At 45.7% G+C, this 72,089-nt stretch overlaps 1 protein-coding gene and 1 long non-coding RNA gene across 5 annotated transcripts; both read right to left on the reverse strand.

Moving 5' to 3' along the window:
• Positions 1-10,111: 10,111 nt before the first annotated feature.
• Positions 10,112-19,785, reverse strand: ten1 (TEN1 subunit of CST complex). Of its 4 annotated transcripts, none has more exons than XM_067970855.1 (4): positions 19,638-19,785; positions 15,581-15,688; positions 13,263-13,420; positions 10,112-10,799 (listed from the first exon to the last, which is right to left on the reverse strand). In XM_067970855.1, the coding sequence occupies exons 2-4, from the start codon at positions 15,667-15,669 to the stop codon at positions 10,642-10,644; spliced, it is 405 nt and encodes a 134-aa protein (XP_067826956.1). In that variant the 5' UTR covers positions 15,670-15,688; positions 19,638-19,785; the 3' UTR covers positions 10,112-10,641. The 4 variants fall into 4 exon arrangements, with proteins under 4 accessions (XP_067826956.1, XP_067826953.1, XP_067826954.1 ...); XM_067970852.1 differs by lacking the exon at positions 19,638-19,785 and adding an exon at positions 19,537-19,631; XM_067970853.1 differs by lacking the exon at positions 19,638-19,785 and adding an exon at positions 19,367-19,510.
• A 13,807-nt stretch (positions 19,786-33,592) lies between these two features.
• Positions 33,593-35,159, reverse strand: LOC137301282 (uncharacterized). The gene is made up of 3 exons (XR_010958256.1): positions 35,101-35,159; positions 34,757-34,967; positions 33,593-33,712 (listed from the first exon to the last, which is right to left on the reverse strand). It is a non-coding gene; the product is annotated as an uncharacterized lncRNA (long non-coding RNA).
• Between the last annotated feature and the right edge of the window lie 36,930 nt (positions 35,160-72,089).

Here is a 72,089-nt window from a genome sequence, read left to right on the forward strand (position 1 = left end):
CCACTTTCTCAACCTGCCTTGCCACCTTCAACAATTTGTACACATATACCTTGGTTTAACATCCCATCCAAAGGATGGCCCTTACATTTATATAGCACCTCAAGGCGTCCCAAAGCGCACCACAGCCAGTGAAGTACCTTTTGAAGTGTAGTCACTGATGTAATGCAGGAAACATGGCAGCCAATTTGCGCACAGCAAGATCCCACAAACAGCAATGAGATAAAGGGCTGGGGAGGAGATAAGGAAATGTGTAAAGGAATAATCGGGAGAATTGGAACTGACTCAGCAGACATTCTGCCAGAGACAGGTTCACATGTAACCCCCTAATTTCCCCAGGCCCTATTACTGATGTTTCCCAGATGTATTCCCATCGCTGTCTTTGTTTGGAGGCTTCCTCGTGTAGTTAAATTGTATGGTAAACTCCGCAGTCGGTTTCACCCTCAGATCTCAGGCCAACCCATCCCAATTCTGGCAGCTGAGCAGAGGACAGACCAGAAGTTCTCCTGAAGTGACTGGTTGTAGTTCTCACAACTAGGATTTGCACGTACAGTGGGTGGATTTGTGAGCATTAGGAGGACTGGGTAATGTTCACTGTGACTCATTTGACTCCTTTGACAGATATGTACCTGGAAACTGCTGGGCAAATTCTCTCCATTTTTATTTTGCCGTTTCAGCCACACATACTGTGCATTCCACAGCTGGATTAACAACGTTCCTGAAATTTATACTGGGTAAGTGGGTTGATAGCTGAACAAGAAGCATTAAAAGAACAGGAATCCTGATGGAGTGTTTTTTTACTTCTACTAATGAATTCTCAAAATGCGCACATTTCAAAACCACACATTCCCCACGATTTCACTAGATGTAAAATAATAAAAACCTGTTTTTCTGGAAAGGGAAGATAAAGCACCATTTTTCTTTCTCTCTCCACTTTATGTCCAATGATGGGCAGTAAAACTAGTTTAAAATCTAGAGATTCTGTGAAAAACAACCTGTCCTTCCCCTGCCCTCCACTACCCTAACCTGGTAAACAGACCTCGTCGGAATTGAAATGTTTACATGCCTTAGGGAGAAGAATAAATATAAATGTGCTTTACAAAAACAAGGAACTATTTTAATTGATTTGTGAAGACAGCCCATTTATTATCCTGACACTCGGCCTCATCAGAAGCACTCTGATAAAATGAATCAGCCACAAACACTGATCATGCACAGTGGGAACCTGGTGCATCTGTTCCTTAATGTACTTGTGTTGAGATAACGGTCTTAGGTTTTTATTAAAACAACATTAACGGGAGATTGTTGGGCAAGGGCTAACCTTCACGATGAGTTGAGAGATTTCTGACCTGGCAAACTGGCGTTTTTCCCGAAGCAGATGCAAAGGGGCTACATTATTCCAGAATTCCCCACTGAGCACCACCCCCACTAGGACTGCAGAGGTTCAAGGGGAAGGCCCACCATCACATTCTCAGGGCTGCTTGGGATGGGCAATAAACGCCGGCCTTGCCAGCGTCGCCCACAACCCGAGAACAAATAAAAAAAATGCTTCAGATTAGGAAGAGAAGTTCATGAGGGGGTCACCTAAAGCAAGTGCAACAACATCTATAAAGGTAAACCTTCATAGATCACTGGTTAGGCCTCAGCTGGAGTATTGTTTCTAATTCTGGCACCACACAGCAGAGATGTCAAGGCCTTGGAGAGGGTGCAGAGGAGATGGTACCAGGGATGAGGGACTTCAGTTATGTGGAGAGACTGGAGAAGCTGGGGTTGTTTTCCTTAGAGCAGAGAAGGTTAAGGGGAGATTTGATAGAGGTTGTTCAAAATCATGAACAGTTTTGACAGAGTAAATAAGGAGAAACTGTTTCCAGTGGCAGAAGGGTCGGTAACCAGTGGACACAGATTTAAGATAGTTGTCAAAAAATGCAGGCGGGAATTAGGAGGTTTTTTTGCAGCGAGTTGTTACGATCTGGAATGCGCTGCCTGAAATGGAGGTGGAAGAAGATTCAATAGTAACTTTCAAAAGGGAATTAGATAAATACTTGAAGGGAAAAAATTTGCAGGGCTATGGGGAAAGAGCACGGGAGTTGGACTAATTGGATAGCTCTTTCAAAGAGCCAGCACAGGCACCATCAGAATGCTCCAGTACAGAGCTGGATGCATTTTGGAAGATTAAACTGGGAGGAGGGAAGGGAACAGCTCCCAGTAAACCAGGGCTAACTTCTCACAGTATCAGCTGTGGCTCAATGGATAGCACTCTTGCTTTAGAGTAAGAAGGTTGTGGGTTCAAGTCCCACTCTAGAGCCTTTTAGGACGTAATCTAGGCTGATACTCCCAGTGCAGTACTGAGGGACTACTGCACTGTTAGAGGTGCCGTCTTTTGGATGAGATGTTAAACTGAGGTTCTGTCTGCCCTCTTCGGTGGATATAAAAGATCCCATGACATTATTTCCAAGAAGATTAGGGTAGTACACTCCAGTGTCCTGGCCAATTTATCCCTCAACCAACATCACTTAAAAAAAACAGATTATCTGGTTATTACTTTATTGCTTGCTCTGTGCAAATTGGCTGCCATGTTTCCTACATTACAACAGTGACTTCACTTCAAAAGTACTTAATTGGCTGTGGAGTGCTTTGGGATGTCTGGAGGTTGTGAAAGGGGCTATATAAATGCACGTCTTTCCTTCTTTCTCCATCTATGGCTTCTGAGCCCACTGAGAACATAGGAGCTTATGAATTGATAGACGAAAACCGACCAAGGTCCTTCGAGTTTGCCTTCTGCCATCCTGGTATATGCATGATACAAAAAAAATCCCCTAGCAGTAGAGGAGGAGGGCTTTGGGCTGAAGGTCTGAGCATGTTTTCTATCCCACATCCATCACCTCCGTCTGCAAGAGTTGTGTCATGCAGCTTTGACATGATGAAAGTGAGTGCAAAAAGGCAATGGTTGTGGACAATGTTTAAAATGGTACCACCCTGAGGGTGTGAGGCTCAATGGGTCCAAGAATGTGTGCAACAGGAGGAAGCGAGGAAAGACTGAACGGGCTGGGGCTTTTTTTCTCCAGAAAAGAGAAGGCTGAGGGGTGACCTAATAGAGGTCTTTAAAATTATGAAGTGGTTTGACAGGGTAGACGTGGAGAAGATGTTTCCACTTATGGGGGAGTCCAAATCTAGGGGCCATAAATATAAGATCATCACTAATGTAAGCATATCGGTATGTTTCTACATTGCTTTAATTTATAACAAAGACGGAACAGTAATGTGGACAGAATTGGTTTAACCTGTGTTCTCGCAAAACTGTCTTTTCCCCTCAATGACGCTGATAACATTGGAGAAGATGAGTTTCACGGCCAAAGACGGATAGGCACATATAGATTATTAAGTAAATAAGCTAGGTGAATAATATTGAGCTTAAAGGATTATTAGGATTAAAACACATAGTCTTAAAATACAGACTTTTCAACACAGCAGAGGATGGTATAAGGGAAGGAGGTTGCTGCAATATAAAAGGTAATATGTTTCTATATAGCATACATCAAAGGTTGTTTACAACAATGCAATAGCTTGACGAAGTAACAGTATAGTGTGAAAAGACATGGGGCCCCTCATCTCTGTTTGGCAATCGGTTTGAACAACTGGGTGGTCATAAAACATCAGATAGTGTTGCATCCAGCAGGAAGCAGACCATTAAAGCAAATGGTATAAGAGATACAGTGGGCTCAGTTTTCAAAGTGATAAACGGGTGGGTTGGGGGCGGAGGGGCATTGAAAATTGCCACCATTTCAGACCCGGCTCCAACCCGCCCATTTCCGGTTTTCACCGGGGCGGGCGACCAACCTGCTCCCAGGAGGCGGCTTGGGCCTTAAAACCTTTAAAGGAGGCTTCGGGCTTCCATTTTTCTGGGCTTCCAGATTTCAACCCCAGTGGGCTGGAATTCTCGGACCTTCTGTTTTATGTTTTGTGAAAGGAGGCGAGAAGGCCCGAGACTAAGAGGTAGGTGCCTAGAAAGGCACAACACTTGTGGGCCCGGAGCAGCAGGAGTGCTTCCCCCAGGCCCAACAAGCCTACCTGCACTGACTCCCCCCAACGATCGCAGACACCCAATCGCCGCCCCCCCTCCCGATTGTGGACCCCCGATCCCGATCCTCCCCCCTACTCCGATCCTCTGACCCCCGACCCCGATCCCCCCCCCCAACCCTGACCCTGCGACCCCTGACTCCGATCCTCCCCCCCACTCCGATCCTCCGACCCCCGATCCCCCCCCCAACGATCGAGGACCCCCACGTGTCTCCCGACATGCCCTCCCCGTGACTGACCCCCGATCCCTCCCCCATGACTCATGACCCCTGTGCCAACCTATGCCCACCCATGCCCCCCCGCCCTATCCATACAACAAAGACTTACCTGCAGACTTACCTGAACACATCCTCTCCCTGGCTGGTCTCCCGTCCGACAGTCAGGCTGGTGTGTCGGGCGGGAAACCGACAAAAAAAATAAGACGTCCTTACGTCAAAATTGTAAGGATGTCCAGGAAGCCCGTTCTAATGGGTTTCCCGGTCTCAATCTGACCCCCCCCCCGCCCCCTTCCCGGCTCGGTTTTAAAATTGAGCCCAGTGTTTTTGTTAGAAAGAGACCTTTTGCTGCCTTCAAGACTTGGTGGCATGAACAGACTTGGAGAAGCCATCTTCACAGTTCCTCATTAAATCCACGCACGTGAGTGCTGGACGCAAGGCTAATGTGCGCTGCTCTGTCTGGTTGTTCAAGATTAATGTTTTGTCAATAATAAATTAAGTGAATTATCAGACATATTATGGTCTCCAGATTTTCAAATCTGTTTAAAGGATAAGGAACGAATTATCCCAACAACTAATACATCCAATAGGGAATTGAGGAGAAACTTCTTTACCCAGAGAGTGGTGAGAATGTGGAACTCGCTCCCGCAAGGAGTGGTTGAGGCGAAAAGCACAGATACATTTAAGGGGAAGCTCGATAAACACATGAGGGAGAAAGGAATAGACGTTTATGTTGATAGGGTGAGATGAAATAGGGTGGGAGAAGCATAAACACCGGCATAGACCTGTTGGGCCGAATGGCCTGTTTCTGTGCTGAACGTTCTATGCAAGAGCACACTCACCTTTGCCTTCCTCCTAATACCAGCAAACTTCTCCCTCATTCGCAGCCAGGTGCAAGGGACATTGGATGACTGTACGGACTCTGAACAGCCTTTCTTTACACAGCGTGCACATACTCAGGCATCCTCCTTTGATGCACTTCCTGCAGCAGGACCTCCAACTCTTCAGTATCCAGTCTGATCAATTGTTCCATTTTTATGTCCCCACCACAACCTCTCCTTTAATTGCTAGTTACTGCCCTTTTCAGAGCTTCTCCCTTGCCAGATTTTCTCAGCCCCCAGCAAAGCGTGCTACACGCCAAGCTCTCTGGGAAAGCTTTTCCTGCACGAGTAGCCCGTACAAATTTGGCAAGCCTGTGCAACAGGCCAGCTCATGCCCCTTTTGCTCCATTATCGGAAATTCAAGGATTACTCCTTTTTTTTTAAACCTCTGCTGATTGCTGCACTGAACGGTAATCGGAATATAAGCAAATTCGCACCCAACCTTGATTGCTGTCCAACAGTGTAGAGGTTAACTTGAAAAGAAATTTAAAATTGAAAACTCTGGAGATATTTTTTTATTCGTTCATGGCATGTGGGCATCGCTGGTAAGGCCAGCATTTATTGCCCATCCCTAATTGCCCTTGAGAAGGTGGTGGTGAGCCGCCTTGAACTGCTGCAGTCCGTGTGGTGAAGGTTCTCCCACAGTGCTGTTAGGAAGGGAGTTTCAGGATTTTGACCCAGCGACGATGAAGGAACGGCGATATATTTCCAAGTCGGGATGGTGTGTGACTTGGAGGGGAACGTGCAGGTGGTGTTGTTCCCATGTACCTGCTGCTCTTGACCTTCTAGATGGTAGAGGTCGCGAGTTTGGGAGGTGCTGTCGAAGAATCATTGGCGAGTTGCTGCAGTGCATCCTGTGGATGGTACACACTGCAGCCACTGTGCGCCGGTGGTGAAGGGAGTGAATGTTCAGGGTGGTGGATGGGGTGCCAATCAAGCGGGCTGCTTTGTCATGGATGGTGTCGAGCTTCTTGAGTGTTGTTGGAGCTGCACTCATCCAGGCAAGTGGAGAGTATTCCATCACACTCCTGACATGTGCCTTGTAGATGGTGGAAAGGCTTTGGGGAGTCAGGAGGTGAGTCACTCGCTGCAGAATACCCAGCCTCTGACCTGCTCTTGTAGCCACAGTATTTATATGGCTGGTCCAGTTAAGTTTCTGGTCAATGGTGATCCCCAGGATGTTGATGGTGGGGGATTCGACAATGGTAATGCTGTTGAATGTCAAGGGGAGGTGGTTAGACTCTCTCTTGTTGGAGATGGTCATTGCCTGGCACTTGTCTGGCGCGAATGTTACTTGCCACTTATGAGCCCAAGCCTGGATGTTGTCCAGGTCTTGCTGCATGCGGGCTCGGACTGCTTCATTATTTGAGGGGTTGCGAATGGAACTGAACACTGTGCAATCATCAGCGAACATCCCCATTTCTGACCTTATGATGGAGGGAAGGTCATTGATGAAGCAGCTGAAGATGGTTGGGCCTAGGACACTGCCCTGAGGAACTCCTGCAGCAATGCCCTGGGGCTGAGATGATTGGCCTCCAACAACCACTGCCATCTTCCTTTGTGCTAGGTATGACTCCAGCCACTGGAGAGTTTTCCCCCTGATTCCCATTGACTTCAATTTTACTGGGGCTCCTTGGTGCCACACTCGGTCAAATGCTGCCTTGATGTCAAGGGCAGTCACTCTCACCTCACCTCTGGAATTCAGCTCTTTTGTCCATGTTTGGACCAAGGCTGTAATGAGGTCTGGAGCTGAGTGGTCCTGGCGGAACCCAAACTGAGCATCGGTGAGCAGGTTATTGGTGAGTAAGTGCCGCTTGATAGCACTGTCAACGACACCTTCCATCACTTTGCTGATGATTGAGAGTAGACTGATGGGGCGGTAATTGGCCGGGTTGGATTTTTCCTGCTTTTTGTGGACAGGACACACCTGGGCAATTTTCCACATTGTCGGGTAGATGCCAGTGTTGTAACTGTACTGGAACAGCTTGGCTAGAGGCGCAGCTAGTTCTGGAGCACAAGTCTTCAGCACTAGAGCCGGGATGTTGTCGGGGCCCATAGCCTTTACTGTATCCAGTGCACTCAGCCGTTTCTTGATATCACGTGGAGCGAATCGAATTGGCTGAAGACTGGCTTCTGTGATGGTGGGGATAGGGGATATCGGGAGGAGGCCGAGATGGATCATCCACTCGGCACTTCTGGCTGAAGATGGTTGCAAACGCTTCAGCCTTGTCTTTTGCACTCACGTGTTGGACTCTGCCATCATTGAGGATGGGGATGTTTACAGAGCCTCCTCCTCCCATGTCCACCACCATTCACGTCTGGATGTGGCAGGACTGATCTGATCCGTTGGTTGTGGAATCGCTTAGCTCTGTCTATAGCATGTTGCTTCCGCTGTTTAGCATGCATGTAGTCCTGAGTTGCAGCTTCACCAGGTTGGCACCTCATTTTTAGGTACGCCCGGTGCTGCTCTGCTCCTGGCATGCTCTTCTACACTCCTCATTGAACCAGGGTTGATCCCCTGGCTTGTTGGTAATGGTAGAGTGAGGAATATGCCGGGCCATGAGGTTACAGATTGTGGTGGAATACAATTCTGCTGCTGCTGATGGCCCACAGCGCCTCATGGATGCCCAGTTTTGAGCTGCTGGATCGTTCTGAATCTATCCCATTTAGCATGGTGGTAGTGCCACACAACACGTTGAATGGTATCCTCAGTGCGAAGACGGGACTTCATCACCACGAGGACTGTGCGGTGGTCACTCCTACCAATACTGTCATGGACAGATGCATTTGCGACAGGTATATTGGTGAGGACGAGGTCAAGTAAGTTTTTCCCTCGTGTTGCTTCGCTCACCACCTGCTGCAGGCCCAGTCTGGCAGCTATGTCCTTCAGGACTCGGCCAGCTCGATCAGTAGTGGTGCTACCGAGCCACTCTTGGTGATGGACATTGAAGTCCCCCACCCAGAGTACATTCTGTGCCCTTGCTACCCTCAGTGCTTCCTCCAAGTGGTGTTCAACATGGAGGAGGACTGATTCATCAGCTGAGGGAGGACGGTCGGTGGTAATCAGCAGAAGGTTTCCTTGCCCATGTTTGACCTGATGCCATGGGGTCCAGAGTCAATGTTGAGGACTCACAGGGACACTCCCTCCTGACTGTATATCACTGTACCGTCACCTCTGGTCGGTCTGTCCTGCCGGTGGGACAGGACATACCCAGGGATGGTGATGGAAGAGTCTGGGACGTTGGCTGAAAGGTATGATTCTGTGAGTATGGCTATGTCAGGCTGTTGCTTGACTAGTCTGTGGGACAGCTCTCCCAATTTTGGCACAAGTCCTCAGATGTTAGTGAGGAGGACTTTGCAGGGTCAACTGGGCTTGGTTTGCCTTTGTCATGTCCGGTGCCTAGTGGTCCGATGCCGGGTGGTCCGTCCGGTTTTATTCTTATGACTTTTTTTGGCGAGATTGTACATCTGAGTGGCTTGCTGGGCCATTTCAGAGGGCAATTAAGAATCAACCACATTGCTGTGGGTCTGGAGTCACATATAGGCCAGACCTGGTAAGGACGGCAGGTTTCCTTCCCTAAAGGACATTAGATAATGCTGTTCTTGGGGGTGATTAATCGATTTTCCTTTCTCCCTGCTTCAAAATTGCACATAGAACTACCCCCCTCCCCAAGAGACACCATGATTATACACTTCATGAATGGGGAGTGCTCAGTGCAGAAAGGACTCCTGTTGCCCCCCGCCGCCCAGGACAACCGTGAATTTATGTATTTGATGTTGAGTGACGAAGACAGATGCCTTTTTCGGTTCTTAACACAGCCCAGGGGTATCTTCTAACTGAACATACAAGCTCTGCAGTCCTGAAAGTCCTCAGAATCATTCACTATAAAGAAAGAACAATCTTCAAACACAACGATCGTGTGCCTGGATGACAAATTAAATTGCTGCTCTGTTGGCAAATGATTAAGGGGCAACACTGGAGCTGTACAGAAACAAATGCCAACAAGAACCAGGAAAAGACTTGTGTATAAAAGTGATGTAATCGTCATTTCTGGTTAAATTAGGTTCTCCCGTACAGAAACTGCAGTCGAGAAGAGGAACTTCTGACCACTGACATTACTGAAACTCCTCAGATGCATTAACAAGTGCAACTTATTGACTTTCTGGTATTTAACAATATTACCATCCGATTACACCCAATCAGCGACACTCAGATAATTTACATCAAGGCAGCAGCAGTGAGAAAAGAGCATTGATTAATAACCCCCTAGAACAGCAGTATTACCCACACCTTGTCCAGTGTACAGCCAGTATTGTGTAGAGTTACCCATTGAGGGCACATATAGAGACTGTCCACAGAATACAGCAGGCACTGCATGTAGGTTACTCACAGGGTGCAGGATACAGCAGGGGTTGTGTAGTGGTTACTCACAGGGTGCAGGATACAGCAGGGGTTGTGTAGTGGTTACTCACAGGGTGCAGGATACGGCAGGGGTTGTGTAGTGGTTACTCACAGGGTGCAGGATACGGCAGGGGTTGTGTAGTGGTTACTCACAGGGTGCAGGATACGGCAGGGGTTGTGTCGAGGTTACTCAGGGTGCAGGATACGGCAGGGGTTGTGTCGAGGTTACTCATGGTGCAGGATACGGCAGGGTTGTGTAGAGGTTACTCACAGGGTGCAGGATACGGCAGGGTTGTGTAGAGGTTACTCAGAACATACATTGGGGGATGTGCAGAGTTTACCCCCAGAGTTATTGTGATCACAAAGTATTTTTCTGACTGATGGGTATAGGAGATTAACGGGATCCAGTCTCAGCACTATCCCTGGGAATACTTGTTCCATTTTTCACAAAGCAAGAAACCTTGGTACTTTTAGTAGAACCCTTGCATCAACTGATTAAATAGGCAGCGTCAGGATAAAGTAGACCCATAACCACTGTCTTGTGTATTTTGGGGATTTATTCCATAAAGGCAGCAATAAAACAAATATCTTTCAGGCTTAAATCTTGAATATTACAAACAGAAAATAAGTAACACTAAAAAAAATTGACATTCACACTAGAAATCCAGCTCCCTTCTTTCACTGATGCACTACATCGATCATTGTGTTGAACAGTGTGGGTTATGTTCAAGAGTTCACAATGTATCATGAAAATGCACAAATCATACTAAAAAGCATTCCAGAAATTGCAAGTACTGCAACTCTAATTAAACACAAGGGCAAATGTCCAAACAGGAGGTTACTTTCACCTGAACATACCAAACATTTTTGAAAAGCAAAATTGTTAAGGAGCATCCAGTGGTGAGGTAGGCGATGATGTGCAGGAAACAGACTGGATTTTAAGCATCAGCCCAGAACAGAGCAGGTTCAGACAGATCAGTCTTCACAGTAAATACAAACAGCTGCCACGTCTGGGCCTGAGAGTCACTGCCAGTAGCTGCGAGTCCAATGGACAATTTGAGTTACATGTTCAGACATCCCTTTTGTTCACAACCTCAGTTTCAAGTTCGCTCCTTCCATCTCTTTGTTGGAAGTACTTTCTCTGTTCCTGTACCGCGTGCTCCAGTAATGGAAAGTTCATTCCATCCGCGTCCATCAGCAGTCGAGCCTGGATCACAGGAACGTTGCCTGAAAATGCAGCACAGTGCCATTGAATTAATATCTAGCCAATCTGACAAGTGCAGCATGTGCACAGCAGACAGAATGGGCGAAGTAAATGATATTTTGAAGTCCTGTGTTAAGTTGGATCAATCAGTCAGGGTACTATGGCCTCAATGCCCCTGGGACACCAAGTGGAAATATAGCCAGGGCACCTATCCAGGGACTGAATAACATTTTAAATTTACTGTACAATCAACAATAGGAACACAAGTCGACATTCAGCCCAATATTGCAAAATATCTAAGAACAAGGTACAAATATTCCAGTGGGCCCCTATTACACTCCTACGTCTAATTAACCCAAACAGAAACAAGAAAGAAATTGTGAAAATAGAAAGGGAAAAATAAATTACATGTGCTTTGCTCCAACCCATCACACCACAACTTCCCTCAATTTACTGAGCCCATAAGAGAACTTTCTAATATCAGCCAATAATTTGGTCATGTTAATCTCTAATAATCAATATGGGTTTAGAACAATGATTATGCCCAAGTCGACCAAAAATATTCCACAACTTTATTTGTGCAAGCACCAGCCCTTTAATGGAAGGGTCTCTGGCTTTTCCTTGTTAATTCTGTATCCAGAAATCTATCCATAATCCTGAATTCTCATCAGAAGTAGGAGGGACAACGGTCAAATGCTTATAAGCAAATCTTCACCCCTTAAATCATAAGCTTATGGGGATTGCTGGGGTCACCACAATTGTAATGAAGGGACTGGATATTCTTGCCGTGTGCCCTATCCAACTCCAATGAAGGAAATGACATCAGTTCATGTGACTGAAGTTGGAGGAACAACATACATCTGATCAAATGAGGCCAAAGCTAAATTTTTTTTAAGTTTTGCCTTTATACAGTGCCTTTCACGACCTCAGGACGTCCCAAAGTGCTTTACAACCAATGGAGTATTTTTTGAAGTGTAGTCACTCTTGTTATGTAGGAATTTCTATCAAACAGCTCAGCAGCCAGTGAGAGGGCCATGGTATGATACAAGAAGTCTGAAAATGTGAGTTTCTTTGATGTGTGAGGAGTAATAGCCTTTTATAAATACTACCTAATCACCATGTATAATAAGTGAAACTACCAACTAACTATATTGTGTAAGTACCTTGCAGCCAATATTTAATGCGAGCTGGACTTGTAACTCTTGCAGTGGGTAGGCCCCCTCACTTTCTTTGCCAACACTGAAATAAAAGTCTGACTGAGTGTCAGGGGTTGGAATTCTGATCCATCTGTTCCAAAGCTTTCAGAAATAGCAGCTCAACCTGGCAGGAATTCTTTGTCCAATTCTACCACTGACCCACACAAACCCAGTTACTTGCCTCTCCCACAACCCCTGGTGCTCTTTCTAGCTCAACGGGGTGCTCCAATTGATTGGATAGGGATTGGTCTAGCATTGGAATCTTAAAACCTGTAAAAAAGTGATCATACTCCAGCGCTGCTGTCTGGGATTCTGATTGGTACAGAAGTCTGTATAGAGGCACTGCGAAAGCAGATCACGCACTGACCTCTGGGGTCCTGAGCCTACAGTACAGCTTCTTTCCTCTATCTTTTTGGCTGAAACATAACTTAGAATCATAGAATTTTACAGCACGAGGTCATTCGGCCCACTGTGCCTGTGCCGGCTCTCATACTTTTTCAAACTTTTGCTTTTTTACTTCCCCTTTAAAAGCGAATATGGATTCCATTTCCACCACTGTCCTAACAATCCTCATAAAAGAAATTTCTCCCAACTTCTCCCTTGATTCTTTTGGTGATCTTAAATTTACATCCTCCAGTTGTCAACTCAACAACTTGTGGAAATAGTGTTTTTCCCCTATTTATCTCATCAAAATCCTTCATAATTGTGCATACCTGCATCACATCTCCTTTTAACCTTCTCTGTTTCAGTGAAAAGAGTGCTCATTTCTCTACTTTCCTCGTAACTAAATCCATTCATCCCTGGTTCCACCTTAAGTGAATCTTTTCTGCATCCTTTCCACTGCCTTGATATCTTCCTCAAGCCAGGGCATGCTCTCTCCCTCTGCCACCATCTCCAACACTTTTATTCAAGATAAAATGTCTCGTCTGAGGTATTATTTGGATTGATATCAGTTGAGAACAGGGATTGAGGACAATACAGCATAGTTTGTAGTGGGAACTGAAGGTGATGTCATGAGTCTTCCCAAATATTTAGCTGGAGAAAGTTAAGACTCATCCAAGCTGGATATTGGATAAGCAGTCAGCGAGCACACAGGGCGTGAAGAAGTTGAGAGAGATGGTGGAGAGGTACAGCTGGCTATCGTTGGCATTGGTTAGGGCCGTTTCGATGCTGTGGCAGGTGCGGAAACCAGATTGGAGGGATTCAAACAGGGATTTGTGCGAGAGACAGGCATGGAGCTGGGACGCACATCATCATCCATTCTGTCCCCAAATCCTGCCCCCACTTTACCTGCTGTGGTTTCCATCTCTCCGAGTACTATATACTCTGATCCAATGCGAGCTTCGAATGGTTCCACCAGAGAAGTACAAACCCGAAGCTGATAACCAATTGAGTTGTGATGAACAAAGAGAATTGCCTCAGAGATCCTGGCATCATAATTAGTTAACCTATAAAAGAAAACATTTAAACAGAGAAGGTGGCATCCAGAACAGCAGTGTGATATTCTAGAGGGGGCAGGTCTGAAATGCTAGTCTATTATTTTGTGATCGGTTTGAGGAATTTACTAGTTTTGGGAGATTTTCTTCCTGCCCAAGTTTGACATTTGACCAGCAAAGCAGTTTATCGTGGAAAAAGCAGGTCCTCTTATCAGCTTATCTTTCCTGCACTGTGAAATGCTGTATTTCCCGAGGGACTAATGGGCAACTTAGCTACGATGAACTGGTTAGAGAAAGAAATACCGAAACGGAGAATTTACAACACAAAAATTTTACATAGAAATACATGGAATGTACAGCACAGAAACAGGCCATTCGGTCCAACTGGTCAATGCTGGTGTTTATACTCTACACGAGCCTCCTCCTACACTAAATATCTCTTCCCACCTTGCCCCCATATCCCTCTATTCCCTTCTCCCTCAGGTATGCATCGAGCCTCCCCTTAAGTTATTATATAGATATACACAAGCTACTAAATGGAACACAAGAAGTTAATCCCAAAATTTATTTCAGATTAAACCATGACTGCAGGACCAGGAGGCAGAAACAATCTAATAACATTTCAGGACTGATGTCAGGAAGCACTTTTTCGCGAGTGATTAATGGAATGGTCTCTGGGTAGGACAGTGGAGGTAAAAACTTGGGAGTCATTTAGTTAGATATTGTGATTAGGAGAGTGGAAGGGGGGTGGGGGGGTTATCGGTTCCTATGGAAGGATGAGTGAGATGGGCCAAATGGTTTGTATTTATACCTGTGACCTTTCCAAACTTCGAGGTGAGCTTGGTACCTCCCAATAAATAGAAATCAGTCAGGCACCGATGTTTTGATGCAATAGAAGTAGAATCCCTGACTAGAAGGAGCAACAATTACTGAAAAGATCCACACTTCCAATTGACCTGAAGGAGGCAGTACTGGGCTAACCCATTCCCCTTTAAGGATAAGGCAGTAAGTAATGAGCAGCTATCCCTTTGTACTTGTCCAGTGAGCACCCTGGGAATTTCTGTACACAAAGGGGTTGGCACTGGGATGTTTTGTTAATAGTCCAGTTCAAACGGGACACAAAATGGTCAACTAGAGCTTGTCAAATCCACCACTGTTGTCCCCCTCGACAGAGAATGAACACAGTAAGATGATAGTGGCCTGCTCCATGTGCCGTACTGCAGTCCTGGCTTCATCTATCTCCCACACCGGATGCCCCACACAATCAGATCCATACCCTACCTACCAGTGGTACCAAAGGTAGCAGCTGTCCACCAGCTTGCAGTGCTGGCCGTATCCCTCCGCCCACCAGCTTGCAGTGCTGGCCGCATCCCTCCGCCCACCAGCACCCGCCGACAGAAAATGCAAACCTAGATCAGATCTCTACCCTGACCAGTGACCCACATCCGCCACTGACAAAATTAAAGACAGAGAAAGAAGTTGAAGACAACTCAAAAGGGGGAGGGAGATAGAAATACAAATAGAAGAGAAAGAAAGAGAGAGGCAGAAAGAGAATGCTGGACTATTAACAAAACATCCCAGTGCCAACCCCTTTGTGTACAGAAATTCCCAGGGTGCTCACTGGACAAGTACAAAGGGATAGCTGCTCATTACTTACTGCCTTATCCTTAAAGGGGAATGGGTTAGCCCAGTACTGCCTCCTTCAGGTCAATTGGAAGTGTGGATCTTTTCAGTAATTGTTGCTCCTTCTAGTCAGGGATTCTACTTCTATTGCATCAAAACATCGGTGCCTGACTGATTTCTATTTATTGGGAGGTACCAAGCTCACCTCGAAGTTACGCCATAGCAATGGAAAATGTGGACTGAATCCCTTCCTCCATCTGTGCTCCAATCCAAATCTCTTTCCCCTTCCAGCATCTTCCACTCACCACAAGAAAGTTATCTGTGGTAGTTTCCTTCCCCATCATCTCCAATCCAAAAGGGCAGAAGAGAGAGAAACAGCAACTCAAAAACAACAGGCAGGTAACAGAAAGAGAGTGTACTCCCTGACATCACGAGTAGAGAATACAACGGTCTCAAGCGGTTGACCCTGGCAACAGTAACGTAAAAGTCACCCCTGCCCTGCTTCCCCTTTATAGACCCCATGCCAATCATGCACCTATCTGTGCGTACCTGCCGAACGTTCTCAATGCACTTCCTTCCTCAACTTCACCCGAGCAAATCTCCCACAAAAAACGGAACACTCCAGCCTGTGGTAGCATTTTGCTCTGTCCTTGGTCCCTAACAGTAAAAGATAAAAATAATTGAAATTAATTTTAGTTTCACTATTAACGGGAGTCAGTTCATCACTTATATTCAAGGTACAAAATTACCCAGCGTTGCCACACAAAAAGATCGGAGGGTTTGAAAGATCCTGCACAAGGAACCATACTGGTCATCACTCAATACATGCTGACAACATGTATATCACCATTAATCTTTAGCACACAGCAGAGCAAACAGCTGGCAGTAATGTTTGCAAGTTCAATATGACAGGAAATCCTGGAGGAAACAGATTAAACGCAGCTTAGGAAGGAATCACTGCCATAACAAATCGCAAAAAAAGAGTTTAGATGGACAACGGCCCTTACTGCTAATCATAGATTGTTCACACACACAGCCAAAGATCAGTCCCTCCCTTGAGTGTGTGTGAACCTGTGTGAAAAGAAAGTTTGTTTTTGCACAATACATGGACACTGAATCCATTGTGGACAATGTCAATGTAATAATGTACAAATATTCATGAGTTCAACATATATTCATGGGAGCGGGCTCCAAGCTGATCACACCAAGATCCGTTCGCCCACCACCCCTGTGCTCGCTGACCTACATTGACTCCTGGAATTTAAAGTTCTCATCCTGGTTTTCAAATCCCTCCATAGCCTTGTCCCCTCCCTATCTCTGTAACCTCATCCAGCCCGAAAACTCTCCAAGATCTCTGTGCTCCTGCAATTCTGGCCTGTTGCACATCCCCGACTTCCTTTGCCCCACCATTGGCGGCCGTGCTTTCAGCTGCCTCAGCCCGAAGCTCTGGAATTCCCTCCCTAAACCTCTTTGCCTCTCTATCCCCTCTTTTAAGATGCTCCTTAAAACCTGCCTCTTTGACGAAGCTTTCGGTCACCTCTCCTAATGTCTGGGGATTGGTACCTATGCCAAGAAAGCAGTACTGCACACTAGCCAATCAACAGCCTGATCTATCTCTTGGCCAATTACCCAGATTCGCCCATTAACCATCCCCGGTTTCACTGAAGTCCTGGCCAACATCAGCTAACGCAGCAAGGACCAAGTGCTTTTGGTTCAATGGGTCAGTGTTGTACTTTTTTAAAAAAATAACTGAATCATCAGCAGTGTGACAGTCCATAGTTTAATTGTAACTGTGTTTTGAATATTTAGGCACCATTACACCACCGAGGTAACCTTTGATCTTCACCGGCTGGATGGTAATCTGGCGGAGCGGATCACACGTCCGTTGCTGAACACGCCATTGATTTCAGGCGATAGTATCGCCCAGGCAGTGAAGGTGAACACTACCCCACACACATTTTTGCCGTGCGTCACTCATTAGGACAGAGTGCCTTGGTTTGCTTTAACGATGTGACTGATGTCCACGTGACCAAACGAGAGAGGTGGTGTTGTGTGCTGCTCTGCTCGAATACAACTCCCTCCATCTTACCCCCCTATTGTTTTCGTTATATAGTTCAATCTTCGACCCGATTTGTTGACTGCTGCTCCGCAGTGATTGGACATAAATCAAGTGTACTAAAACCCCTAGAGCTCTTTCAACTTCATCCGTTCCCATTTCAAGATCATTCATGAAGTACCTGTCACCTATTTTTCTTCCAAAGCACAGCACTTTACCCTAGTCTATATTAAATTTCGCCTGTCCACTTCCATGTTTTACCCACTTAATTTGTAGTTCCCAAACGGCCTCCTCAGATTCAACTCTCCCTCCTAATCTGGTATGTGCAAATTTGATCAGTTTGCACTGAACTTCTGAATCAGTCATTAATATAAACAGACAGTAAGGATCCCAAAACTGATCCCCGTGACACTCCATTCAATACTCACCCGAACCCAAATATGTCTTATCTAGCAAGTGCCACTGCTTTTAAGCCAGTTAGGACTTCAACTTCATTTATGTCAAGTTGTTACATCGACTTGAATTATTGCTATTTAGGAAGGCCATGTTGCTCCTATCTTCCCTAGTGAATATTTGAAGGAAATAAACACAGCATTTTAACTCTCTTATGTTTGCGTGGTGTCGCTGGTACTGAATGATTGCTTCAGGAGAGATTAAGGGAAACATTTACACAGATGGTTATTAAAGCACAGAATGCTTTGTCGCAGGGAGTGGTTGAGGCAGAGGCCATTGCATCTTTTAAGGGATATTCGAGTAAATATTTCAAGCTGAGGGAGCTAATACAGCTATGGGGAGAGAGAGCAGGGCAGTGGGATAAGTTCAAGCAAAGAGCCAGCAGACACAATTGGCAAATCGCCGCCCTCTGTATTGTAAACTTCTTTGGTTCTAAATAAATGCAACTATTAATAAAGCTCTTCTCTCTATATTAAGTCCTGATGTGGAGATGCCGGTGATGGACTGGGGTTGACAATTGTAAACAATTTTACAACACCAAGTTATAGTCCAGCAATTTTATTTTAAATTCACAAGCTTTCGGAGGCGACCTCCTTCCTCAGGTGAACGATGTGGAAATCGTTCCCACATTGATGTGGAACGATGTGGAAATCGTTTCCACATCGTTCACCTGAGGAAGGAGGTCGCCTCCGAAAGCTTGTGAATTTAAAATAAAATTGCTGGACTATAACTTGGTGTTGTAAAATTGTTTACAATATATTAAGTCCAAGTGCCCAAAACTTGAATACTACTCTCATCTGGTGAGGCTCCAGGAAGGACACAAGATGAAAAAAAATCTCTTACTTCCATCCTCCAACAGTCAGCATCTTTTCCAACTCTATTTTATCAATACTTCCAGGGTCGCTGTTTTACTCTGGATTCCAATAAAACTCCTACTACCCCATCCCGCACACTCTACCTCCGCTCTGCAGCTCCATTAATCAATGGCTTACAATCAAAGCTCAATCGCACCGACCCCGACTCACTCCGTCCCAGTGTTTCAGAACTCCCGCCGGCCGCAAACCCCGCCCATACCTCCCGCAAACCCCGCCCCCGCCGGCCGCAAACCCCGCCCATACCTCCCGCAAACCCCGCCCCACCGGCCGCAAACCCCGCCCATACCTCCCGCAAACCCCGCCCCCACCGACCGCAAACCCCGCCCATACCTCCCGCAAACCCCGCCCCCGCCGGCCGCAAACCCCGCCCATACCTCCCGCAAACCCCGCCCCACCGGCCGCAAACCCCGCCCATACCTCCCGCAAACCCCGCCCCCACCGACCGCAAACCCCGCCCATACCTCCAGCAAATCCCGCCCCCACCGGCCGCAAACCCCGCCCATACCTCCCGCAAACCCCGCCCATACCTCCCGCAAACCCCGCCCATACCTCCAGCAAACCCCGCCCCCTCCGGCCGCAAACCCCGCCCATACCTCCCGCAAACCCCGCCCCACCGGCCGCAAACCCCGCCCATACCTCCAGCAAACCCCGCCCCCACCGGCCGCAAACCCCGCCCATACCTCCCGCAAACCCCGCCCCACCGGCCGCAAACCCCGCCCATACCTCCAGCAAACCCCGCCCCCACCGGCCGCAAACCCCGCCCATACCTCCAGCAAACCCCGCCCCCACCGGCCGCAAACCCCGCCCATACCTCCAGCAAACCCCGCCCCCACCGGCCGCAAACCCCGCCCATACCTCCCGCAAACCCCGCCCCCACCGGCCGCAAACCCCGCCCATACCTCCCGCAAACCCCGCCACCGCCTCAATAACCAGTCAGTAGGCCGGTGCCACCTTCTCGCTCCGGCATAGCCGACGGTTCCAGTCAATGCGATGCTTCCGGGGCCGGGCTATCGCCCCCCCCGGGGAGCCGGTGAGCGCCGGGCCTCGAGCCCCGGTGACTATCGCCCCCCCCCCTCGCGCGCGCGCGCGTGCGTGCGTTTTCCGTTAAGATTTGAACTCACGGACTCGCTCGCTCCCGCCGCCCGCGCGGGCTGCCGGGTAACGGTCCGGTCAGGTGACCGTAACTATGGCGACTGCAGTCGGCCTGGGGCCTCGGGCCTACCTGGCGGTTTCCGGGGGCTCCGGGCGCTCAGTGGCGGTTGAAATTCCTGTGGTTTGATTGGTGCCGCTCCTGACCGCAGACGCAGCGCCGTATCGTGTAATGGGCGCCTCCAGTGACAGCAGTGATGGCGGTCGTTTCTAACAGTGAACCTTAACCTTGTTCAGACAAGATGTTAAACTGAGGCCGGGTCTGCTCTCTCGGGGATGTAAGACATCCCACCGCACTATTCAAAGACAAGCAGGGGAGTTCTCCCCGGTGTCCTGGGGCCGATATTCATCCCTCAACCAACATCACGAAAACATGATCTGGTCGTCATCACCTTACTGTTTGTGGGATCTTGCTGTGCGCCAATTGGCTGTTGTGTTTCCTGCACTACAACAGTGACCACCCTTCAAAAGTACTTTATCGGCTGTAAAGCGCTTTGGGATGTTCTGAGGTCATGAAAGGCGCCATATAAATAGGGCCACCACTGATGATGCAGGTCTGCCATGTTGCCAATAGTCGTTTTAATTTGGTCTCAGGTTGTGAGTGACATTTGCAAGGCTGCTCTTATCGCCCATCCCTTTTCACTCTGGGACGATGGTGATGGCTCATTTGAAGCACTGCTGTCCAGGTGCTGATGGTGCTCCCACAATAGTGTTGGTGGGGAATTCCAGTATATTGGCTCAGCAATCGTGAAGGAATGGCAATGTACGTCCAAGTCTCGAATAGTGTGTGACTGGAGGTGATGGTGTTCCCAAGTTTTAGGTTAGTTTGCAATCGGTCATTCTCCATGTTTATCATATAAATCTCATTCCCAATATCGTCACTAGACACTTGAAAGAAAGGGTATGCACTCGAAATATCATAACTTTCCTTTTCTCTTTACAGATGTTCATTGAACATTGTGTATTTCCAGCATTTTCTGTATGTATTTCCTGTCCCATTAACCCAGTAGAGTCAGCCTACACCCAATAATACCAGTAAACAAGATTTCTGCCCATAATTTTGGCATAGCCATCTTTTCTCATTAAGGCCATTCAAATAGCCATGTCCCATTAATCCTAGTGAAACCAGCCCACGGAGTTATTAATCCTGTTGAGTTGGTCCTGTCCAATTAATTACAAGAAAGAAAGACTTGCATTTTTATATAGTGTCTTTCACAACTTCAGGACGTCCCAAAACGCTTTACAGCAAATGAAGCACTTTTGAAGTGTAGTCACTGTTGGAATGTAAGGAAATTTGCGCACACAAAACTCCCACCCACAGCAATGAGATAAGTGACAATATAGTTTTTTTAGTGTTGTTGGTTAAGGGACAAATATTGGCCAGGTCACTGAAAACTCCCCTGCTCTTCTTTGAATAGTGCTGTGGGATCTTTGACATCCCCCTAAGAGGGCAGATGGGGCCTCAGTTTAACGTCTCATCAGAAAGAAGGCACCTCCGACAGTGCAGCACTCCCTCAGTACTGCATTGGAGTGTCGACCTCGATTACGTGCTCAAGTTGCTGGAGTGGGCCTTGAACCTTCTAACTCAGTTACCACTGATCCAAGGCTGACATGCAGTAGAGCCAACCCTTTCCCTTTTAATCCTTTTTTACATATTTGTTCTTGGGATAAGAACATAAGAACATAAGAACATAAGAAATTGGAGCAGGAGTAGGCCAATCGGCCCCTCGAGCCTGCTCCGCCATTCAATAAGATCACGGCTGATCTGATCCCAACCACAAATCTAAAGAACACAAGAAGTCGGAGCAGGACCCGGCCACATAGCCCCTGGGCCCTCTCCTCCACCCACAGGGCATTGACCGATCCGAACTCAGCTTCATGTCCAATTTCCTGCCCGCTCCCCATAACCCCTAATTCCCTTTACTTCTAGGAAACTGTCTATTTCTGTTTTAAATTTATCTAATGATGTAGCTTCCACAGCTTCCTGGGGCAGCAAATTCCACAGACCTACCACCCTCTGAGTGAAGAAGTTTCTCCTCATCTCAGTTTTGAAAGAGCAGCCCCTTATTCTAAGATTATGCCCCCTAGTTCTAGTTTCACCCATCTTTGGGAACATCCTTACTGCATCCACCCGATCAAGACCCTTCACAATCTTATATGTTTCAATAAGATCGCCTCTCATTCTTCTGAACTCCAATGAGTAGAGTCCCAATCTACTCAACCTCTCCTCATATGTCCGCCCCCTCATCCCCGGGATTAACCGAGTGAACCTTCTTTGTACTGCCTCGAGAGCAAGTATGTCTTTTCTTAAGTATGGAGACCAAAACTGTATGCAGTATTCCAGGTGCGGTCTCACCAATACCTTATATAACTGCAGCAATACCTCCTTGTTTTTATATTCTATCCCCCTAGCAATAAAAGCCAACATTCCGTTGGCTTTCTTGATCACCTGCTGCACCTGCATACCAACTTTTTGATTTTCTTGCACTGGGACCCCCAGATCCCTTTGTACTACAGTACTTTCCAGTCTCTCGCCATTAAGAAAATAACTTGCTCTCTGATTTTTCCTGCCAAAGTGCATAACCTCACATTTTCCAATATTATATTGCATCTGCCAAATCTCCGCCCACTCACCCAGCCTGTCTATATCCCCTTGCAGGTTTTTTATGTCCTCCTCACTCTCTACTTTCCCTCCCATCTTTGTATCATCTGCAAATTTTGATATGTTGCACTCGGTCCCCTCCTCCAAATCGTTAATATAGATTGTAAAGATTTGGGGACCCAGCACCGACCCCTGTGGAACACCACTGGTTACTGGTTGCCAGTCCGAAAATGAACCATTTATCCCAACTCTCTGCTTCCTGTTCGATAACCAATCCTCCACCCATGCCAGAATATTACCCCCAATCCCGTGATTTTTTATCTTAAGTAATAATCTTTTATGTGGCACCTTGTCGAATGCCTTCTGGAAGTCTAAATACACTATGTCCACTGGTTCCCCTTTATCCACCCTATACGTTATATCCTCGAAGAACTCAAGCAAATTTGTCAGACATGACTTCCCCTTCATAAAGCCATGCTGACTTTGTCCTATTAAATTATGCTTATCTAAATGTTCCGTTACTGTCTCCTTAATAATAGACTCCAAAATTTTACCCACCACAGATGTTAAGCTAACTGGCCTATAATTTCCAGCCTTCTGCCTACTACCCTTTTTAAATAACGGTGTTACATTAGCAGTTTTCCAATCTGCCGGGACCTCTCCTGAGTCCAGGGAATTTTGGAAAACTATCACCAAAGCATCCACAATCCCTACTGCCACTTCCCTCAAGACCCTAGGATGGAAGCCATCAGGTCCAGGGGATTTATCCGCCTTGAGTCCCATTATTTTACTGAGTACCATCTCCTGAGTGATTTTAATCGTATTTAGCTCCTCCCCCCCGAGAGTCCCCTGTTTGTCCAGTGTTGGGATATTCTTAGTGTCCTCTACTGTAAAGACTGAAACAAAATATTTGTTCAGCATTTTTGCCATCTCCATGTTTCCCACCATTAATTTCCCGGTCTCATCCTCCAAGGGACCTATGTTTGCCTTAGCCACCCTTTTTCTTTTTATATAACTATAGAAACTCTTGCTATCTGTTTTTATATTTTTTGCTAATTTCTTTTCATATTCTAACTTCCCTTTCTTAATCAATCCTTTAGTTACTTTTTGCTGTCTTTTGAAGAATTCCCAATCTTCTATCCTCCCACTAAGTTTGGCTACCTTATATGTCCTTGTTTTAGTCGGATGTGGGTGATGCTGACGAGGCAGTATTTATTGCCCGTTCCTTGTTGCACTAGGGCATTAAGAGTCAACCACATAGTGTGAGGCTAGAGCGAGATATAGGCCAGACCAGGTAGGCATGGCAGATTCCTTTCCCTGAGGACATTAGTGAACCAGTTAGATTCTTACAACAATCCAGACAATCAGCTTTGTCATTTTTTCTGGTGCCCGCCCACAAATTACCAGATTAGTTTGAATTCCATTTCACAATTTGCCAAGGTGGGATTTGAACTCTGTGTTGCTATTGCAATGCCATAAATCATTACACTACTGTACCCGGCCAGCCATTTTATCATTAATCCTAATAAAACCGCCCCATTCCATTAATCCCACTGAGCGGTCCCTGCCCATTAATCCCATTAGATGCAGCCCTGTCCCACTGTCCCTGTTCAGTTGGCCTGTTAGTACCGTTGAGCCATCCCAGTCCCATTAACCTGGGTCGAGATGGTCCTGGCTCCTTAATCCAATCTGATCTGGCCATTCCCAGTGGTCCCATCCTATTAATCTGACCCCATTCTATTAATTCCAGTAGAGCCAACCCTAATAATACTCCAGGAAGCAGGAACATGGGAAGTGTGAACAGGTTATAGATCTCATGCAACACAGATGCAACCGCTGGGAGGTTGGGGATGAGGAAAGTTTGACTTATGATCCCTTTTCCCCAACCTGAAATGACCCAATATCTCCTTCCAACCGATACATTTTTTTTAATTATTCATTCATTCTCGGGATGTGGGCGTCACTGGCAAATCTGGCATTTATTGCTCATCCCTAATATAACTGAGGGGCTCGCTAGACCACTTCAGAGGGCAGTTAAGGATCAACCACGTTGCTGCAGGACTGGACTCATATAGGCACAGACCGGGTAAGGACGGCAGATTTCCTTCCCGAAAAGACAGTGAATCAGTTGGGTTTTTTACGACAATCCGACAGCTTCATGGTCACTTTTACTGATGACAGCTTTTCATTTCCAGATTTTTAAAAAACAAAGTGAATTGAAATTCTCAAACTGCCATAGTGGGATTTGAACACGAGCCTCTGGATTAATAGACCAGTAACATAATCACTATGCTACCATACCCTATTCCCAACATGTTTGCACCTCTGCCATGTAATCATAGAGATTAGTGATAATTACTGGCGTAACCTAAGTGGGGCAATAGTCTGAAATGGAAATTTATGTTTTACAACAACTATTGGAGTATAAAGGGCAAGACAGGGTGACATAAACGAGAGGTGGTGAGAAAGGAAAGTGAATTAATGGGGATAAACAAACCAGGTGTCTATGGTATAAAGGCTTTGCAGTTCTGAACACAAATTGTTCAGTTTCATTAACTGGGCTTTCTGTGTGTTCATGAGGCATAGTACAGTGGGACATCTTTGCCTGGTGCAAATAGGAAGGATTTCTGTGAGAGCAGATGATTTATTGAGTTCAGTAAAACCCAGTCAAGATAAAGTTACTGAACCGTGAGTTTATTGCTCATGGCCAGTGGGAGTAAAGTGAAATTGCACAGCTTCTTGTGGAGGCTGAGATTAATGACGGCAGGCTCTCCCTGTTATTACACGTAAAAGAGCAGCACTAATGCAGGTTGAACACAATATAAACATGCAGAGAAAACAGTGCAATCAACAGTCAACAAGAATACACCAAAAACACAGGACACGGAGGACAGAAATCTGCTAGTATCTGGTAATGAAGGGTTACAGAACCAAGGCGGGTAGTTGGAGTCAAGATACAAATCAGCCATGATCTAATTGAATGGCGGAACAGGCTCGAGGGGTTTAATGGCCTACTCCTGCTCCTATATTCCTCTGTAACTAATTCCTACCCCCACACATATTCCTCAATGTCCAACAGTGCCGTTTCCTCCTTCTCCCCCACCCCGTCATCATTCTGAGCTAAGCCTGTTGAAGGTGTGGATAGGGAGACTGGATGCAGAGCCTTTAGGATCAGAAGAGGGCTATGGACCATATTCCTATAGCTCAAGCTTTCTCCAACACTGGAGAATGGAGGACAGACAGCTGTACCATTGTTCTCTGCTGCACTGAGTCAGTATAACCCCAGTGTGACAATTAATCTTGATTTGAGGGAGTGCTGCTCTGTCGGAGGTGCTGTCTTTTGAATGAGATGTTAATCCGAGGCCCCGTCTGCCCCCTCAGGTGGACGTAAAAGATCCCATGGCACTATTTCGAAGAAGAGCAGCGGAGTTCTCCCCGGTGTCTTGGCCACTATTCATTCCTCAACCAACATCACTAAAACAGATGGTCTGGTCATTTATTTCATTGCTGTTTGTGGGACCTTGCTGTGCGCAAATTGGCTGACACGTTTCCTATATTACAACAGTGACTGCACTTCAAAAGTACTTCATTAAAGCGTTTTGGGACGTACTGAGGTCGTGAAAGGTGCTATTTAAATGCAAGTTCTTTCTTTTATCTGTGCACATTGTTTATGGAAAATACGTGTGGTTCTCATTACGTCTCTGTTTGGACAATAGAAGACACACTGTTCAGACAAGTTAAAAATATAATCACGAAAGTTTAAAAAAAACCATAGGCACAATATTCACAGAACAGTCCGTATAGGATTAGCATCTCAGGATTCTGCCTCCAGCAGTCATTACAGTCTCCTGGAATAGAACAGCTTCTTCAGATGAGCTGACTCAATCTTTGGTAAACAGGACTTAGTCCCAAAGTGTATCTTTTAAGAAGAGGTATTACATCTGGAATACCAGAACTTGGTGCATCCTCACCAGATCTACAATCCATGAAAAACTCATCTCTTAAACCCTCTTTCTTTGAAATTGGTGATATCAATCAGACGTGATTAAAGGAACAATCACAAACACAATACCATGGAGACAATTACATAGAATGCTAACGAGACTTTAAACACGCATCATCCGAGACTGAAACACCCAACATCGCCTCTAAACCTTATAGTACACAGTTCAACTCCCAGCTAGATAAAAGCACTAGGGGATAATGTTCCAGCTTTGCATTCGCAACCTTTACTGGGGCTAAATGAGTTAAATTATGAGGACAGGTTGCATGGACTAGGCTTGCATTCCCTTGAGTACAGAAGATTAAGGGGTGATCTAATTGAGATGTTTAAGATGATTAAAGGATATAATAGGGTAAATACAGAGAAACTATTTCCTGTGGTGGGGGAGTCTAGAACAAGGGGGCATAACCTTAAAATTAGAGCTAGGCCATTCAGGGGTGATGTCAGGAAGCACTTCTTCACACAAAGGGGAGTGGAAATCAGGAACTCTCTCCTCCAAAAAGCTGTTGAGGCTGGGGGTCAATTGAAAATTTCAAAACTGATTTTGATAGATTTTTGTTAGGCGAGGGTATTAAGGGTTATGGAACCAAGGCGGGTAAATTGAGTCAAGATACAGATCAGCCATGATCTAATTGAATGGCGGAACAGGCTCGAGGGGCTGAATGGCCTCACTGCTGTTGCTATGTTGCTAACCTCACCCGCTGGAAGCGTATATAACTACAACACATGCTCTGTGCATGATTTTCTGACCATTTAAATAAATAGTTGGAAAACTGCAGTGAGTGGCTCAAATTTCCGAAATTCAGGTAAGGTTCCCATGTGAAGTTGCAAAGTCAGAAAATTGACTGATTTCCAGTCAAAAGGAATCTGCCCTTTCTTGCAGTCTCCCATTTTGTACCTAACAAAAGCACAGCCTTTATTTTAAACCCTGTTAAGTTATTCGAGTTATACAAGACCAAAAAATAGTTATTTTGTCACAAGTATCACGTGCTAGTGGCACGCACCGTAAGATAGTGAGTGCAGCACTTTTATGAGGATTTATTTGTTGAAATTGTTCTGCTTTGCTACAACTTTTAGGTATCCTGTCATCTCCACATAAAAGTGTTTCATAAACATTGTTTATGGATGGAGAGACAGATGTAATTTTTATCACAATTACACCACGTACAAGTGATGCAGTGATGTGTTGTGCAGTTTAGGTAATTGCATCGTACAGTTATGAACAAATGAGACGGTGCTCTGTAAATTTCAATTCACGTCTTTAAAAGATCAGAGCGATCAATACAATAATCAATCCTATAGATCGATACCGATCATAGATCTGAGTGATACTGAATATAAACCAAGAGCTCAATCCTGGTTGTAGATTCTAGTAATAAAATTGATCATAAATCTCAGCGATCAATGCTAATTGTAGACCCAAAGATCAGTGCTGAAAATAGACCCCAGAGATCAATTATCACAGATCAGAGATGACCATTGGTCCAAAGGATTAGTATCACTAGAAATGTCTGTGAATAATTGTCTGATGTGTTGAGTTCAGCTTTGTGGAGTGTTTGCTGTGCTGTCCCACATTGCCGCTAGCCACACTGTACCTCACACCACTGCTCCATCTCACTACTGCCCCCTGTACCTCACACCACTGCTCCGTCTCACTACTGCCCCCTGTACCTCACACCACTGCTCCGTCTCACTACTGCCCCCTGTACCTCACACCACTGCTCCGTCTCACTACTGCCCCCTGTACCTCACACCACTGCTCCGTCTCACTACTGCCCCCTGTACCTCACACCACTGCTCCGTCTCACTACTGTCCCCTGTACCTCACACCACTGCTCCGTCTCACTACTGCCCCCTGTACCTCACACCACTGCTCCGTCTCACTACTGCCCCCTGTACCTCACACCACTGCTCCGTCTCACTACTGTCCCCTGTACCTCACACCACTGCTCCGTCTCACTACTGTCCCCTGTACCTCACACCACTGCTCCGTCTCACTACTGCCCCCTGTACCTCACACCACTGCTCCGTCTCACTACTGCCCCCTGTACCTCACACCACTGCTCCGTCTCACTACTGTCCCCTGTACCTCACACCACTGCTCCGTCTCACTACTGCCCCCTGTACCTCACACCACTGCTCCGTCTCACTACTGCCCCCTGTACCTCACACCACTGCTCTGTCTCACTACTGCCCCCTGTACCTCACACTGCTGCTCCGTCTCACTACTGTCCCATATACCTCACACCACTGCTCCATCTCACTACTGCCCCCTGTACCTCACACCACTGCTCCGTCTCACTACTGCCCCCTGTACCTCACACCACTGCTCCGTCTCACTACTGCCCCCTGTACCTCACACCACTGCTCTGTCTCACTACTGCCCCCTGTACCTCACACTGCTGCTCCGTCTCACTACTGTCCCATATACCTCACACCACTGCTCCGTCTCACTATTGCCCCCTGTACCTCACACCACTGCTCCATCTCACTACTGTCCCGTATACCTCACACCACTGCTCCGTCTCACTACTGCCCCCTGTACCTCACACCGCTGCTCCGTCTCACTACTGCCCCGTGCACCTCACATCACTGCTCCGTCTCACTACTGCCCCGTGCATCTCACACCATTGCTCCATCTCACTACTGCCCCCTGTACCTCACACCACTGCTCCATCTCACTACTATCCCGTGCACCTCACACCACTGCTCCGTCTCACTACTGCCCCGTGCACCTCACACCACTGCTCCGTCTCACTACTGCCCCCTGTACCTCACACCACTGCTCCATCTCACTACTACCCCGTGCACCTCACACCACTGCTCCGTCTCACTACTGCCCCCTGTACCTCACACCACTGCTCCGTCTCATTACTGTCCAGTATACCTCACACCACTGCTCCGTCTCACTACTGTCTGGTATACCTCACACCACTGCTCCATCTCACTACTGTCCCGTATACCTCACACCACTGTTCCGTCTCACTACTGTCTGGTGTACCTCACACCATTGCTCCATCTCACTACTGTCCCGTCTCACTACTGTCTGGTGTACCTCACACCACTGCTCTGTGTCACTACTGTCCCATGTACCTTACACCACTGCTCTCTCTCACTACTACCCCGTGTACCTCACACCACTGATCTCTCTCTTACACTATTGCCACATTTACCTCACACCACTGCTCTGTCTCACTACTGTCCCTTGTACCTCACACCACTGCTCCGTCTCACTACTGTCCCTTGTACCTCAGACCATTGCTCCCTCTCACTACTGCCCCATGTCACCACACCCGTCCTGCGCAGCAGAGGTATTGCAAACTTCAAAATAAAGAACATTTGTTGTCTAATTGTTCAAATTTGTGATCTCAGACCACTGAGTTGAACGGCGGCCAGTGAATATAAACAGGAAGCTAAGTGTTAGAGCTCAATCCGAACGTGGCCTATCCTATAATCCCGTGACCGCGCTCACTACTGGGGTTACCAACTCTGCTTGAACGTATTCCTGGAGGTTTCATCACATGACCGCCTGCCGCCAACTGCCCCTCCCCCACGCTCCGCCCATTGGTCGCCTGACACGTCCATCCTCGCAATGCTCCGCCTTTCCCACGGCCAATTGGAAAGTGAAAAGACTCTTCGTTACCCAATTGGATGATTCTTGACTGTCAGTCAAACAGCCTTTTTTCACATCTCCAATATTTTTATAACTAAAAAACAGAAGTATTCAAAAAAAAATTTTTAAAACACACAATTTTTTTTTAACGCCCCAATGATTTTTCTCCCGTGTTTTGCTTGCAACAGTGTCCTGGAGATTAATCTTCAATTCCTGGAGACTCCAGGCCAATCCTGGAGGGTTGGCAACTCTACTCACTGCAGAGGCCTGAGTTTGAATGAAGCCACAGATGGACAGTGGACATATCTTGCTCGCGCTGAGACCTGCCGTGTGCAGTCAGGGGAACTTCGTGTCTGATCAACAGTCTGTGAAATAAAATGCACAGAAAACAGATGCAGTCAGAATTTTACTGAGAATGAGCAATCGTTAACCGTACAGAGAGCATTCATGTCGAGCCAGGTCGTGCGGCTGATTCCGAACCTATCAGTAAATATCTGCCTGAACTTCAGCAAAATAAAAATCATATCTTGCTGTTTTCTACTTTCCCTTTTCTGATAATTTACATAGAATTTTACAGCACAGAAACAGGCCATTGGGTCCAACTGGTCCATGCCAGTGTTTATGCTCCACACGAGCCTCCTCCCTCCCTACTTCATCTCACCCTATCAGCATATCCTTCTATTCCTTTCTCCTTCGTGTGTTTATCCAGCTTCCCCTTAAATGCATCCATGCTATTCACCTCAAGCACTCCTTGTGGGAGCGAGTTCCACATTCTCACCAATCTCTGGGTAAAGAAGTTTCTCCTGAATTCCCTATTGGATTTATTAGTGACTATCTTATATTTAAGGCCGCTAGATTTGGACTCCCCCCATAAGTGGAAACATCTTCTCTACATCTACCCTATCAAACCCTTCATAATTTTAAAGACCTCTATCAGGTCACCCCTCAGCCTTCACTTTTCTAGGGAAAGGAGCCCCAGCCTGTTCAGTCTTTCCTGATAGTTATAACCTCTCAGTTCTGGTATCAATCTTGTAAATCTTTTTTGACGTTCTCCAGTGCCTCTATATCCTTTTTGTAATATGGAGAACAGAACTGTGCACAGTGCTCCAAGTGTGGTCTAACCAAAGTTCTATACAAGTTTAACATAACTTCCCTACTTTTCAATTCTACTCGTCTAGAAATTAATCCCAGTGTTTTATTTGCACTTTTTAAGCCAAAGAGTTTGCGGTTTGAGGGGTGTTGCTATACAACAGGTGCCCCTTTCGATTTGTAACGGTTACTGTACTTTAAGGTATTTCACTGTATGTGATTCACCTGCTGAGAGATGTGTACAACTGCAAGCCATTTGCTTTCTCCAGCAAGCCCACCTCAACCCCTGATCTCACCTTGACATTCAACAGCATTACCATCGCCGAATCCCCCACCATCAACATCCTGGGGGTCACCATTGACCAGAAACTTAACTGGACCAGCCATATGAATACTGTGGCTACGAGAGCAGGTCAGAGGCTGGGTATTCTGCGGCGAGTGACTCACCTCCTGACTCCCCAAAACCTTTCCATCATTTACAAGGCACAAGTCAGGAGTGTGATGGAATAATCTCCACTTGCCTGGATGAGTGCAGCTCCAACAACACTCAAGAAGCTCAACACCATCCAGGACAAAGCAGCCCGCTTGATTGGCACCCCATCCACCACCTTAAACATTCACACCCTTCACCACCGGCGCACCCTGGCTGCAGTGTGTACCATCCACAGGATGCACTGCAGCAACTCGCCAAGGCTTCTTCGACAGCACCTCCCAAACCTGCAACCTCTACCACCTAGAAGGACAAGGGCAGCAGGTGCATGGGAACAACACCACCTGCACGTTCCCCTCCAAGTCACACACCATCCCGACTTGGAAATATATCGCCGTTCCTTCATCGTCGCTGGGTCAAAATCCTGGAACTCCCTTCCTAACAGCACTGTGGGAGAACCGTCACCACACGGACTGCAGCGGTTCAAGAAGGCGGCTCACCACCACCTTCTCAAGGGCAATTAGGGATGGGCAATAAATGCTGGCCTTACCAGCGACGCCCACATCCCATGAACGAATAAAAAAAAAATGTAGCACCAATAGTACAAACCGGAGAGCTTTGTCAGTCTTCACAGATCAATTGTACTAATTTGATATTAGAATCACAGTGTGTGTAATTATATCTGACACTCGGAATGATATGGCCGGAATTCTAAACGCAGAGGGTCATTTTAACACTGGCAAGTTCCAGGTTCTTTGTTTGATAATTAACTCCAGTCTCTGCAGTTACTTCACTCCCTGCTGTCGCACTGAGTCACAGAAAGACTCATCCCTCACAGGGTTAATCTGGCGGGCCCGTAAAACATTTATTTAAATAAAGAGGATTGAACAAACGGCAGGTTGCTGACAGAGGGAAATATTAATCAAACTTGAAGCAGCGTTGAGATTTAAGGAGTGAAACTTGGGGAAGGGGAAGCTGCTTTGATTAACCAGCTGTTGTTTGCACTGGGAAGGGTTGTTTATCCAGGTCTGGGCATCAGCAGCTGTCTGATAGACAGCTAGTCCCAATCTAAAACCAACAGACATCTGCTGTCGACCGCAGCCAGAGTATTGCTGTGTACACTGAACAACCTTAACAAACTACCAAGAGAAACAACAAACTGGGGGCAGGGGAATATTTAATTAAAGTGAAATTTATTTAATCTTCATTTTGTCTTCAGTGCTCATTAAATTGAGAGTATTGCAGCATTACACAGTGTACCAAACTCTCACAGGTAAAATACAACCAGGGCAGTATAACAGTCAGCCCCATATTCCTGGTAAATCTCCTCTGCACCTTCTCCAAGGCCTTGACATCCTTCCTGAAGTGTGGTGCTCAGAATTGGACACAATACTCCAGCTGGGGCCTAACCAGTGATTTATAAAGGTTTAGCACAGCTCCCTTGCTTTTGCACTCTATGCCTCTATTTATAAAGCCAAGGATCCCGCAGCATTTTTAATAGCCTGCCTCTTTCAAAGATTTGCGTATGTAAACTCCCGGGTCTCTGTTCCTGCACTGCTGGAATGTAGGAAACGCAGAAGCCAATTTGCGCATGGCAGGTCCCGCAAACAGAAATTTGATAATGACCAGGTAACCTATTTTAGCGATGTTGGTTGAAGGATAAATATCGGCCCAGGACACCGGGGGAGGGAGAACTCACCTGCTCTTCTTCGAAATAATTCCATGGGATCTTTCACGTCCATCTGAGAGGGCAGACGGGGCCTCGGTTTAACGTCTCTTCCGAAAGACGGCGCCTTCGACGGTGCAGCACTCCCTCAGTATTGCGCTGGGAGTGTCGGCTCAGATTCTGCGCTCAAGTCCCTGGAGTGGGACTTGAACCCACGACCTTCTGACTCAGAGGCGAGAGTGCGACCCACTGAGTCATGGCTGACATATTTGCTTAGTTTTCAGCAGAGAATATATTTGCTGTGCGACTTCAACTGGTAATTGGAATGCCCTTGGCTGATTTTATTTGGGGTTATTTATTAAAGCCCACGATAAAATATGAATCATAATTCCCGTCAAAACCAATGAAATGCGATTGTTGATTCCTCTCTACATTTTGCATTTGTCAGCCATCTGGTTGACTGTTTAGACATGGCCTCTTTCTGTGCCTTACAGCTTCACAAAGGCATTAACTTATGTTTGATCCACAGGTGTTGCAAGCTTACCTGCACCTTAGCCAAGTTTCCAATCTTTGTGTGGTTGCGGAGCTGCTGGATGTTTTTTTTTAAAAAAAGGCAACTGCTGCTGTCTTGCTCTTGTACAAGTTCCTCGTGGAACATCTGCCGATGATTTATTCAAATGAATCCTCCTCTCTGCTGCTCTTCTCCCAAGACGGTTCAGTTTGGGGTTTTCCTCAAAACACTCGACTGCAAAAAAAGAGGTGATTTGCGTAAGCAGACATTCTGAAACCTACTCCTTTGTACCTGCTGTGCGTGGATTCATGAGGCAGGATTACCAAGGGGTCCTTAGTTACTGTGGGCTAATAACTGGGCACATCCTTTCCCCCCATGGTACTGAAAGCACTGACTTGGTCATCCATGGACTTACGTTTGATCCACTGGTGTTGCAAGCTCACCTGCACCTTAGCCAAGTTTCCAATCTTTGTTACCTCTAGACTCGACTATCCCAATGCTCTCCTGGCCGACCTCCCATCTTCCACTCTCCATAAATCTGAGCTCATCCAAAACTCTGCTGCCCGTATCCTAACTCGCACCAAGTCCCGTTCAGCCATTGCCCCCTGTGCTCGATGACCTACATTGGCTCCCGGTCCAGGAACACCTCGATTTTAAAATTCTTGTTCTTGTTTTCAAATCCCTCCAAGGCCTCGGCCCTCCCTATCTCTGTAACCTCCTCCAGCCCTACGACCCTCCGAGATCTCTGCGCTCCTCCAATTCTGGCCTCTTGCGCATCCCCGATTTTCATCGCTCCACCATTGGCGGCCGTGCCTTCAGCTGCCTGGGCCCTAAGCTCTGGAATTCCCTCCCTAAACCTCTCCGCCTCTCTCTCCTCCTTTAAGACGCTCCTTAAGACCTACCTCTTTGACCAAGCTTTTGGTCACCTGTCCTAATATCTCCTTACGTGGCTCGATGGCAAATTGTGTCTGATAATCGCTCCTGTGAAGCGCCTTGGGACGTTTTACTACTTTAAAGGTGCTATATAAACGCAGGTTGTTGGTGATAGTCTCAGCAAACCTTTGTAACTGTGAACTGACATTCCACTGTCCTTAATGGAGTTCATGATACTATTTTATAATGGTGTTCGTGATTTGATTAACGCTTCTGTCCATTGTTAAATGATCATTCAGAACATTCCACTCATCTCCATACTTGTTTTCCCTGCACTTTGTTCTGATTGTATTAATACTTCTTCAGGTTTGGACTGGTCTGTTCTCTCCACCGATGCAGACTGACCTGCTTCCAGCATCTTCAGTCTTTCGCTTTTAATACCATCCAGATTGGCTGCTTCGGGAAATTTATGGTAAGTTGTTTTAAGGCGGTTAATTAGAACTCGGCTTTATGTGAATCAAACTGCTGCACCATCATTGCCCACTTGAGGGCAGCTGTGAGCACAGACCACTGTCGCAAACTGATAGCAAGGTTCAGGATAAATGGAGTCGTCCTCCTTCAAAACAAATTAAATTGGATTAGAAGCTTCATTGCATTGAAATTAGAAGCAACACAAACTCCTTGCAAATCTGAGCAATTATGCAAATGTAGTAGAAATAAATACAGACGAGGGAATTCATTTGACACACCTGCCTCATCTCTCTCCAGATACCTCCCTGGTCACAGTGTGATCCTGGTTATTGACTGACTGCAGAGTTTTTGCTTCAGTAACTCCACCCAGAGGTGCAGCCCAGATAGTGATTGTTCTTTGTGAAGTGCTTCCTGACATCTGTTCTAAACCCTGTGTATGAGTCTCGACCCCCTTTTTACTTGTATCCATCTTTGCCCCAGTGAGCTGCAGATGTATTGTAACTTAATAGTGCTCAGGATTAAGTGTCCTATTTCCCTTTCTGTCCTATATCTTGTGCCGTGCATCGACAGTGGTGCACGGGTAGAGTCGGAGTGAACTGCTTTGGCTTCGCCAAGTCTCCAAAATGCAGTAGAACTGAAAACAGTTCCAGGGCACCTGGAGGCAGTGCCTTGGGGAGGGAGGGGAGAGGGGGAAAGAGAAGGGGCAGACTTCTAGGGGTGGGGGGAGAGGGAGGGGGCAGACTCTGCGGGGTGGGAGAAGGGAGGGGGCAGACTCCTCGGGGTGGGGGTGAGGGAGGGGGTAGACTCCTCGGGGTGGGAGGGGGCAGACTCCTCAGGGTGGGGGGGAGGGAGGGAGGGGGGCAGACTCCTCGGGTGGGGGGGAGGGGGCCAGACTCCTCGTGTGGGGTGGGAGGGAGAGGGCAGATCCCTCGGGGTGGGGGTGGGAGGGGGCAGATCCCTCGGGGTTGGGGGTGGGAGGGAGGGGGCAGACCCCTCGGGGTGGGGGGGGGGAGGGGGGCAGACTCCTCGGGGTGGGGGAGAGGGAGGGGGCAGATCCCTCGGAGTGGAGGTGGGAGGGAGGGGGCAGACCCCTCGGGGTGGGGGGTGGGAGGGAGGGGGCAGATCCCTTGGGGTGGGGGGCAGACCCCTCAGGGTGGGGTGGGAGTGGGCAGACTCCTCGGGTGGGGGGGGAGGGAGGGGGCAGACCCCTCGGGGTGGGGGGGAGGGGGCAGACCCCTCGGGTGGGGTCTAACTGAGTTTCAGGCTGTGTACAATGGTCTAGGAATAGTCTTTGTCTTCTCTGATCGGATAAATTAGGCCACGCATTGACTAATTGACCTGAGCCAGTAACGGACCTTGAAGGGGTCAACACAAGTCACCTGTTCAAACCTCCAAAGGACATTCTGCCCTTCCTGTAGGTTTATTATTGGCTTTAATAGTGAGGTCCCACTCAATTTTGGTGAACAGCTGCCCTCATGTGGGCAATGATGGTACAGCAGTTTGATTCCCACAAAGCCGAGTTCTACTTAACCATTTTGAAACCAGCCACCATGAATTTCCCGAAACAGCCAATCCGAATGGTGTTAAATGCAAAAGGCTGCAGCTGGAATTTACAAAAGAGGCAGAAGCAGGTCAGTCAGCATACACAGGGAGACAGATCAGTTGGAAGGTCATATTAACACAATTAGAAGGAGGGGCGGGACAGGCTGTCTAGAGATGAGACAAAGCCAGAGAGAAATAACGAGTGCAATATTCTAAATGAGCCTCTGGCTCAGAAGAAGGTCGTGGGTTCAAACCAGAGACTCGTGCACATAATCTAGGCTGACATTCCCAGTGCAGCACTGAGGGAGTGCTGCTTTGTCGGAGGTGCCGTCTTTCGGATGAGACGTTAAACCGAGGCCCCGTCTGCCCTCTTGGGTAAAAGATCCCACGGCATTATTCGGAGAAGAGCAGGGGGAGTTCTCCCCGGTGTCCTGGCCAATATTTATCCCTCAACCGACATCACTCAAAAAACAGATTATCTGGTCTTTATCTTTGCTGTTTGTGGGATCTTGGCTGCTGCGTTTTAACAGTGACCACACTTCAAAAGTACTTAGTTGGCTTTAAAGCGCTTTGGGACGTCCTGAGGTTATGAAAGGCGCTGAATAAATGCAAGTTCTAACTTTACACTGAGACAGTGGAGGGCTTCAGCTGCTTTTGAAACCGGCCCCCAGCGTGAATCAGCACCTTCAGGAGCTGGGGGGGTGGGGGGGGGTAGAAATTGGGGAGGGGAGAAAGTTAGTTGCACTCAAGAAGTTGTTTTAATTTGTTCATTGTGTGGAGGATTCTTTCTAACAGGAAACGGCTAGTGAAATGTTACATTGGTGGAAAATAGAGCCCCATCTGGGACTCTGCTCCCCCCAAAAGGCTGTGAATGCTGGGGGACAATTGGAGATTTCAAGACAAAGTTTGATTGATTTTTGTTGGGTGAGGGTATCAAGGGAAGTGGAGATCAGATACAGATCAGCCATGATCTAATTGAATGACGGAACAGGCTCGAGGGGCTGAATGGCCTCCTCCTGTTCCTAATGTTCTTACTTATTTTAAAAGGGGAGCTGACTCTACTTTGAGGTGTGTTTTACTGTAACCCTGTGAATACCTCTTTATATAGTGGAAGGTCTGATTAAAATAAGATGTCCATCGGCCCTAACCCTAACCCTAACCCCAATGCAGCTCCCATTTATATTTCCTGCCAGTGCGTTGCTTCGGAAAGCTTTCAGTGTAGCCCATTCAGGAGGGGGATGCCCTGTGCCCCCGTTTCTCTGTTCATGTCACAACGTATGGCACTTGGCTCATTTGGGAGCACTTTTGCCTCTGAGCGATTTTCATCGCTCCACCATTGGCGGCCGTGCCTTCAGCCGTCTTGGGCCTAAGCTCTGGAATTCCCTCCCTAAACCTCTCCGCCTCTCTCTCCTCCTTAAAACCTACCTCTTTGACCAAGCTTTTGGTCGCCTGTCTTAATATCTCCTTATGTGCGTTAGAGAGGGTGCAGAAAAGATTTACTAGAATGGTGCCAGGGATGAGAGACTTCAGTTACGTGCGGAGACTGGAGAAGCTGGGATTGTTCTCCTTAGAGCAGAGAAGGTTAAGGGGAGATTTGATCGAGGTGTTCAAAATCATGAATGGTTTTGACAGAGTAAATAAGGAGAAACTGTTTCCTGTGGCAGAAGGGTCAGTAACCAGAGGACACAGATTTACGGTGATCGGTAAAAGAGCCAGAGGCAACATGAGGAAACATTTTTTTTACGCAGTGAGTTGTTATGATCTGGAATGTTCTGCCTGAAAGGGCGGTGGAAGCAGATTCAATATTAACTTTCAAAAGGGAATTGGATAAATACTTGAAGGGAAAAAATTTACAGGGCTATGGGGAAAGAGCAGGAGAATGGGACTAATTGGATAGCTCTTTTAAAGAGCCAGCACAGGCACGATGGACCCAATGGCCTCCCTCCAGTGCTGAACCTACTACGATACCATGTGGCTCGGTGTCAAATTTTGTTTGATAATCGCTCCTGTGAAGTGCCTTGGGATTTTTTTTTTTACTACGTTAAGGGCGTGATATAAATGCAAGTTGTTATTGATGGGTCAGAAGGTTGTGTGGGGTTTGAGTTCCACATCAGGGGCCTGAGTTCATAATAATCTGGACTATGATGAGCATTAGGTGCTAAATCCAAGGCCCCCATTTCCTGATGAGGTGAACATCAACAAGCTCGTGACACTGTTTTGATAAAGAGCAGGGAGTTCTTCCAGCAACCTCTCAATCAACACCACCAAAGGACAGGTTAACTGGCCGTTCGACTCATGCCTGTTTGTGTGGGGTCTGCGGAGGTAGTTCTGCAGGTGTTTGCATTTATACACTCCTTATCGCGTACATTTGAGCTTGTGGTTCACTCTAATATAAACAATCAGCTCTCTTGATTCTGAGCTGTATCCATGCAAGAAATTGCTTTTTTTTGGATGATTAACAAGAAGCAGGAGAGCTTTTTAAAAATGAAATAATTCCGTCCTGTTTCGAATAGTGATTACCATGAAACTGGAGTACAGATCCCACCTTCAAGCACGGTTTTTATACCATACAAATGTAGAGATAACGGGGTAGATTTTGACTTTGTGCGATAGTGTAAAACGGGTGATGGTGAATCAGCATCTCGTTCTACATCTCTCCCCATTTTAATTTCCAGTGAGGGGTGTAGCAGTGTAGAGTGCGGCACGAATTTGAAAATAGAAATAAGAGTAAACTTTGGAGGATGCTATGCAGGTTCAAACATTCTCTTAAAAACAAATGCTGCTTTGGGTCCTCGGTTTCAGTAAAATTCCCTGGGGTGTTCTCTTAAGCAGAATTTCTCATGTTTTTGAGCCTGAGTTTATATATGGATTAAAAAATAGTTGCATGAAATTGAAATGGAAGGGGTTAGGGATAATGCCTGCAGTCGAACTGATGCAAACGAGGCACACTGAAGTCAAGATTTAGATCAGTACGGAGTTTGGAAACAACTTGACAGTTGATATTCATTTCGTGCCTTATCTATCCTATCCTGGCGTGTTTGATTCTTCAGGTAATTTTAATTGTGCATCACAACCTATTGCCCAACTAGGGCTGTGAATTTAGCATCACCTTCTTCCCATTCCATATCAATTTTGAACGCCTGAAAATAAAAAACCTGGCAGGGTTAAGGAGAAAGGACAGGGGACTGGATACCTCTCAAAGAGCCAGCACAGACACGATGGGCCGAATGGCCTCTTTCTGTGCTGTATGATTCTATGCTCACGTGTTTGAGTTTCTACTAGAGACCTTTCTACACTGCCTGGTGTGGCATTGAATTGTATGGACCATAGGGACAGGAGAAGGCCATTCAGCCCCTCCAGCCTGATCCGCCATTCATTAGATCATCGCTGATCTGTATCTTAACTCCATTTACCCGCCTTGGTTCCATATCCCTTAATCCCCTTACCTAACAAAAATCTATCAATCTCAGTGTTGAAGTTTTCAATTGACCCCCAGCCTCAACAGCTTTTTGGGGGAGAGAGTTCCAGATTTCCACTCCCCTTTGTGTGAAGAAATGCTTCCCGACATCACCCTTGAACGGCCTAGTTCTAATTTTAAGGTTATGCCCCCTGGTTCTAGACTCCCCCCACCAGAGGAAATAGTTTCTCTCTATCTACCCTATCAAATTGTCTTAAACACCTCAGTTAGATCACCCCTTAATCTTCTATAGTCAAGGGAATACAAGCCCAGTCTATGCAACCTGTCCTCATCATTTAAACCCTTTTAGTCCTGATATCATTCTAGTGAATCTGCGCTGCACTAGTCCAGGATTGATCCCCGGTCTGTATGGAGTTAGCTGGCCCCAGTTGGGGTGCTGGTAGTGATGCTCCAATTAGCCACAATGCCCCGGGACAGAAAGGTGAAAATCAGCCAGGATCCCCACCATTGGCCTCTTTGGCAAAGGGTTCACGTGTGCTCCTTGGGTGAGAACCCTCCTCCCATGGTTGATTGGCCCATTGACATCTGCAGTCTAGGCTCACTAATGATCAGTAGCCATTTCGGCAAAGCATTGGCCGCATCAATCAATGTCTTCGGGGTGGGGGGAGGGAAGAAACTGGAGGGGAATGAATGAGGTCGTCTCACCCTGTGTCAGAGAACCATAGACTCTACAAGAGGTGGCTCCCGGTCCAGGAACGCCTTGACTTTGAAATTCTCATCTTGTTTTCAAATCCCTCCATGGCCCTCGCCCCTCCCTATCTCTGTAACCTCCTCCAGCCCTACTACCCTCCGAGATCTCTGCGTTCCTCCAATTCTGGCCTCTTGCGCATCCCCCAATTTTCACTACTCCGCCATTGGCGGCCGTGCCTTCAGCTGCCTAGGCCCCAAGCTCTGGAATTCCCTCCCTAAACCTCTCCGCCTCTCTCTCTCTCTCCTCCTTTAAGACGCTCCTTAAAACCTACCTCTGTGACCAAGCTTTTGGTCGCCTGTCCCTAATATCTCCTTATGTGGCTCGGTGTCAGATTTTGATTGATAATTGGTCCTGTGAAGCGCCTTGGGACGTTTTACTACATTAAAGGCGCTATATAAATGCAAACTGTTGTGGCAGTAAAATATTGGCCTGTGCTGAATTGTTTCACCCTGTGCTGCCGCCAGGTGTCACTGCTCACCCACACTCGGGCCACGTCAGTAAATATTTGCTCAAATCTTGAAGAAGGAACAGGCTAAGATGGCCTCTCGCTGATAGACTTTCACTCCGGAATTATACAGTAAAAAGTTGATGGACAAAACCCTTAGATAATACACACAGGGAGGATTTCTCCTTGACAAACCAACAAATAAAAATTAATTTCATTACGATTTGAGTTATTTGTTGGTTTTATCCATTTGTTTCATTTTAAATCTGGGAACCTAATCTCTTCTTTCTTAAAATTTCATTTATATTTTGGTGTCTTGCTAAGGATAACACATTTTGAAGTTTGCGATGCCACCCACACCCCTCAACGTGTAAATGTTTTGTAGACACTCCTAGCTACCCAGCCTATAATTCTCATCCATGTTTTCAAATCCTTCCATGGCCCTCGCCCCTCCCTATCTCTGTAACCTCCTCCAGCCCTACAACCCTCCGAGATCTCAGCGCTCCTCCAATTCTGGCCTCTTGCGCATCCCCGATTTTCATCGCTCCACCATTGGCGGCCGTGCCTTCAGCTGCCTAGGCCCTAAGCTCTGGAATTCCCTCCCTAAACCTCTCCACCTCTCTCTCCTCCTTTTAAGTCACTCCTTAAAACCTACCTCTTTGGCCAAACTTTTGGTCACCTGTCCTAATATCTCCTTATGTGGCTCGGTGTCAAATTTTGTTTGATAATCGCTCCTGTGAAGCGCCTTGGGACGTTTTACTACGTTAAAGGTGCTATATAAATGCAGGCTGCGTGTATATATCTAAATCTTTTTTATAGAATGAAATCTTCACAGCTAACCGTCCTGCTTTAATCTTAGTGCACTGCGTGTTTCTGTCTGTTGGTGCCCTTTTTGAATGGTGATTGCAGACTTTGCAAACCCTCTACCTGGGCCTCTCTCAAATTGCTGTTTAGTCACAGGCATTTTTTTTCTCTTTCAGTCTTGTTATTTTTCCCCCCTCTCTCTCCCTCTTCCCTTTTGGGGGTGAAAAAAAAACTGAAAGAAAATTGTACAGTCTTGTAATAAAGAACGAAATTATCAGCTCTGGTATACGGTTTTTAAAATACAGCACAAACCAAGCAAAGCGGGAAAAAAAAACCCCTTGAGATATTCATCTGAATCCGAGCAGCAAGACAGTTATTTATATTATCGGCCAAGCCGGCAGAGGGAATCATTATTTCTCTTTGACATTAACTTGGGCCTGTGCCAGCTCTGTTGCCGGGCAAATTGAGGACGGGCTCTGCTTGTGGAACAGGTTCCAGAGGACCAAGAAAGGGGAGTGGTTGGGGAGAGGGGAGAACACGAATGAAATGGCTTTACTGCCAGCTCAGCGTTATTTAGCTTAAAGTAGCAATAACTCACAACTCACCAATCTCATAGGCTGCCGGTCTTTCTTAAAGCTGTACGCTTCTGATTGTTTTAATTATTATTTTTTTGAAATGTTATTTCAGGACAGAGAGAGAACTTGCATTTTGCACAGCACCGTCCATGCCCGCAGGACATCTCACAGCCAATTAATTACTTTTGAAATGCAGCCACTGTTGTTCTGTAGGAAAGCGCAACGGCCACTTTATGCACAGCAAGATCCCACAAGCAGCACTGAAATAAATCACCAATTAATCTGCTTTTGGCAGTTTTGGTTGAGGGATAAATTTTGGCCAGGACACCGTCCCCTGCTCTTCTTGAAATGTTGCTTGGAAGCCACTTCTGATTCTTATATGCAATAGAAAGTATGCATTAATTAAACAGAACCAGAATAAATTAGGGTGCAAACCTCCAGACACCTTTGGGTATCAGCCGATGCTCAGTGGGCAACACTCTCTCCTCTGAGTCAGAAGGTCGTGGGTTCGAGTCCCACTCCAGAGACTCGAGCAGATAATCCAGGCTGAAACTCCCAGTGCAGTACTGCGGGAGTGCTGCACTATTGGAGGTGCTGTCTTTCAGATAAGATGTTAAACCGAGACCCCGTCTGTCCTCTCAGGTGGGTGTAAAAGATCCCATGGCACTATTTGAAGAAGAGCAGGGGAGTTCTCCCTGATGTCCTGGCCAATATTTATCCCTCAACCAACATCATTAAAACAGATAATCTGGTCATTATCACATTGCTGTTTGTGGGATCTTGCTGTGCGCAAATTGGCTGCTGCGTTTCCTACATTACAACAGTGATTACACTTCAAAAAGTACTTCATTGGCTGTGAAGCGCTTTGGGACGTCCTGTGGATGTGAAAGGTGCTATATAAATGCAAGTTCTTTATTGTACCACTGCTGCGCACACAGGACTGAACTACTTTAACACCTGTAAACAATTTTACAACACCAAGTTATAGTCCAACAAATTTATTTTAAATTCCACAAGCTTTCGGAGGCTTCCTCCTTCCTCAGGTGAACGGTGTGGAACTACTTTAACACCGGCACCTGAAATAAAACCAGTAATATCAGTGATGAAGCAGCTCCTCCACTGAGATTACTGCCCTTTCTCACTCCATTTCCAATATTTTCAGTACATGTTCTACTCTGACGATGACCTGATACCTGAGCCAACCAGTTCCACATCACACTGAGACATTGGTGACTAACTCGTTATTGAGACCTTGATGTGTATGACAGTCACTGATTCTTCTGCTCTGCTCCAGATAGCCCTGAAAGCCAATACCCTAACAGGTAGTATGGTCCTAAGCAGTGAGAAGATGGTGTTTTGTGCTAGTAACCTTCACGGTTTTAGCTAGTTAAGCAGCGCCCATGGAGCTCAATCTGAGCCTAAGGTCTGAGAGCTCAGGTGAATGATATATAAGAAGCATTTCTGTACTCACTAATATCGAGTTAATAACTTCTGCCCGATTTTCAATTTCGTCAAAAAAATGTGACGCAACATCTGCAGAACAGCTGGTAAGATCCATTTACTTTTGTAATAAGATGTAACATTGGCCATCGACACAACAAATCGAATTTTCAGGGCTCACTCACGATGATGTCTGCACTGTGCATCGTTGCCAAACATAAAGTTAAATCAGGATGTAGGAGAAGCCAGCCCCAGCTTGTTCACATTAATTTTTTCTTTCTTCAACTCATCATATATCTCAATTACCCTGCTCACAAATGTAATAACTTAAAGGTGCCTTGTTACCAAGAATTTCTTGCTTGCAAGCAGCTAAGGTTTTGGAGATTATGAAAACCAAGCAAAATGGTCACTGGGAAGAGGTTCAAACAAAAACGAAAAATTGAAACGTTAGATCATCAGGGTGAACCTTGTCCATCCAAGAGGTGGAGGAAAAAGTAATAGTTCCAGGATAAGGGAGTTGGGAAGGCGAATGAAGCAGGCAATATCAGTGGGTCAAAAGTCAATCAGATGTGTTTCTACATGGAGACAGGATTCTGGCATCGAAAGAAAACACTTACATTTATATAACGCCTTTCACAACCTCAGGACACCCCAAACCGCTTTACAGCCAATGAAGTACCTTTTTTGAGGTGCGGTCACTGTTGTAATGTAGGGAAATGGGGCGGCCAACTTGTGCACAGCAAGATCCCACAAACAGCAACGTGATAATGACCAGATAATCTGTTTTTTTTTTCCCCTGCCGTGTTAGCCTTGATTTTTGTGCTCAAGGTCTCTGGAGTGGGGTTTGAACCCACAACCTTCTGCTGTCAAGAGGCAAAGAGTTGCTGCCCACTGAGCCGTGGCTGATATAGATGAGTGGTTCATTCTCTGTAACAATCATCGTACACTGGGCTGTTTACTTTGCAAGTAATATCAGATATTATACATTTTCTGTGAGGGGGAAAAGAAATATGGAACTGATGGTGGAGTTATCACAGACCCAGGCAATGCGATATCTAGAGACACCATAACAAAACATCATGGAGTGCAGATAGTGGCATGGCTTCAACACCAAGGACTTTTTTAATTGGTTACTTTGGACCTCATGTTTTTTAGCATGCTTATTGGTGTGTGGTTACTGAGAGAATGTTTGTTTGGGGGCATGACTTTGTTTATGCTGGAGGAGGTGCTGGAAAATGATAGAGGCCCTCTTTGGAGGGGGAGGCAGCTCTCCCGTGAAAGCAGAGGTTAGAGATGCTTGGATGTTGACAGTGGAGAGAATGAATGGGATAAATAAGGCAGAGGTTTTATGGCATCAGGAACGTCAAAGCAAGTGCCCCCACCTTTGCATATATCGGGGGATAGAAAACATCGCACCAACCAAAATTGTGAGGTGCAGCTCCCTCGGGGAAAGAAGAAGCTTTTAAAGACAATGTTTTCTCCTTCCCTACGCTCCGTATTACTGAGGAAAATGAAAAGCCCGAGGGGTACAAAAATAGGTTGCACTGCGGCACTTAAATGTTGCATGGTGCAGTCTGAACCAGCACTGTCAACAGAATGCACTCTCTCAAGGAGGGACGGGACAGCCACTGGCCCCAGCGGTGCTTATCTGGCTGCTTTTCCCATTTCTAACATCTGGATGTCTTCTGTTTGCTCCCAGACAAAAGTTGCACATAAACGTCGGGAGAGCAAATGCACTTCTTGGAGGTCCTTTCACATTTGAAGGCGCCGTTCTGATTTGAGACGGTGTCTTTGAGAGATTTTTGGCCCAGAGTCTATGGAAAGGGGAGAGGGGAGGGAGGTGTCCTGGCACTGGCCTTTTATAGTCTCCTCCATACCCTTTCTCACTCACATAACAGAACCCTGCATTTCACAGCATGAGGTACAGTGGTTAGGAATTTCCTTGGAGCTAATCCTGCTCCACCAGCATAACTTCGCTGGAAGTTCGAACAAAACCTTGTTTACATCTGTAAACGGGGTTTCCAGCAAAGCTGCAACAATGGAACGGGATTCGTTCCAAAAAAATTCCTGGCCAGTATCATAGTAGGTACAGCACAGGAGGAGGTCATTTGGCCCTTCGAGCCTGTGCCAGCTCTTTAAAACTTCTAAAGCTATCCATTCAGTCCCATGCTCTTTCCCCAAAGCCCTGTAAAAAAAATTTCCCTTCAAGTATTTATCCAATTCCCTTTTGAAAGTTATTATTGAATCTGCTTCCACCGCCCTTTCAGGCAGCGCATTCCAGATCAGAACAACTCTGCATTAAAAATTAACTGTTCATGATTTTGAACACCTATTAAATCTCCCCTTAACCTTCTCTGTTCTAAGGAGAACAATCCCAGCTTCTCCAGTCTCTCCACATAACTGAAGCTCCTCATCCCTGGGACCATTCTAGTAAATCTCCTCTGCACCCTCTCTAAGGCCTTGACATCCTTCCTAAAGTGTGGTGCCCAGAATTGAACATAATACTCCAGCTGAGGCCTAACCTGTGTTTTATAAAGGTTCAGCGTAACTTCCTTGCTTTTGTACTCTATGCCTCTATTAATAAAACCCAGAATCCCATATGCTTTTTTAACAGCCTTTTCAACTTGTCCTACCACCTTCAGATTTTTGTCTGTGCATCCCCAGGTCTCTGTTCCTGCACCCCCTTTAAAATTGTACCATTTAGTTTATATTGCCTCTCCTCATTCTTCCTACCAAAATGTATCACTTCACACTGTACTGGCATCTTGCCTTTTCTTCGGCATTCCATCCCGAAAGCATTTTAACATAATTTTCCTTTGCTTTTCCTGTAGGGGCTTCCCAAGATGAGCTCGTATCATCCGATGGCAGCCTGCACCTCAGTCTTCAGAGCTGCTCCTTTCACACACTCCACCTGGGCAAACGCCCAACGCAGATCCCCACACCCAGGCCATTTAGATAGTGAACTTGAGGAGGGAGCAGTGGGTCAAACACTTGTCAGGAATGAGGAGGAGCAAGTGGACGAGGCCGTCAAGGAACAACAAGAAGCTACTTAGGGTCACTGTCCGCGTGTTCCTCTCCTCTACGGCAAGGAATCGGTAGCCTGCTGGCCCAGCCTTCTGAAGAAAAATGTTTGACGAGCAAAAGGCCTTCATAACATCTTTTGAGACTATACTGAACACCCTGCAAGGATTGTCACCTCTGAATCAGAAGGTTGTGGGTTCAAGTCCCACTCCAAACTTGAGCATGTAATCCAGGCTGAGCCTCCCAGTGCAGTACTGAGGGAGTGCTGCACTGTCGGAGGTGCCGTCTTTCTGATGAGACGTTAAACCGAGACCCCGTCTGCCTTTTCAGGTGGACCGTAAAAGATCCCATGGCACTATTTTAAAGAAGAGCCGGGGAGTTCTCCCCGGTGTCCTGGGTAACATTTATCCCTCAACCAACGCCACTAAAGCAGATTATCTGGTCATTTATCACATTGCTGTTTGTGGGATCTTGCTGTGCGCAAATTGGCTGCCATGTTTCTCTACATTACAACAGTGACTACTTCAAAAGTATTTCATTGGCTGTAAAGGACTTTGGGTTGTCCTGAGGTTGTGAAAGGTGCTATATAAATGCAGGTTCTTTCATTTTTTTTTCTACCTGCTCCTGAGTTATTTTGCTGGGATAAATATCATACCCGTTGTCAGTGTGCGTCTTCTGTTTACTTTCTCATTTTTTGCTTCCGCATCTGTATTACAACGGTGGCACACCTGAAAATTTCAGGCATCCAAGTCCAGTAGGAGGAGTCTGAAGGCAGGACATTGGGTATAGGGAGGATGGAGAGTCCTGAATTACAGGATAAACATCCAATCAAAATCGCGTCGGGGTAGGGGAGAAACTGCAAAAAGAAAGCTTGGCCTATTTATGTTATTTGCGTGTTGGATTTATATTAATTTCACTGCAAAGCAGCTGCTATTAGTTAACATAGTGAGTGGGTAGTGAATTATTCCTTTAATGCAGGTTCCTCTGTTTGTTGTCCACAGACTGCGGCCAATTCCTTTGATGCAGTGGGTGTTTTTCTCCTTGAGGGTGAAAGTGTCACCATGTGACACTGGACCTCGCGGACAATCAATTTAATGATGTGGGGCCTCCAGGATTAGGAGGTTTCTGTTTTGCCATTTTTTTGGATGGCGAACTACAGAAAATTTAACTGTATAAATCCCTCCATGCCCTTTCCTCTCCCGATCTCTCTAACCTCCTCCAGCCCTACGACCCTTCGAGATCTCTGCGCTCCTCCAATTCTGGCCTCTTGTGCATCCCCGATTTTCACCGCACCATTATTGGCGGCCGTGCCTTCAGCTTCCCAGGCCCTAACATCTGGAATTCCCTCCCTAAACCTCTCCGCCTCTCCTCCTTTAAAAGCCGCCTTGTTTCATAATCGCTCCTGTGGGCGTTTTACTACGTTAAAGGTGCTATATAAATGCAAGTTGTTGTTGTATAGTCCAACTTTATGTCAATGTAGAGTTCAGCATTGCGACAGTTTTGGATTTATTTATAATTTATTTACTTGATTTTGCCACCAATACTGAATGCAAACAAGCGTCCAGTGAGAAGTCAACATTGCTACTGAATACCAGTGACAGCAGCAGTCCAATTGGACGGCCTATCAGTATTGATCTTCTGCCACTAGATGTCAGTAGCACATTTAATAGAGAGGAATTGCTGGACGAGAAAAGACCAAAGTCCATCGAGTTCGCCTTCTGCCATCCTGGTAGCCACATGATACAACGATAATGGAATTGTTGACTAATCACGGCAATCAATCTCTTTCAATTAGTCTACGACAGACCCAGACAGGAGGTGAGGAAAACCCCCAGTGGCAGAAGAGCTTGGGAACCATAGGTCCAAAGTCACCAGTTCCTCCCGAGCCTGTCACACGCACCACATGTCATGTTTCAAATTACTTCTATACTGTATCCTGAAACATTATTTTCTGAAAAAAATTGATCTAATTTGCATTTGAATGAATCAATACTAACTGCTTCCACCTAGGGAGCCTGTTCCACAGATAGAATCATAGAAAGGTTACAGCACGGAAGGAGGCTATTTGGCCCATCGAGTCCGTGCTGGCTCTATGTAAGAGCAATCCAGTAGTCCCACTCCCCCGCTCTATCCCCGTAGCCCTGCAATTTTTTTCCTTTCAACTACTTATCCAGTTCCCTTTTGAAGGCCATGATTGAATCTGCCTCCGCCACCCCCTCGGGCAGTGCATTCCACTCGCTGTGTAAAAAAGTCTTTCCTCATGTCACCTTTTGGTTCTTTTGCCAATCACCTTAAATCCATGTCATCTGGTTCTTGACCCTTCCGCCAATGGGAACAGTTTCACTCTCTCTACACCACTCGCTCACTGAAATAATATTTCCGCAGATTAGTTTTGAATTTCAAGCACAGTCCATGTCCTCTGGTTCTACTGTTCTGGACAAAAATGAAATAGTTTGTCATGGTCGACATTATCTAGCCCCTTTTTAGAATCCTAGAAAAAGCCATCATATCCCTCTCCTCAACCTCCTCTTTTTTCCAGTGAGAACATACCCATTTCTCTCCTTGTAACCCAATTCCTCCAGCCCCTCAATTATGCTGGTTGCTCTCTTCTGTATCCTTTCAATAGCTGCAATATCCTTTTTGTGCTGTGGCGACCAGAACTGTCCGCAGTATTCTAAGTGCGGTCACACCAATGATTTATAAAGATGGAAGGATTGCTTCACTTTTATCGGCTCAATATTGGCCTTTTAATACATCCCAAAACCTGATTTACTCACTGTCACCGAGCATTGTTGTGATAGCTTCAATTTATTGTCAATCAGGACCCCCAGATCTCTTTCATTTTCCATGTACATTATTTTCTTTCCATTTGAGTAATAGTCCTGTCCTGGGTTATTTGTCCCCATGTGAAGCACTTTGCATTTCTTGACATTGAATTTCATCTGCCACCTGTCTGCCCAATTCCCAAGTATATTAAACTCCTCCTGTAGCTTATCCTGTTCAGCTTTGAACTATCACCTTCAATAGCAAATTTAGCCGATTGCCAGGACTGGAGAATTTTAGCTATGGGAATGGATTGGAAAGGCTGGGGTTATTTCCTTTGGAACAAAGGAGGCTGAGGGGAGATTTAATTGAGGTGTATAAAATTATGAGGGGACTAGATAGAGTGGATAGGGAGGACTTATTTCCCTTAGCAGAGGGGTCAATAACCAGGGGGCATAGATTTAAAGTAATTGGTAGAAGGATTAGAGGGGAGCTGAGGAGAATTTTTTTCACCCAGAGGATGGTGGGGGTCTGGAACTCACTGCCTGAAAGGGTGGTAGAGGCAGAAACCCTCAACTCATTTAAAAAGTACTTGGATGTGCCCTTGAAGTGCCGTAACCTACAGGGCTACGGACCAAGTGTTGGAAAGTGGGATTAGGCTGGATGGCTCTTTTTCGGTCGGTACAGACACAATGGGCCGAATGGCCTCCTTCTGCGCTGTAAATTTCTATGATTCTATGATTGTGCTTGTGACCCCTAGTTCCAGATCATTTTATAAAGGTATTAAACAAAAGAGGTCCTAAACCAGACCCCTGTGGGACCCCACTGATAACATTCTCCCAGGCTGGTGACAATCCCTGTATCACGACCCTCTGGCTTTGATCAGTTAACCAATTATATATCCATTGTGAAATATTTCCACTGATTCCTACTTTCTTTCTTTTCAGTACCAGCCTTTCCAAAGGAAATGAATCAAAAGCCTTACTGAAATCCAAGTTCACCACGTCCACTGCCTTATCCCGCTCACTCTCCTTTGTCACTCCTTCAAACAAAACCAGAAAGTGAGTTTGGTGAGACCTCCCCTTCATGCTGTCAAATTGGTTATCTGTTATGATTTTATTTCTATCCAGATGCTCTGTGATCTTATATTTAATCAGGGTTTCCATAACTTTACCCGCAGTGGATGTTAAACTCACTGGTCTATAGTTTCCTGGGTCACTTAAACAAAGGATCAGGAGGGGGCCATTCAGCCCCTCGAGCCTGTTCTGCCATTCAATGAGTTCATGGCTGATCTGTATCCTAACTCCATCCACTCGCCTTGACTCCATATCCCTTAATACCCTTGGCTAGCAAAAATCTATCGCTCTCAGATTTAAAATTATTCATTGAGCTAGCATCTACTGCTTTTTGTGGGAGAGAGTTCCACACTTCTATAAGAACATAAGAAATAGGAGCAGGAGTAGGCCATACGGCCCCTCGAGCCTGCTTCGTCATTCAATCAGATCTTCGACCTCAACTCCACTTTCCTGCCCGATCCCCACATCCCTTGATTCCCCTAGGGTCCAAAAATCTATCTGTCTCAGCCTTGAATGTACTCAATGATTCAGCATCCACAGCCCTCTGGGGTAGAGAATTCCAAAGATTCACAACCCTCTGCGTGATGAAATTCCTCCTCATCTCAGTCTTGAATGGCCGACCCCTTATCCTTTGTGTGAAGAAGTGTTTGCTAACTTCTCTCTGAATGGCCTGACTCTGATTTTAAGGTTATGTCCCCTTGTCCTGGACTCCCCCACCAGCGTAAAAAGTTTCTCTCTCTCTCTACCCTATCAATTCCTTTCAAAATCCTAAAAACCACAATCAAATCACCCCTTAACCTTCTATATTCCAGAGAATACAAGCCCAGTTTATGAAATCTCTCCTCATAATTTAACCTTTGGAGCCCTGGTAACATTCTTTTTGCTACCCTTTTGTAAAAATAGGAGTGATATCTGCCTTTCTCTAAGACCCAGGCACCTCTCCAGTATTGTGATTTCTGGAAGATTTGTGTCAAGAGTTCCTGCAATTTCCTCCCTTATTTCCTTAAGAATCCTCGGATGCATCTTATCCGGTCCCCGAGATTTATTCACCTTAAGTTTGCACGTTCAGTAACCGTACTGGTAGTAATGCGAATGGAGTCACAAATTACCTCCAACACCCTCTAGTTGCTTTTTCAGATCAGATAAGGCACCTGTCACCTCCTTGGTAAAAACTGAGGCAAGTACTTATTTAGTACTTTTGCAGCCTGTGCTGCGTCAGTCGTCATGCTCACCCGATCCTACGTTCAGTGGCTGCACTCCATCCCTCGTTTATTTTTTCTCTTAATTTAACTAAAAAGCTGTTGCTTGTTTTGCCACATTGAATTCAAAACTTTTCTTTGCCACTTTGATGCCCTTGTTACACTCCAGGCATGCCTTTCGGTATCGAATCTGTCTTAATTCTGTGCCATCTTCCTTCATGGCCTTAATTTTTTTAATTCTTCTTTACGAGTTGCTTGGTGGTCCCGTTCAGCCAGCCAGGAGTGCTTTACCCGCTTGGTAACTTTGCTTTGCATGGGTACACATTGGACCATTGCACTCAGAATCACCTCCTCGAAGGAACACCGCACTGCCTCCACTCTCCTAGCCATATTCAAACCTGCCAGGCCCACTCTGACCAGACTTCTCAAGCGTATAAAATTGGTCCTCCTTTTTAAAAAAAAAAATTGGCAGTTTTGTTTGGGTTTCAGTAACCTCTCCAATTCCTGTAATGTCAAATGTGATCACATCATGAACATTGGTTCTCGAAGCCTCGCCCTCCCTTTTGTTGGGAGTTTGGTCGTCTCTGTTACTCGTAATCAAATCCGGGATGTTTTCTCCCCTTGTTGGCTCTTTTACAAACTGAGTCATAAAATGGTCTTCCATTAACTTTAGAAATCCCTTCCCTGTGTAACCAGTAGAGACATTATTTACCCAGTCAATTTCTGGTAAGTTGAAATCTCTAACTACTGTAGTTGGTTCCTTACTCGTCGCCAACCTTATCTCATCCCACGGTTCCAGATCAAGGCTGTGAGTCCTGGCCTGGGGGTCGATAGCACAGTAATACTCCACCTCTGTCACCATCAATTCATTCTACCCAAAGTGATTCTGTGTCTGCCCTTCCCTTTTTTATATCCTCTCTCACTTGTGCCTCAATACTGGAGTTTATATATCCTGCCACACCATCTCCGTTCCTCCCGATACGGTCTCTTCTAAACAATTTATACCCTGCCAGATGTGCATCCCATTGATTGAATCATTCTGCCATATCCCTGTGATACTAATGAGGTCCAACCTATCAACCCCTGCAAGGCCTTCCAGATCACACACCTTATTTGTCCGACTTCTTGTATACACGCTAGTCGAGATATTCCAATTGGCATGACTTTAAGACAGTCGGTTCAATAAATGGGTTACTGGTTGTTTTAAAATAATGCCGATTGGAAAATATAGGCCATTGTATCCGAACGTATTTACAAAGCATGCGGGCGACACCCAAGGCCAGGACATCATTACGGTTTTCTCCACTGCTTCCCAGAGTGCAGCGTTAAAATGGAAAAAGAAAGAAAGCCTTGCATTCGTATAGTGCCTTTAACAACCTCATGGAAAACTCCCCTGCTATTCTTCGTATAGTGCCATGGGATCTTTTACTGCCACCTGAGAAGACAGACGGGGCCTCGGTTTTCAGCCCATATGAAGTACAGCTGATTTACTTCTCTTCGGAAAAAAAATAGATAAATGGGAATCATCACTGAATCCTGCATTAGTGAAGAAATTTACAAATCCATAAATTAAATCAATCTTCTCACTGACCTTGGTCCAAGAAACTGCACTCGCATATTTTTTTCAAAACACAGAAAGCTAGTTTTCTTGGGCAGAAAATTGATTTTCCACTTGCTGTTGCCAGGAACAGAGAAGGAGGTTAGGGCATTAATTTTATAGCACAGCACCAAGATATAGGCAACGGTATTATTTTAAATACAATTTAAACAAAAAAAAAACCCGTGATGGACAATTCTGTCACAGGCTGCGGCTTGACTGTTTGTTGAGTCTGCTTCTGCCTTTGTCTTTTATTTTTCTGCTGGTTGATTTTGGAGGTGTCGGATATTTTAATTAAAACAACATGCCAATGGTATGAGAAAATTGTTCACGGAGCATTAGACGAAATCCCCTGGAGCTGTCGAACTCTGCTGGTAATAGGCTTGTCTTCCCAAACACCCCGCCCGCTGCCAATCTCTTACACTGCACTCCTTTCCTCTTTCTTTTCTCCTAGATCAGCCCCAATGGAATGTGAATGATCTCTCCGCTGCTCTGTTTGAATTGCATCGCACGCTATTTTTGGTTAGCTGATTACATTAGAGGACTCCCACCATTCTCCCGAGGGTGCAACCTGGTGGATCTCCTCCCCCACCTTTATCCCTCCATCCCTCCCCACTCCTTCACTATGAACATGTAAAGAAAACGCCTGGGACACCAGTCAAACAGTTAATGGACAGGTTTCACCTGTCGCTAGAGGACCACTAGAACACTTAAAATAACAGATACCCGGGAGTGAGTTACAGGCTGGGATCCAATCAAGGGGTTCAGGGGGTTTATATATAGAATAACAGATACCCGGGAGTGAGTTACAGACTGGAATCTAATCGAGGGGTTCAGGTGGTTTATATATAGAATAACAGATACCCGGGAGTGAGTTACAGGCTGGAATCTAATCGAGGGGTTCGGGCGGTTTATATATAGAATAACAGATACCTGGGAGTGAGTTACAGGCTGGAGTCTAATCGAGGGGTTCAGGCGGTTTATATATAGAATAACAGATACCCGGGAGTGAGTTACAGGCTGGAATCTAATCGAGGGGTTCAGGGGGTTTATATATAGAATAACAGATACCCGGGAGTGAGTTACAGGCTGGAATCTAATCGAGGGGTTCGGGGGGTTTATATATAGAATAACAGATACCCGGGAGTGAGTTACAGGCTGGAATCTAATCGAGGGGTTCGGGTGGTTTATATATAGAATAACAGATACCCGGGAGTGAGTTACAGACTGGAATCTAATCGAGGGGTTCGGGCGGTTTATATATAGAATAACAGATACCCGGGAGTGAGTTACAGGCTGGAATCTAATCGAGGGGTTCGGGCGGTTTATATATAGAATAACAGATACCTGGGAGTGAGTTACAGGCTGGAGTCTAATCGAGGGGTTCAGGCGGTTTATATATAGAATAACAGATACCCGGGAGTGAGTTACAGGCTGGAATCTAATCGAGGGGTTCAGGGGGTTTATATATAGAATAACAGATACCCGGGAGTGAGTTACAGGCTGGAATCTAATCGAGGGGTTCGGGGGGTTTATATATAGAATAACAGATACCCGGGAGTGAGTTACAGGCTGGAATCTAATCGAGGGGTTCGGGTGGTTTATATATAGAATAACAGATACCCGGGAGTGAGTTACAGACTGGAATCTAATCGAGGGGTTCGGGCGGTTTATATATAGAATAACAGATACCCGGGAGTGAGTTACAGACTGGAATCTAATCGAGGGGTTCGGGCGGTTTATATATAGAATAACAGATACCCGGGAGTGAGTTACAGGCTGGGATCTAATCGAGGGGTTCGGGCGGTTTATATATAGAATAACAGATACCCGGGAGTGAGTTACAGGCTGGAATCTAATCGAGGGGTTCGGGCGGTTTATATATAGAATAACAGATACCTGGGAGTGAGTTACAGGCTGGAGTCTAATCGAGGGGTTCAGGCGGTTTATATATAGAATAACAGATACCCGGGAGTGAGTTACAGGCTGGGATCTAATCGAGGGGTTCAGGGGGTTTATATATAGAATAACAGATACCCGGGAGTGAGTTACAGACTGGAATCTAATCGAGGGGTTCGGGGGGGTTTATATATAGAATAACAGATACCCGGGAGTGAGTTACAGGCTGGAATCTAATCGAGGGGTTCGGGTGGTTTATATATAGAATAACAGATACCCGGGAGTGAGTTACAGACTGGAATCTAATCGAGGGGTTCGGGCGGTTTATATATAGAATAACAGATACCCGGGAGTGAGTTACAGACTGGAATCTAATCGAGGGGTTCGGGCGGTTTATATATAGAATAACAGATACCCGGGAGTGAGTTACAGGCTGGGATCTAATCGAGGGGTTCGGGCGGTTTATATATAGAATAACAGATACCCGGGAGTGAGTTACAGGCTGGAATCTAATCGAGGGGTTCGGGCGGTTTATATATAGAATAACAGATACCTGGGAGTGAGTTACAGGCTGGAGTCTAATCGAGGGGTTCAGGCGGTTTATATATAGAATAACAGATACCCGGGAGTGAGTTACAGGCTGGGATCTAATCGAGGGGTTCAGGGGGTTTATATATAGAATAACAGATACCCGGGAGTGAGTTACAGGCAGGGATCCAATCGAGGGGTTCGGGCGGTTTATATATAGAATAACAGATACCTGGGAGTGAGTTACAGGCTGGAGTCTAATCGAGGGGTTCGGGCGGTTTATATATAGAATAACAGATACCCGGGGGTGAGTTACAGGCAGGGATCCAATCGAGGGGTTCGGGGTGTTTATATATAGAATAACAGATACCTGGGAGTGAGTTACAGGCTGGAATCTAATCGAGGGGTTCGGGTGGTTTATATATAGAATAACAGATACCCGGGAGTGAGTTACAGGCTGGAATCTAATCGAGGGGTTCAGGGGGTTTATATATAGAATAACAGATACCCGGGAGTGAGTTACAGGCTGGAGTCTAATCGAGGGGTTCGGGGGGTTTATATATAGAATAACAGATACCTGGGAGTGAGTTACAGGCTGGAGTCTAATCGAGGGGTTCGGGCGGTTTATATATAGAATAACGGATACCCGGGAGTGAGTTACAGGCTGGAATTTGATCGAGAGTTGGGGCTTAGAATAACGATACCAGGAAGTGAGCTACCAACTGGAATCTGATCGAGGGGATCAGATGGTTTATATGTAAAATAGGTCACATCTGGAATCTAATAAAGGGGTTCCGATTGTTTATATGCGGAGTAATGGAAGTCTTGCCTTGGTTACAAACCAAATTGAGGGGCTCAGTTAACATCATAAACCATAAGAGCAATGTTTGAATAGTCTATAATAGTAATTTGAACCCTGAGATGAGATTACAGCCTTGGTCTAACACCAAGGCATCTGTTATTTTTCTAACATGTACTGTAAACCTAGCAGGATTTTTTGGACCTGTTCTGTTAGCAGACACTGTGTGTACAGACACAGACTGTAGTAAGATGCATGATGAGATTAATGAATCTCCTGCCAGTACTAAAGGTTTATTGACAGATTTAATTTGATAATTATATTTACAAGGCTTGTGCCTAGCACATCTGTCACACTTCAGATGTCATGCTTTGTATAAAATACCAACAAACTATAACTGAACAATCGTGAAAGAATACTAAAAGAGAAGGAAGAAAGCCAGTCATTTCCTACTGGTTTTTTCCTGACCTTTAGATAACTAGGCCCAGGAGAGGTGCCAAAGAGTTGCTAATTTAGAGGAGCTTGAGCACATAATCCAGGCCGATACTCCCAGTGCAGTACTGAGGGAGTGCTGCACTGTCAGAGGTGCCGTATTTCGGATGAGATGTTAAACGAGGCCCTGTTTACTCTCTTAGGTGAATGTAAAAGATCCCATGGCACTATTTGAAGAACAGCAGGAGAGTTCTCCCCGCTGTCCTGGCCAATATTTACCCCTCAACCAACATCACTAAAACAGATTATCTGGTCATTATCACATTGCTGTTTGTGGGATCTTGCTGTGTGCAAATTGGTTGCCACGTTTCCCACATTTCAACAGTGACTACACTTCAAAAGTATTTCATTGGCTGTAAAGCGCTTTGGGACGTCCTGAAATCATGAAAGGTGCTAGAGAAATGCAAATCTTTCTATTTAACTTCCAACTACAATTAGCCTCTAATTGATCTCAGGAAATGCCTATTTACATCACTTCCTCACAGGGAGCAGCTGAGCCGAGGCCTGAAAGGGACTAGACCACAATTCCACCATAACAGCTAAATATAATCACCATACTGCAGACCTCGCCTACCTGGGGACAGGACAGTCGCCGTCCTATAAGTTATTACACCGTAAGGTAATTGGGATCTCTGATGGGAACAAAGTGGCCCAGCTCGTAGTGCATTGGTGTCATCCTTTCTGGAACTCCCTCTATGTCTAGGGGGATAATAGAGACAAGTACCAGGGGGTTGGCCCCTCCCAAACCCAGACTTCCGCAGTACAAAGCATCTCCGTTTTTTTTTTAATGCCTGATTTTCTTTTTTCTCCTCCCCTTCTGAAGGTGCTGGCTCATTGCTGGAATTGTGGTTCCATGAGTGTGAGCAGCTCTCTGGTACCTCACCCAAGTGACTATTCTTCATGCATGAGGCAGGCTATTCAACTAGGTACACCACCTAGCCTGGTTCTGTGCATGTAGTTTCCAGCAGGAGTTACTGGCTAACTCCTGCTGGAAAGCAGACTTCCCTCCTCCTCCATCGGTTCCTAGTCACGGCCAAACTAAGATCTGCTGACTCAGCGCAGGCCAGAGCTGGAACCTGGGAACTCCCTGGTCTGTATGTATTTCATTTTATTTATTCCTATCCTTCTCTTGTCACCTCTTAACACATGACACAAAAATTTTAACAGCAATACAGATAGTCGCGGAGCGACTGAGCCATCAAAAGATCCACAGATGTAAGTTCATTTTCTCACTGCATCAGCACAAAGCTTTTACATGTTTAAAACCATTGTCTCTGACTGAGCTTCAGCCCAGGGCCCATATTGTATTATGCCTCCATCACCTATTCTTTTACAATGTTAAATGTAATCAGCACATGTTATTGCTCATAATTTAAAGCTGCGATACCTCATTAAGTTAAATTCCTGAGATTGAATTTCAGGCCCTGTTCAATATCAAACATAGAGAGAGCGAATTACAGTCTTGGTTGTGAAGGAATGCTTATCACTCTCTCAATTCCAGAATGTTTCAGATTCCTGCCAAGAATTCTGCATAATTTAAATTTATAACCGCTTAAGGAATCTGAGACCACACTTTAGTCCCATTATATAGACTTGCAAGGAATTATATGATTAATATATTTTTCTGTCATCCTATTGATTTCTGCTGATACTTTGTTTAAATAGTGAGTTCTAACAGCACAGCCGAGGGGAGCTGACTCGGAGGAGTTACTGGGACAGGGTAAGAGCTGAATTAATATCAGCTGAGATACGGTCATTAAGTCAGAGTGTTTTGGTGATTGCACTGTAGTACGACTTCAATTATCTGCGCTGCCATTACTCACATTCCTGATTATCCCTGAGAATTTTCCTGGACCTCAGAGTAAGGTCAGGGAGCAATGGGAGTCGGGACTGAGTGAGGGCAGCAGTGAGAGTTGAGACGAGATCAGTGGGACAGCAAGGGTTAGGACTGGGGAGAGCACTGGAAATGGGGCCAAGTGAGGAAAGCTGTAGGAGTTCGGGCCTAGTTGGGGTAGCAGTCGGAGTCAGGGCCAGGTTGGGTCCTTTTGGTAGGTGATTTGTAAAGTAAGAAATTAACACATTGTGCTTGTTCTTTCTATCCCCTCTATCTATCCCTCCTTTCTATCCCCTCTCCCTCTAATTCAGTGCAGTACCGAGGGAGTGCTGCACTGTCAGCGGTGCTATCTTTCGGATGAGACATTAAAGCAAGGTCCTGCTGTACTGTTCAAATGGACGAGAAAGATCCACAGCACTATTCAAAGTAGCTCAGGGAGTTCTCCCAGTGTCCTGACCAACATTCCTCCCTCAACCAACACCATCAAAACATATTATCTGATCATTTATCTCATTTGCTGTACATGGGATCCTGCTGTGTGTAAATTGACTGCCATGTTTACCTACAAAACAACAGTGACTGTATTTTAAAAGTATTTCATTGGTGCTTTGGGATGTCCTGAGGTTGTGAAAGACGCTATATAAATGCAAGTCTTTCATTAACTAACTAGCTGAAAGTCTGTAACTGTATATAACATTTCCCATCATACTGTGACACAACTCCCAGGGGCTGCGCTATCAGTGTTTACACTGGAAGTCATGCAAAGTATTATCAATGCACAAACTTCACCTTTACTCAGTGATGTCAACACTGGACAAATTCTAGGTGTGAGATTTTTCTGACACAAGTCACATACGTCACGTTTAAAACATAGAGGCTAAAAGCACCAGTCACATGGGGACGACCAAGGAACATTTATGTGTTTTTCTTCCCTCCTCTTTCCTATTCTCTTTTTCCCCGTCTCTCATCTTTTCCTCTCCCTGCCTCTCTTCTTCTGACATTCTCTTTCTCTCTCCGCTGTGTGTTTTATCTTGATATCAGTTCAGATGGTCAAAGATCATCAATCGGTGCGATACCGTTTCAACTATAATGGACTGCCAGGAAAAGGTATTGGGGAAAGTCTGGCCATCCCTGACACTTTGCAATTGAGTTTTCAGCAGCAAGAAGTTTATTTTTGTCACCCTTTTTATGTGTTGTATAAAATGGGCCATTTGAGGGAGTTAGAAGTAAGAAGGGAACTCAGGCAGTTGATTCATACAGCACCTTTCATGACCTCAGGACGCTGACCCCAAAGCATTTTACAGCCAATGAAATACTTTTGAAGTGTTGGGAATGTAGGGAAACACAGCAGCCAATTTGTGCACAGCAAGATCCCACAAACAGCAATGAGATACATGACTAGATAATATGTTTTATGATGTTGATTGAGGGATAAATATTGGTTAGCACACCAGGAGAACTCCCCTGCTCTTCTTTGAATAGTGCCATGGGATCTATTGCATCCACCTAAGGGCAGACAGGTCCTCGATTTAACATCTCATCCGAAAGACAGGACAGCACTCGAGTGTCAGCCTAGATTTTGTGCTCAAGTCTCTGGAGTGGAACTTGAACCCACGACCTTTTGACTGATTGGCGAGAGTGCTACCCACTGATCCATGGCTGACACTTGACAATTGTAGAGGTGCTACACTTGACCTGAGAATCCCTGGGCTAGAGAGGGGAATATCAGCCAAGGTTCCTGCTGAGACGCGCTGTTGTACTTGAAGAATGGGCACTTGGGCCAGGCAACAAGAGACAGGTCAGCTCCCATGGACGTGTACCCCAAGGCGTGTCATAGGGTTGCCAGCTCTAGTTGGTCATATTCCAGGAGGTTTCATCACATGACTTCCTGCCACCAACCGCCCCGCCCCCACACTCCTGCCATTGGTCGCCCAACATGTCCATCCCCATGGTGCACAGCCAATAGACTCTTCGTTTGACGCTTCAAAAATGAACAGACTCTTTGTTTCGCGATTGGATGATTCTTGACTGAGTCTAACGGCATTTTTTCCCATGTCCAATATTTTTATAACTAATAAACAAAAGAAAATTTTCTAATGCTCCTATGACTTTTCTCCTGGGTTTGCTTGCAGCAGTGTCTTGGAGATCGGTCTTTAATTCCTGGAGATTCCAGGGCAACCCTGGAGGGTTGGCAACCCTAATGTGTCAGCACTTTTCAGGGGCAGGGATGAAAAAAAGAAATGAGAAAAAAAAATTAGTCCATGGTTGTCAAGGCCTCAAAGACGGTGCAGACGAGATTTACTAGAATGGTACCAGGGATGGGGGGTGATGTGGAGAGACTGGAGAAGCTGGAATTGTTCTCCTTAGAGCAGAGAAGTTTAAGGGGAGATTTAATAGAGGTGTTCGAAATCACAAAAGGTTTTGATAGAGTGCGTAGGGAGAAACTGTTTCCAGTGGCAGGAGGGTCGGTAACCAGAGGACACAGATTTAAGATAATTGGCAAAAGAGCCAGAGGGGAGATGAGAAGTTTTTTTACGCAGCGAGTTGTTATGATCTGGAATGCGCTGCCTGAAAGGGCGGTGGAAGCAGATTCAATAATAACTTTCAAAAGGGAATTGGATAAATACTTGAAGGGGAAAAATTTGCAGGGCTTTGGGGAAAAGGAAGAGGAATGGGACTAATTGGATAGCTCTTTCAAAGAGCCAGCACAGGCATGATGGACCGAATGGCCTCATTCTGTGCTGTATGATTCTATGATTCATTACAGCCTGGCAACTGGCACTCGTTACTGTATCTAAAATGAATGGACCATTTCATCAACAACATGGCCTGTTTTTTTCATTCACATATATCAGGTCATCATCCCTGCTCATTTTAATCTTCTCGGAGGGATAAAGCAGACCTGTGTTTTCTTCTTAAAAGTGGACGTAGCATTAACAGTAAGAGAGACAGATTAGGGGCAGCTTATGAGAAGCTGGTGAGAGCAAGACACTTTACCTTGTATATTATTACACTGGGTGGTTCTTTTTACTGAGCAGGCCAGTAGGACGGGCTTTGTACCTCAGCATGATCTGATCAATCAAAGCCTGGGAGCGACCCAACGAAAAGTGATATATGTGCGACCTAGGACCTGCCCCCTTCCGGGCTAGAGAGGCACCTCTTCTGGCCTCGCCTAAGGAGTCACTGTTTGTACCCTCCACCCCCGCTCCTCCACTTCCCCCCCCACCAGAGTGTGCAGATTAAGAGTGAGGTTACACAGACTCCTGAGCCAAAGTAAACACCAGGCCTTACAAGGTAAATATCTGCTGGATCAGTGCAGAAAGACAGACAGAGAGCAAATATAATGAAGAGGTGCTTGAATAGAAACTGCAGGGGTCCCATTAAGGCAAATTTCTTATGAGATGGGTACTAAAAATGGTGAAGCAGGCTCCTTCGATAGTTTGGTTGGTAAATATACTGTCCATTGTAACACTGAGCCGCACAGACCATGAAAGGCCCAGGTACGATCCCCATATTGCATTGTTAACTGATCTCAGTTAAAAGAAAAAGAGAGAATTTGCATTTATATAGCACCTTTCATGACCTCAGGATGTCCCAAAGCGCTTCACAGCCAATGAAGTACTTTTGAAGTGCACTCACTGTTGTAATGCAGGAAATGTGGCAGCCAATTTGCGCACAGCAAGATCCCACAAACAGCAATGTGATAATGACCAGATAACAGTGATGTTGGTTGAGGGATAAATATAGGCCAGGACACCAGGGTAAACTCTGCCTGCTCTTCTTCGAAAAAGTGTCATGGGATCTTCAACATCCACCTGAGAAGGCAGACGGGGCCTCGGTTTAACATATCATCCGAAATACGGCACCTCCGACAGTGCAGAACTCCCTCGGTAGTACACTGAAGTGTCGTCCTGGATTATGGGCTGAAGTCACTGGGATGGGACTTGAACCCTCAACCTTCTGACTCGAGAGAGAGAGTGTGCTGCCGCTGAGCCATGGCCATCGTGTGTCTGATAATACATTACAAGCAAGGCTGATGCTTTGCAATTTTCAGGGATTGCGATACTTAAAACGCTGGTAAAAATCCTGGACTCCTACGTAGTAAAAGCAGAATTTAACTTATCCTGTCCCCTCGAGCCAGAGGCCTTGATTACCAAGGGTGATTTCATTACTCAACTCCTCTCTTCCCTCTTCCTTGGGGTGCACTTACTCACTTAGAACGTTCTTTGCCTCTAGTTTTCTTGCTTTCCTCTCCTCAAGCGCTGACTCTTGCTGGGAGACCACCTTCTCAAGAGCAAGTAGGGATGGGCAGTAAATGCCAGCCTTGCCAGCGATGCCCACATCCTGAGAATGAATAAAAATAAATGGAGCTATTCTGAGTCACGTGTGACTTCTCTCTGTCACAGAGACAGCTTGACAGGAAAGAGCCCTGGAACAAGGGGATCTACTGCGGGGGGGTTGTTTTGAATATTTTTATGATTCTACATTCTTAACACATTTGGGGAGTGCATTGAGCACATGATAAGTTGCATTTCACATGGGAAGGAACTGACTTGAATTACTCTTTTCTTACACAACTGCAGTCACATAACCCTTGTCTTGCCATTCTTTGATACCATGCATTGGAGACCTAGCATGTTGCTTAAAACTTGTGATACAATACTGGTTATGTGGTGCCTTGGGCTAACTGTGAGCATTGGGTTTTCATTAATGCACAAAGTTTGATCTTCAGCATGTAAAATACACACAGTTATATTAACCTACTTGAACTTTTTATATAGAATAATGTGGATACATTAGAAGATAAGCAAAAATCAATGAAAACATTTTAGAAGTTCCATTTTTGTCTTATATTGACACCAAATGGACCCTGGAAAATGTACATCATTTCAAACTGGTACAGCATCATTTAAAAACAGGAAGTTTACTACCTAGGCTTCTGACAAAACTAAAAATTCCAGTCTCCCTATAGGTCTCCTATTGGCTACATTGCAATACCTCTTTTTAGTACATTTTTGGTGCCATGATTTGGTTGAAATCTGGTACGGAGAATGTACTTTGATTGCCAAAGGTTCGCTCCTGAAATGTTTTGATGCTACAAGAAATGAAAGTTGGGACTTATAACCAATAGAGGTGGGTTTGCAACGTAACCCTGTTACTTGTGTTTCATATTCGTCATGTTTATTCTACAGGGTGAACTCAGAGACCGGTGGCAATACCTGGAACAACTGCTGCACAGTCGTTGTATCGGTGGACCCTGCTGCTGGTCAAATGGATGTTGCCAGTCTGTAGAGGCAGACAAGGGAGCTGATCACATCTGTCAGTGGGATGAGATGACAGGTCTGATGGTAAGTGAGGCTGACTGAGACTGACTTCCTTTGCTGCTGCTGGTACTATCCCTTTGGAGAAAGCGGATGAAAACACTTCACAAGATTACATAGTGTTACATAGAATTACATAGAATTTACAGCACAGAAACAGGCCATTTGGCCCAACTGGTCTGTGCTGGTGCTTGTGCTCCACATGAGCCTCTTCTCACGCTACTGCATCTCATCCGATCGGCATATCCTTCTATTCCTTTCTCCCTCATGTGTTTATCTAGCTTCCCCTTAAATGCATCTAGGCTATTCTCCTCAACCACTCCTTGTGGTAGTAAATTGAAGGTTGGTTGCATGATTATATAAATGGGGTTAGCTGTGCTAATTTTATTTTCAAAATATTGTTCATTCTTAATTCAGAGTCACTTACAATCATAGAATCTTACAGCACAGAAGGAGGCCATTCAGCCCATCCTGCCTGTGCCGGCTCTTTGAAAGAGCTATCCAAATAGTCCCACTCCCCTGGTCTTTCCCCATAGCCCTGCAAATTTTTTCTTTTCAATTACATTTTAAAAATGATTACTCTCCTGCCAGTGGAATCAGTCTCTCTTAATTGAATTATCAGCTAATTTGAATTCTGTACCACGAAATTTCCCCTTTGCTGTGTTATTTACGATGCTGAGTGCAAATTATTGGACAATTCAAATTGTTTTTAGCGCAAAAAACCGACTTTGAATGGGCTGTGACTCGCGATTCCCCCTATCCCCACCCCTCCCCCCCTGCAATAATATCAAAGATTGACGGGGCCAGACCATAAACAACGTGGAAATAAAAAACAATCACTTTTTAAATTAAATTCTGAAAACCTCGTGCTTCAGTACTTTAAGAAAAAAGATTAAATTTTGGAAGCCGCCAGTTAGATAAAGTTATGCTGTTGAATATGTTAAATTAAAAGAGTTTTTAAAAAAATTAGAAGAGTTATTCAGCTTTAAGATTATTCTGGTGAATAAACAGTGGATCTGACAAAGGTTAAAATGTTCAGTTTCAAAAAAAATTCTAAGAATATGAAATATGATACGTGACAGCAGAGACTGCAATGAATTTCTGTGCTAATGGCCTGGTCTTGAGTATTACATTTCAGATGGCTCCTCAGGGTGAAGGTTTGCTCTTGTAGGTTTTAAAAGTGTTTGAATTTAATTATGAGATTGGACTTTATGAGGAAAAACCTTTTCCCTTTGAGTCACAAGGCCCAGAGTTGCATTTCTGCAGATTCCCTCCCTCAATGGTGTGCAGCATCTCAAATGGTGTCCAGCAGGAGAACAAATGCAAGGCAAATGGTAACAGATCTACAAAGAAAGGGGTTCCAACCGATTGCTGAGTGCTGGAAAGAGTAACAGAGGGCACAGATTTAAGATAATTGGCAAAAGAACCAGGGGGGAGATGAGGATGAATTTTTTTTGCATAGCGAGTTGTTATGATCTGGAATGCACTGCCTGAAATGGCGGTGGAAGCAGATTCAATAGTAACTTTCAAAAGGGAATTGGATAAATACTTGAAAAGGAAAAATTTGCAGAGCTACAGGGAAAGGAGCAGAGGAGTGGGACTAATTGGATAGCTGTTGCAAAGAGCTGGCACAGGCACGATGGGCCGAATGGCCTCCTTCTGTGCTGTATGATACTATAATCCGTGATTGAATCCGACCCTGACATCGGCCCTCAGTTATTCATATTGTTCAATCTGTAAATAATAATAATGGGTTTAACCTTCTCTGTGGCCCACCTGGTAAATCTGCTCCCCGATTTGTTTCTGAACGGGAGACACCAGAAGCCCCCAGAGTTAAACCCTGGCGTGTGTTGAATTTGTCGGACTCGGCCAGCGTGGCACCTGGGGTGCTGGAGTTGGTCTTGGCACCCTAGGGTGGGAATGGTTGGGGCAGGGGTGGGAATCACCCATGGTTGCCAATCCTAATTGCTATCACTAACTCCTATTGGAATTGATGGATGTTGGAGAAGGACAGGATTGGGTTGAGTGGCCCTATGATGGGAAAGCCTATCAACACTCTCCCTCTGGGCACACATGTGAACATGGCCACTTGGTAGGGTTGCCAACTCTGGTTGGACATATTCCTGGAGGTTTCATCACATGACCCCATATCTCCAACCGCCCCACCCCCACACTCCCGCCATTGGTCACCCAACATATCCATCCTCGTGGTGCCCCACCTTCCCAAGCCAATCGGAAAACAAATAAACTCTTCATTACCTGATTGGATGATTCTTGACTGTCAGTCAAACAGCATTTCTTCCCATCTCAGATATGTTTATGACTAATAACCACAGTGTTCAAAGAAAATATTTTTTAAAACACTTTTTTGTTGCCTCTATGATTTTTCTCCTGGGTTGCTCACAGCAGTGTCCTGGAGATTAATCTTTAATTCCTGTAGACTCCAGGCCAATCCTGGAAGGTTGGCAACCCTTCCACTTGGGCAAGATACCAGAAGGGGGCCTGTGGAGCCCTGCCCAACAGGAGTCAGCATCTGAGAGTAAGGGAGGAAACTAGGAGGAGACTCAAAAAAAATTCCTGGGTTGCCCCAAAATATCTTCTCTTCTAAATTTGCTCCAGGTTTTGGAGATCTCAGCTTTTCCACCATTTCAATCAGCTGTGTACCCTAAGTGTGAAGGCCACTAATCACCACAGGCAGTTGTCTCCATGACACTTTAACAAGGCGACAGATAATAGTAGTCAAATAGACGTTGGGTTTGCTTTGACACGATTTGTCTTATCTGCAAACCAGGATTATCTTTACAATCTTCAATACAACAGCTTAGGTCTAGAATTCATAATCTCTGCTCTCTGGATTTATCTATGTTTAGATTACTTAAAATGTGTAACATTTGTTTGATTTGAGCAATAGAAAGAATAGAGAGGCCACTTTTGACCTGGGAGGCTAAATGAGTTCATTCTATTCGTTGACCAGAATTTCATCTTGCTATTCCCCATGACTTCGAAGATTAGGATAAAATGCTGGAAATCTGCAATAAAAGCAGAAAATGCTAGAAATTCACAGCAGGTCAGTCAACGTTTGAAAGAGGGAAGATATGGAACCCGTTATCAGAACGGTATAAGGAGATACAAAAATGGTTAGTTCTGTTGAAGGGGCCTAACTGAAACCTGAACCCTTTTGTGGAGCTGACGGTTGTTCCAGCAGTTTCTGTTTTTAATCTCAGATTAAGTTTGACTTAATTATTTTTCCTTTACTTCCATCCTCGTCTGTACTCCATTTTTAAAAAGATTTACAGCGTGAATTCATGCAATGCAAATCACGTGAATATGTTGGCACTTTTGTGTGAAATTCCTTTTTCCTCTAATTTACCAGAAACTTCAGCCTCTTTATTTCCCATAGATTAACTCCTGTGTTAAAATAGCCCAACGCAATTTCATGCCATTACTTCTTTCTCCTTTTATTATTCATTCAGCCCCCCAGCTGAGCGGTGGGGAATGATAAGCTAAAAGAATGCTCTTGTATTTATAAAGCGCCTTTACAACCAATGAAGTGCCTTTGAAGTGTAGTCACTGTTATAATGTAGGAAACGGGGCAGCCAATTTGCACACAGCAAGATCCCACAAACAGCAATGAGATAATGACCAGAAAATCTGTTTTAGTGATGTTGGTTGAGGGATAAATATTGGCCCCAGGACACCGGGGAGAACTCCCCTGCTCTTCTTCAAATTGCATCATGGGATCCTTTATGCTACCTGAGAGGGCAGATAGGGCCTCGGTTTAACGTCTCATCCGAAAGATGGCATCTCAGACAGTGCAGCACTCCCTCAGTACTGCCCTGAAGCGTCAGTCTAGATTGTGCCCTCATGTCTCTGGAGTGGGACTTGAATGCACTCAGGTGAGAGTGCCCCGCTGAGCCGAGGCTGACACCTGCTACGAATGGAACCCGTTCCCAGATATCTGCCAATACTGCACTATAATTACCCACAGGAGACGGAAGAGTGGTCGGATTCGACTTGCTCCTCGATTTTTTTTTCTTCTCCTTCTCAATCCTAGCCTCTGCTCTGCATCTAAGTGTGATGAGCCACCCAAGATTTGGAACTTATCACACAGTGAAAACGTTGCCATGGATTCAGGGTTATTAGAAATGCACCAAGGGAATACTGTGGCTAGGAGGGCTGGATGGACAGAAGGTCTTCTCCTCCCTGAGACTGTTATATGCCACTATGTTACTCTCTCACTTTATGATGCAGCAATTGCCTGGCATCATCCAATTTGAAGTCTTCTACATTACATTACTTTCCTACATTACAACAGTGGCTACACTTCAAAAAGTACTTTATTGGCTGTAAAGCGCTGGGGTCATGAAAGGCACTATATAAATGAAAGTCAGCCTGTCTTGTCTCAGAAAGGTTGGTGAACTTGGCATTTCACCATTTTGAAGATTTGGACTCGGTGCCATGAGGATTTAGGCCTTCCTCACTGATGCCCTGTGAGGATCCATGTAGCTTGGCTTCCATCCTGACGCCCCCTTCCCCCTCCCCTCCCCTCCTCCTGCCAAAATAAAATTACTTGGCAGCTAAGTTTAATAGACTGTTGTTCCAGGCATGGGTTTAAGTGCCATTTCTAACATTTGAATTCTTGAGTTGCAAGCAGAAAATCCCGTGCTATGGCAACTAATGAACACCAGTCACCCTTGTCCAGCTAATATTATTACGCTACGTGGGTGGCCTGTAACTAGCAGCAGATGGAGGATGTGGACATGACTTTGAGTGTGTTTGTGAAAATAAAGGAAAGACTGTCATCAGCTCTTCTTGATTTCCGACTCCATTCAGGTCCTTAATTCCGAGAATTGCCTCCTACTCAGACAAAGGGAGAAATATGAGGACAGGGATGAACTGAGAAGTAATTTTTCCTCCCATCAGGTTTCATGTCTTCTCCCCGTCTTTTAAGTAGTCGAGTGCCACACTGAATGGCATTTCGTTCTGACCTGCCTCACCTTTGGGGATATGCCTCGTCTCTCCTTGGTTGCTCCCTTGGCAACATGAACAAAAACCAGATTCTGTCAGGCTGGTACAGTACATGAAGGGGCTTTGATAGAGTAAATAAGTTCCCACTGGCAGGAGGGTCGGTAACCGGAGGACACAGATTTAAGGTAATTGGCAAAAGAACCAGAGGGGGAGAAGAGAGAAATTTATTTACACAGCGAGTTGTTATGATCTGGAATGCGCTGCCTGAAAGGGCGGTGGAAGCAGATTCAATTGTAACTTTCAAAAGGGAATTGGAAAAATACTTGAAAAGGAAACAATTTGCAGGGTTATGGGAAAAGAGCAGGGGGCGGGGGGGGGGGAATTATTGGATAGCTTTTTCAAAGAGCCGGCACAGGCAATATGGGCCGAATGGCCTCCTTCTGCGCTGTATGATTCTATACTTAGAATTCTCAGTTCTTACCAATGTGTGTGAATGTACAGCACTCCCCTCGCTGATTCCCTGCAACACTTTCACCATTAAACCCTCAGAGTGTACGAGGCTGATGTTGGCCCCATTGTGGGTGGGTGGGTGGGGGAAGGAGGCTGTGTTGCTGAGACCAATACTATTTATTAAAACTCAAAGACTAATAAACAGTCGGACTATTTGCCTGTATCCCTGAAATGCTCGGAATCAGGGAGGGATCACGATATCAGAGTTTCCGTATTTGTTTGCCTTGAACTAACTTTGCGTTCTAATGTTTCCCTTTTGTTTGTTGTTCTGGATTTATAAAGAAATTAATAGGGGGGGTGGGAAAAGCATTTTAAACTCTGCCAATCCGTGTGACTTTGATCTTTGCGGTTTGATTCAATTAGAGCGGATTTATGTAGGTTGGAGTGAAGGAAGTCTACTCACGGGATAGTGGGAACATTTAACGATGTGTGTGTGCGTGCAGAGGATGGAGGGGCCAATACTTGGATCAGTCATATCAAAATGCACCATTTCATCATTCAACCCTTTGCCTTTTCTTTTCTTCGCCCATTCTATCCTCTCTCGTCCTGAAAGCATTGGCTTTTGCTGGGCTACGATTCTAACAGGCATTTGCAGCGCTCCTGTAACTCACTTAATTGGCATTTCTATGTGTGTGAGCCTAAACAATGAGTGTCAGAAAGCCATTCGACTGTGGGAGATGTCACGGTCAAGTGGAATCCTTGGCAACAAACACGGGTAGACTTTGACTTTTGGTCAGCCGCCCATCCCAGTGACGAAGAGCCCCCCTCCCCCCTGTGATTTTGAGGCTCCGGCCTCATTTACATTCAGCAGGCGAGCGGCAGAGTGTCCTGATACAGCTCGCCGGATTGAAGCCTGAATATTGGACCGGAGCTGCTGCCAACTAGGTAAGTTGCTTGGGGAGGGTGGGGGGTGGTCGCGATTACAGAGGGTGGGGGGTCCCGGCATGGCAGGGGCCCAGATTATTTTTATAGGCTCTGGAGGTGCACTCTTGCTCCCCTGGGGTCCACGAAAATAATTTGATGCTAACCTTCAGTGGGCCTCGTCTCTTCCATCGCCCGTGCATTGCGTAGACTCCAACCAGTTCCTGCCTAAAACTGCTACTGGGGTCCTATTTAAGTCATAGGCCCCTGATTTCCATATTAAAAGCGGCCTGTTGCCTGAAACAGGCGGGCGCTTTGGACATCCGGTGGTAGGACGCCTTTCAAAATGGCGTTAACGGAACAGTAAGCCCGCTGACCCCATTCTGAGGCAGTTACCGACTCCGTTAACACCGGGCAGGGGCACTCATAACCGATCTCCCGCCCCCCCCACACTCTTTCCAAAGTAGGCTACCAGGGAGCAATCAGGAGCAGGAACCTTGGCTGGCTTCTCTCCCTGGCTGAGATCAGCTAACCTAGCACGGACTGTGATGGGAGGGGGATAGTGGGGGAGAAGGTGGTGCGATTGAACTCTGAACCTTCTGGTGTGTGTGGCTTCATACCGCAGCAGTCAGCGCAGTTCCCCTCTGGGCCTTGGGAGATAGTGAAAAAAGTAATGTTTAAATTGAGTTGTCTCCTGTACAAGCTGGGGACACTCAATACCGTCACTGGGTTCAGAATGGAAAGTGTTCTATTGCTCAATATTGTCAGGCTTCAGAGCGATGATGAGTTGAGACAATGGACATTGGCTTTTCATTGGAATTGGCAATAACAAATGCGTATGTGCAGCGTCTCGCCAAATTGAATACAGGTTGAATGATTGAAAGACAAGAGAAAAGTTGAGCCCATTCATCTTTTGCCCTATCAATTAGTTAAGACATTGTGTACAAAGCCAATAATGGCTGTTCGATCACACCTTAAAGATTTTTTGGAACTTTTTTTGTTCTTTATTTGTCGGTAGTTTTGTCCTTGTTTCCAAACTACAGATTCTCAACTGTTGTTTTCTCCCTCCCAGTTTTCTCCCTCCTTTCCTGAAGGTGCTGACTCATGCCTCCATGGAATAAGACTCCATGGGTAGTTTTAACCGATTGTGATAAAATAAGTACTCTAACATTTGCAAACTTGTGTATTCTCATTCAACATCAACTGACCCCTCCCTCTAAAATCATGGGTTTCCCATTCAACCTGTTGGCTTTTGGGTTTTCAGTCAAGTAGTAATGGAATGACAAGTTAGGAAAGAAGAACATTTTGCTGCTGGGCATGGAATTCTTCCTATTTCTTTTCACTCTTGGGATATGGTCATCGGTGTCAAGGCCGGCATTTATTGCCCATCCCTAGTTGCTGTTGAGAAGGTGGTGATGGGCTTT

This window comes from Heptranchias perlo, chromosome 33, assembly GCF_035084215.1.
Source record: "Heptranchias perlo isolate sHepPer1 chromosome 33, sHepPer1.hap1, whole genome shotgun sequence".
Lineage (NCBI taxonomy): Eukaryota > Metazoa > Chordata > Chondrichthyes > Hexanchiformes > Hexanchidae > Heptranchias > Heptranchias perlo.

Bases quoted from the DNA above. Each gene is read 5' to 3' on its own strand.
- ten1 (XM_067970855.1), bottom strand. From the start codon at position 15,669: ATGCTACCACAGGCTGGAGTGTTCCGTTTTTTGTGGGAGATTTGCTCG. The intron at 13,421-15,580 runs GTACGCACAGAT...TTTCTTTTATAG, and splicing joins GCATTGAGAACGTTCGGCAG to GTTAACTAATTATGATGCCA. The intron at 10,800-13,262 runs GTAAAGTGGGGG...CTGCATTTTCAG, and splicing joins AGAGATGGAAACCACAGCAG to GCAACGTTCCTGTGATCCAG.